At 39.8% G+C, this 72,089-nt stretch overlaps 2 protein-coding genes across 4 annotated transcripts; one reads left to right on the forward strand and one right to left on the reverse strand.

Annotated features, from left to right (window-relative positions):
- Nucleotides 1-2,512: 2,512 nt before the first annotated feature.
- LOC106917586 (sodium channel protein type 2 subunit alpha-like) lies at nt 2,513-36,989 on the reverse strand. Its single transcript, XM_014986678.2, has 28 exons — nt 36,535-36,989; nt 30,172-30,491; nt 29,084-29,202; nt 28,742-28,831; nt 27,609-27,737; nt 26,036-26,127; nt 24,059-24,298; nt 22,703-22,766; nt 21,609-21,750; nt 21,290-21,496; nt 20,099-20,377; nt 18,897-19,238; nt 18,614-18,746; nt 18,287-18,525; nt 18,008-18,181; nt 16,979-17,335; nt 16,233-16,748; nt 12,734-12,869; nt 11,732-11,886; nt 11,474-11,647; nt 11,131-11,253; nt 9,675-9,713; nt 9,093-9,368; nt 8,373-8,426; nt 7,972-8,109; nt 5,678-5,782; nt 5,315-5,585; nt 2,513-5,221 (listed from the first exon to the last, which is right to left on the reverse strand). Exons 2-28 carry the CDS (start codon nt 30,436-30,438, stop codon nt 4,029-4,031), a joined length of 6,054 nt encoding a protein of 2,017 aa, XP_014842164.2. The 5' UTR covers nt 30,439-30,491; nt 36,535-36,989; the 3' UTR covers nt 2,513-4,028.
- A 2,906-nt stretch (nt 36,990-39,895) lies between these two features.
- Nucleotides 39,896-48,564, forward strand: LOC106917587 (uncharacterized). 3 transcript variants are annotated; one of them, XM_088014506.1, is made up of 11 exons: nt 39,896-40,196; nt 40,350-40,396; nt 42,586-42,744; nt 42,891-43,092; nt 43,187-43,436; nt 43,950-43,991; nt 44,141-44,220; nt 44,296-44,490; nt 44,610-44,709; nt 46,615-47,586; nt 47,946-48,564. In XM_088014506.1, the coding sequence occupies exons 3-11, from the start codon at nt 42,656-42,658 to the stop codon at nt 47,951-47,953; spliced, it is 1,938 nt and encodes a 645-aa protein (XP_087870632.1). In that variant the 5' UTR covers nt 39,896-40,196; nt 40,350-40,396; nt 42,586-42,655; the 3' UTR covers nt 47,954-48,564. The 3 variants fall into 3 exon arrangements, with proteins under 3 accessions (XP_087870632.1, XP_087870628.1, XP_014842176.2); XM_088014502.1 differs by lacking the exon at nt 39,896-40,196 and having other exon boundaries at nt 40,245-40,396; XM_014986690.2 differs by lacking the exons at nt 39,896-40,196; nt 40,350-40,396 and adding an exon at nt 41,204-41,527.
- Nucleotides 48,565-72,089: the final 23,525 nt, after the last annotated feature.

The raw sequence follows: 72,089 nt of genomic DNA on the forward strand, positions 1-72,089 counted from the left end.
GTTGGCCTATCACAAAATGACAAAACGCTTCTTACCTCCTCCCGTCACCTCTCTCCATCAAATGAATGCATCTGACATCCACAATAGGTTTTCCAAAATAGGTTTTATTTTGGAATTCTAGATTTTGTGTTTTGTTGCCACATCTTTGGTTATAACAAAAAAATAAATAAAAAAAATAGTCACTTGTCACATTTTGCAAATCGATACAGAGGTGTAACATGAGATTGAATCACATGAATGATCCTGACTGACCGCTAAAGCAATCGCCTTTCATCACACTCCAGGACGTCGATGAACTCAAATAGTGATGTGGAAAATTAAAAACAGGAAGGAGAGGGGAAAAAAAATTAAAATAAAAAAATAAAACAAGCATTTACAAAAAATATGTTCTTTATTCTTTTGGCTTGAAAATGATATCATGTGAGCGGAGAGTAATCACTTCCTGCATGCAGTTCACTAAAACACTACAAGCGCAATGAGAGATGGCTACGGATTGCTTCATGGTTCCTATCTACAGACATGGGGACCAAACATGTGTTTCATCGGGTGTTACAGTGCAGAAAAAAAAAAAAACATCTTATAAAAAAGAAAAAGAAATCAGAAATTAAACGCGAAGACGTGAAAATGCACTCATATCTACATTAAAAATTATATTTATAATCGGCAGAACAGAAGCAACCTTCGGAGCCCAGTGGCACACAAACACACTCGCTCAAATAAGAGATGGATGGTGACATTCCCGCAGAGTCTCGCGCAGATACGGACATGTACGACAGCCACACGTGGAATTACATAGCAGTGGGGATAAAAAGTGCTCTTACATCAAATGTAAGTAAGTGTGATGCATACTGTGGGCCCAAATAGCTATAATATTTACAAACCGAACCACTACATTAAAAACCACTCGCTTCTCAATTGAAACAACATGAATGGCATACAAACATGTTTGTGATATTACAGCTTTTAATTGTGATATATTGTCATGTTGTAGCTTGAAAGCAGGTAGAAAGACTTTTTTTTGTCTTTGTATAGTTTGTTACTTAAAGACATTTTGTTTACAGGAGCTCTGTGGGATGTAGAGAGGAGGGGGAGGGGGGCGTGGAGGATAAACGGGAGCACAGTGAATGCAACACGACAGCGGGTGAACAAGTAGGTCGGAGTGTTGCCTTAAAAGACAGACGTTTTTTGGGAAATTGGCTTAACTTTGCTGCCAAGAGATGGATGAGGATATTAATACCACTCCTGCAATGGCACACAGTGGAACCTTTTGTAGGGAAAACAACTAAATACGTTCTGCTTTGAAGTACATATAAAACTACTATTATCCATCAAGGTCTGGTCAACGTATCTGGTATGAGTTGCATCCACCTGCTGCTGAGAGGTCTAGTTTCAGTATTTCTTGCCAACATATGAGATGGTGCCAAAAAAAGCCAAATCTCTGTCAACAAGATGTGCAAACTAAATTAGGAAGACCCATTCTTTAATGAAAGGAAAAACTGCATCTCAGCTGCCTCAGGTGCCGGGTCGTTTTCACGAGTTTGCCATTTTGTACCTAACTTTTTTCCAGGTACGAAACGAGCCATGAAAGATTAGGTGTCTCACACCAATCGTGGTTTAATTAGCTGGTTTGACAACCGGGTAATTAAGGAAACTTTTTGTAATTTACATACATATCATTTACAAAGTCTACCGTCAGGAAATCAGGACTGTTTTGGTTTATATTCTCTTATATTTTCTGAGAGTAGGCAAAGAGTCTCCAAATGGGACCGGAACCGAAATCAATGGAAGAGTGAGACAAAATCTTTAGAAACTAATATACATTTAAAATAAATTAGATGTCGTATTTGTACTTTATCATTATTATAATTTCTAATTTTTCAAAAATATCTAAGCAGAAAGAAAAAATAAATTACTGCACAATGGATTAAGCATATTTGTGGAAGGGTACAAAATGGAAGAAGGGATAGCATGGTTCCAAAATAGCACAAGGAACTGACCACGTTCCTAGCTAACTCTAGCAACTTTAACCAAGGTCAGTGCTTGAAATAAGCATGACTATTTTACTAAGTTGATCTTCTGAAAACACAGCTCAGCTGCTATTGGTCGGTTTGCCTTTTATTTTTTGCACCATTGGTCTTTAACCACAGGACATTTATTATGTAATATCAATCCATGCCCACCAGGGGTACGTTCCAACCAAGAACCTACTTATACTCTAATGTAGGGAATTATAGCTATTTGACTCCAGTAAAGAATATCTCGACCCATTTAATGTGGTCCAAACGAATCCATACACATTTAGTCATCCATGCATGTTGATATATTCCTTATTTCTCCCCATTATCTTTAAACCGCTTTCACACTTTGCTTAGTCAGAAGACAAAATGATCTCTTCTATGTGTTTTCGATGAAATTTAGTTTGGATGGCAATATAAACAAGATATGCACTTATGATAATGACGATAGCAACATTTGTCAGGGTACCTGCCACTCATTAAAAATATGTCCACAAGTGGTTGAGCCTTATATTTGACAAAATTCTTGATTGTAGCCACAGTCTGAAACACGAATACTAAACAACGCCACAAAACATTTATCAGCAGTACCTTACTGCTGATAAGGTAGCTAGTACTAGCAACTAGCTTGCTATTTAGCAAGCTAGTTAGCTTGCTAACTAGCTTGCAGTTCTTTGAAAGTATCTTTTTTACCGTTTAAAAAAGTGGATGGTGGTCTTTTTCTTTTCTCTACACAACTACAACAACACCGATGATGAGAAGTCTTTAACATTCAGCACTCAACCTTTTGACAATCTCAAAGTATGAAAATATGATTCGACTGTTTCCATAAAGCAGATATGCTAATGAAGGGAATCCATTATTGCGGTGAGTTTAGAATGGCTCAAAACAATCCATAGTTTAAACCATTACAAAACTAAAGGACACAAAATAAACAAAACAAAAAAAACATTTTGGTGTATGAATATCAACACCTACTGTTAAGGACAGACACATAGTTTGACATAAAGACTTGTTTAGTTATTTTTTTTTTTTTTACATTTAGATTAAAAACAGGCACTCTGATCAGATCAACAGTCTGATTTAGGTTGGATTCTGCCAGACAGACGTCAGATGGGAACACTCCTGGACATAGCTTACCTTGAAACGGAGTCTAGTCTAGGCACAAGAGTGGTGCCAATTGTATCATCGAAATCTTGGCAAAAAAGCAACCAAGAATATTTCCCAAGTTTCTTTAATTGTGTCTTTTTCCTCCAGATTGCATACATTCAGCTTCTCTGTTTTTAGAGAGGGGTTTTTCTACTGAAACTGGAACATGGCATTAGACAGTGATTTTGTAAGTCACCGATGGGACACCAGTGATTACAAGTTATTCACTCATTGCACTTCATTGGTTATGTTCCAGTTTCACATATTGTATTAACCACGAGCATTTTGGTACTGACCCTGCACTGTGCGAGTTTCAGACAGCTGTAGTTTCCAGCATCGACTTTTTCTGCCCTTGGTGATTGTACGTGAGTGAAAGCAGTGGAGACATTCTCAAAAATAAAGTAGAAAACATTCTTCTTCATTAAAATAAAATAAAAAAATCCTGAACTGAAACAAAAGATAATGCAGAGAACCTGTTAAGTGATACAGCAATTTTTCAATTCAAGATACTGGATTTATAGAAGTAGCAGCAGCACTAGCTACAGACAAATTAACAGTACACTCAAGTGTCATAGTAACAACAACCAAAAGGAAAATCACAAGCATTTTGCAGAGAGGCTGCACTATGTTCCACTCAACCTCTGGCAGTGTCTGCTGGATAACTTGCTTCCATTTTCCCTCTCAGGGAAGAACCCACATTTTTGTATTTATTATAACAGCGCTCCCATTTTAGGCCTCCCTGGCACAGCGATACTCATCTCCAAACAATCAATGGACAAGCACACATCTATCTACCTCCTATAGAAGCTGTAAACAAATTTCCCCCATATATCTGATGCATTGTTTGTTCCGTTTTGTAGAAGTCTATTTTTTTCTGTCTTTCAAGTCTTTCCCTTTGTTTTCCTTTTCCTTGTTTTCTTTTTCGTATTTGTCCTTGTCCGACTTCGTCACGCTGTTGTAGGAGGGTGGGGAGGCGGTAGACGGAGTCATGTCTGTTTTGTCTGAGGTGGAGTTCTCGTTGAACTTGCTGATGACCATCACATCCTTGTCTGGGTCGCGGACACCCTCCTTTAGCTGCTCTTTGTAGAGAGCGGAGGCCTTTTTCATGGCCTGTTGGATCATGTAGCGCCGGAAAGCTCTCTGGATAACTATGGCCGACATTTCCTCCTGCTTGCGGCGCAAGGTGGTGGTAATTGGCTCGTAGGACACTTTAGAGGGGTTGGAGGCCATGAAACGCTCCTCCATCTGTCCACGCAGCATGTCCATCTCCCCACCTTCGCCCAAAACTCGTTTGGTGAAAGCGAACAAGATGTCTAGGCAGTGGATGCGTTCACCACTCACCATTGGCAGATCCATGGCTATGAGCTGGATCATGTTGGGTTTGGCAATGCGAAGCGGTGGATCGAGGGCATCTGCAAAGTCAGAAAGCTTGTTGTACTCCACAAACTGAGTGGCGTCGGGATCGAAGCGTTCCCACACTTCGTAGAACATCTCAAAATCGTCCTCGCTTAGTGGTTCGGCGCTCTCCTCTGTGGCCACACTGAAGTTCTCCAGGATGACGGCGATATACATGTTGACCACAATCAGAAAGCAAATGATGATGTAGCTGACGAAGAAAAAGATGCCCACTGAAGGGTTACCGCAGTTGCCTTTGTAGGAGTTCCCAGGGTGCTCGATCTTGCTGTCACAGTCTGGCTCTCTTTTGTTCAGGATGGGCGCCAACAGGCCGTCCCACCCAGCTGATGTCGTGATCTGGAACAAGCAGATCATGCTGTTCCCGAAGGTCTCAAAGTTGAACATGTCGTCGATCCCCGACTCTCTCTTGACGTATGCAAAGTTGGACATTGCGAAGATAGCATAGATAAACATAACCAAGAAAAGAAGAAGGCCGATGTTGAACAAGGCAGGGAGTGACATCATCAAGGCAAAGAGGAGCGTCCGGATGCCCTTGGCACCTTTTATAAGGCGGAGGATGCGGCCTATCCGGGCGAGTCGGATCACTCGGAACAACGTTGGGGATACAAAGTACTTCTCAATAACTTCGGATAAAAACATACCTGCAAAAGGAAAAATGATCAGAATGATCCAAGCAATTTGAAAAAGAAAAGAAAATCTATGAAAAAGTCAAATAAATCTGAATATTCTCTTACCTACAATTGAAAGAATCACTACCACAAAGTCAAATATGTTCCAGCCAACAGTGAAGTAAAAGTGTCGCAGAGAAATCATTTTGAGTGCACACTCCCCGGTGAAAAGCACAATAAAAACCAGGTTGATCCAGTAGAGGATTTTGTCCATTTCCTTGGTTTGGTCATCCGTCTCTACCATCATCGTTACCATGTTAAGGCAGATGAGGATCATGATTACAATATCGAATGCCTGCTTTGTGACACAGTCAAACACAAAGCCTTGAAATGCGTTCTGAAAGAAGATGGACAAAGAAATAAAAGCGTTAATTTTTTACACCAACATTTGCAGTCATTTCATTCTAACTGAGCAAAGAATAGGCTTACCGTTGGCCGAGGAATCGGCTTTTGTGGCTTCTTTGAACCCAACTTCTTCATGGCATTGTAGTATTTCTTCTGTTCTTCTGTCATGAAGATATCTTGACCTCCAAAGTAAAAGAGAAACAAAAACAACTGGTTACAACCTCACTCTGTAATGTTGAAAAGTGTGCTAAAAGTAAATGAATTAGAAAGGTGTAGTATTTTCTAATAAATTTTCAGAAAGTCCACCATCCGGAAGATCATTCACCATGCTTACTGACCACCCCAAAGTCACACCATCTGCTAGTCCTCTGTTGTGCCTTTCAAAAGTATTTGTACACTTTGAAGTGTTTTTCATTTCAGGCTGATCGGTGCATATTGAGGGATTTCCAGGAGAATATGTTTACATGGCCAGTTCAGAAAATCAGCTCACCACAAGCTAACTCATGCTTTCTAACCCACAGCTATGCCTGTATCTTGCCAAGCAACAGAACTGTATAAATAATGAAATGCAGCATGAATAATTTAGTGTTGACTATATGAAGGTAACAGTGGTGTTTTAGGACGAGATTAACAAAGGAAGTGTAAAAGTCAAGATGAAGCTGACTCGCATATCAACAGAAAATGATTATTATAACACATTTTTGTTTTTATCCACTTCGACCGAATCCAAATAGAAAATATATTGAATTTCTAAGACTTTGGGACTCCACTTTTTATCTACTCCTGTTTTCTTGATTAAAGGGACAGCATTATGTTTTTACCAGGCTCATAGTACCATTTTATAGCATAATGAAGTAACTATGTTACCTTTGTTTCTTATGAAAAAATGCCATATACATATCAAATATGATTTACAGAAAAATTTATTTAAATTGGGCGTCTGACTCTTAAAACTCTTGCTCTGACTCAGGAAGACATCACAATGTGGCTCCTCTATTAATCTTTTAACAATGTTTTTACCAGCATTGCACTGAGAAGTAGCTCCTATAATGAGCTCAGCAGATGCCCAGTTCCCCCAGGTGTTTGCTAATTGCTGCTGGCTAGTCTGAAGGAGCTGCATTGGGGAGTTGCGGGGGAAGGTTGCTCTCTGAAATGGAAACTTGGAAACTGCAGCTCCGAAGTCAGTGTTAGGTTCACCCAAGCATTTTGCACAGCTGTATGGTTGCCACGGGAGCTTTAAGGATTTGTCAAACATGCATTAAAGAATAAAAGGAGCAACACTCCAGGTAGGTTTCTGATGCGTGAATAACATTATAATACAATGAAAAGCTAAAAAAAAGTTGATTTCACATAATAGTGCCCCTTTAAAACACTTAAGCGTGAAAGAAAAAAATTTGTAAAAAGGAAATACTTTTTCCACTATATTCATTTAGCATACATTTCAGCCAGCGCAGTAACTGAGCTGTCACTAATGCAGTTCACAGAGTGCATGTCTGCAGGGAGAACTGGTGTAACCATCTGTGTGAAGCTGTGTCTGTGGGGTTGGATGCTCCACTCCGACTGATCCCGACTCAGTTAAGTCATCCGGCCAGCCTGCAGCAGACACAGAGCAAACCCTCCACCCGTTGCTCTCTTTACCTCCCCCCACCACTTGGGCGTCGCCAGTCCTTCTTGTTAGGTCCTGGTTGAACGAGAAGACAATGCCAGACCCCATTTGCTGTTGGCGCTGCATGCTTTGAGGGCACGCGGGGTGTTTCTCGGTGACTCATGCATCCTCGGTGATCCTAGGCTGCTGCAGGTCCTTCTCTGTGCAGCAGCCGATCATTAGATGGTGTCTTTCTTGAACGCAGCTGTGAGTCTGTGAGCTAAATTTGCGTCTCGGGCTGCTCTGTGTGGAAGCTGCTGCATGTGTTTGGCCCTGTGTGACGCAGCACTGGTACCTGCTGCCGTTCCGTTTCAAAAATGGCAACACCGCGGAGCGAAATGAAAGACGCCCGTGTCGACGTTAATAGTAGCCAGCATTTGCTCTTCAGCTTCTTGTCAGAAATGCCAGACTTTTCAAAAATATTGCTCCCTCTGCAACCGATGTGGGGAACAAAAAGCAGTTTCACTATGACGCTGAAATGTAAGTAGTGGAGATGAACAGATCAGGAATGATTAAACTTGTGGCATCAGATTTTAACTACACTGCAAAAACACAAAATCTTAGCAAGAATTGTGTAAGAACTGTGTCTATGCCAAACCCATCAAATAAAATTAATTAATGTTCTCATTCTCAATAAACTGATATGCAAATTTTCAGATTTATAGATAAAATTCAGTTCTGTTTCCATTTAAATTAACTTTCCCGTCTATAACTGTTAGGAAATGCAACTTATCTTTTTTTTCTGCTGGTTGAAGTTATCGATGATGACACCAATAAACAGATTTAGAGTGAAGAAGGAGCCAAAGATGATGAAGATGACAAAGTAGAGGTACATGTACAGGTTCGCTTCGTACTCAGGCTGCTCCTCCAACTACAAAGGAAGAAAGAACAAATGAGAAATGATATTTAGAAATAGTGGAAGGTAAAGAGCAAAAGTGGTGTTACTAAAACAATTAACAGGGTGAACATTATATATTTTTACCCCACTCAAAATAAGAGTTGTACGTTTTTTCAGATTTTCAGAATGGAATTCTAGTACTGCCATAAATTACACATTTTTGGTTTTTAAACATTATCAGGGGTGTGAAATGTGAATGTTTTAGTGAGTACCATAACAAGCAGCAAGAGACTTACATCTCTAGAGTCCACAGCAGCATACATGATGTCCATCCAGCCTTTAAATGTCGCCTAAGAGCAGAAAGAAAATGGAATAATGAGATTGTGTGTATTTTCCAACATATTAAGTACAGATGATTTAATATGCTTATAGGTAATTCAATAAATCTATTCTTATCTGATTTAATGAGTCAAAAAGAAACAGAAAACATTTTTTCCACATTACATTAACTCCACCAACAGTTTTTTCTATGAGAGAAGAGGTTTCTGAATTTAAAAAAAAAGTCTTAAGACTTTCTGACCTTTCTGGAGTTGAAAAAAAGAACTCATGAACTACTTTTGGAGTTTACATAGAGGTAAGTAGGTATTCAAAGTAAAGTATCTAAGACATCTGGGTATAACCTTGTTTGATCTCTCTTGCTGACAAAGGTTACAGTGCACAAAAATTGATTGCTACCAAAATCTTTAAAAGGGTTATTTGTCTGGGTTCTGAATAGTAAGACGGGTGGAACATCTGGGAGAGGAGACGTCACCATGTCCGTGGAATTTAAGAAACATCCAAACAACATTGCAATACACAGAAAATAATGTTTTTCTTCTACATTTCTTTAAAGTCAGAGAGGAGAATGGAAGATAAGATAGATGTTGAAGACAAAATTAAGGTCATTTATATCCAAAGGACACTTTGAAATACATTTACAGGCATCCAAACAGCTCTTAGTCATGAATCACACTTACCACTTGCAGCAGAGCCAGGTAACCAGCTCCGACGTTGTCAAAGTTGATCTTGACGTTCTTCCAGCGGGCGCTATTGTTAACCAACTTCAGGCAATCCGACTTGTTGTTGACGACGCTGATGGGGAAGAGCTCGTCTGTGGTGGTGTTGACGCAGTGGTAGTACTTCCCCGCAAAGAGGTTGACGCCCATGATGCTGAAGATCAGCCAGAAGATGAGGCAAACCAAGAGCACGTTCATGATGGAGGGGATGGCGCCAAGTAGAGCGTTCACCACAACCTGAAGGCGATCGCGTACAGGCCTGGATTTAGTCGTCTGCAGTGGCTCAGTCAAAACTGGTCTGATTTTAAAACTTTACTGGTTGATTTCATAGAGCCAGAGAAGATATACTTTACTTACAAACATCAAAGTTATGTGAAGATTTAAAAGGTTATCAAAAGCTATTTCTCATCTATTTTGTATAGACACAAAAAGCACTTAACCCCACACACACAGATATTTACAAAGAAAATTATAGGTGACGAAGAAGGTGAACAGGTGAAAAATCTTAACATTTGATAGGTAAAAAAGCAAAACAGAAAAAACCTTAGAGAGGCGGGATGAAGTCACAACATTTTTGTTTAACTGTAAATGAAAAAAAGACACACAACAAAGAAAAAAATTACAGGTTAAAGGCACAACACAAGCAACATCAGAAACCAACGCCCGAGGACAGCAGTAACACAGTTAATCCATTGAGACAGAGTGAGCAAAGTCATGCATGCAGAAGAGTTGTGTTGAATTGCAAGGAGAGGAAATGTGTAGCAGAAGTAGCAGTAGGCATGCAGTCTTACAGGCAGGAGCCCTAACCAGCCATTTAAAAACATTCTGTCTGGAAAACAAGATGCCACAACGGAGAGCAAATTATGAGAATGAAAACAGAAATTATACAATGTCGTCGTTCCTTTAGAGCACAGTTTTTGCAGGTGACAAGCAATTGGTGAGAAACCGCATCGAAAGCTTCGCGACATGGAAACAGAATGATGTGATTGGAATGCTTTGTTTCGTGATAAAATGGTGGGCGAACTGAAAAAAAAAAACAGCAACAAGTGGTCTGGTAAACAGGTTAATGGGTTGAAAAGTTAAATTTTTATAAACATATCTGACAAATTAAAAGACTGTGGAGATTATTGTGATTGTGGGCAGAAGCTGCTGTGATATAAGCTTAGCATAACACTCAAGACTTAGCCTAGCTAACAGGAAATACGGATTATATCTAAAACTAAGCTTTCTGACAGTTTTACTGAGTTAGATAGACGGTTTCCCCTCATCTGATTTACAGGTTAAACTAAACTACAATTACAACTGTTTAGTTTTTATTTAAATTGAGTTTGTTTCAACTAAGAAGCAACAAATGCCATATTAAGGTGGCCGTTGGTCATTTTGTCCCTTGGTCCATTTGTGCCCCTTTTTTTTTGGAGTCATCAGCCACAGCAGATTTCATACCAACCAGGCGTCAGTTCCTTCCCACACTGAGCTTATTTAACAATCTAGCGATGACTAAACGTCACTAGAAATTCTCAAAACCTCATTGATTATGTGATTTTAAAACCTGTCAAATTCACCCTGGGTGTCGAGAAAGGTTTGTAGTTGATTTAAAAACCGCTTTCCCTAAAACCTTTGACAGAAATGGTAGCTAGTTATTGGTCTGTGGCTTGAGAGAACCCAAAGAGTCATTTTGAAGTAAATGGCTTTGAAATAGTTTGTTTTAGAAAATAGAAGCTGACGAAATGTCAACAAGGGGTACAAAATGGAGAAAGGGCAAATTGACCTACAGTCTCTAAAGGTTGAGTTTATATCTAATAAAAGACGTTTTAGTGAAAATTTATGAGTCAGTCTGACTCAAAACAGTCACCACCAGGTTAAGTACAAAGTAAATGAGAGTGGAGTGCATATTAGAAAAGAAGAGACATAAATAGAAGAGAAACATATTTTCAGTTTGTCCACTGACAGTCGTTACAGAAATATGGTTCTGTGCGGCTGTTGTCCCTCCTGTTCTTACCCTCATGCCCTCAAACCGAGACAGGGCCCTCAGGGGCCGGAGGGCTCGCAGTGTCCTCAGAGTTTTGATGGCGCTGAGCTCAGAGTAGCCCAGAGCATTTGCTACGAGGCTCACCAAGGACACCTGGGAGACACAGACAAGCAGGGTGAGGGATCGAAGGGAGCCGTTTGCACACCACACCGACGTAGAGATTTCAAGAAGATGCGTTAGAGTTAAGAGAGTAAGTACAGATTTTTTTCCTAAGCATTTTTCTGAAATTAAGGAATAATAAGATCTTGTTGAGCATCAAGTTTTAACACAACACCAGATTTATTTTCATCCACATTAAGTCTAATATACTCACATCTACAATGAGGAAGTCAAGCCAGCACCAGGCATTGGTGAAGTACTTAACGAAGCCATACGCCACCCACTTCAGCAGCATCTCCAGGATGAAGATGTAAGTGAAGACCTTGTCTGCGTATTCCAGCACGGTTTTGATGGTCCGCCGCTGCTCAATGTAAATGTCTTCGAAAGCCTGAAAGATTCAAACTCTGGGATGTAAGCTTTGATCTAAAACACACACCAAGTAACTGCCCAGAATAGAGAGTTCGACACTCACCAGCGCTCCACTGCTAAGGAGGATCATAAAGATGATGAAGGACTCAAACCAGTTGTGCTCCACAATGATAAAGCAGGTTTTCCTGAGCGTCCACCAGCTCTTGAACCAGCCCACTTCCTCGCTGACCTGGCAGCACTGGAATCTGCTCACACAGCCTGCAGACAAGTAGGTGAAATTAGATGACAGGCATTTGAAAAGGTGCAAGTTGACCTAGCTGACCAAAGCTAAAAATCTCCACATTTCATGTTATGCTTCTCTCACTCAGCAGCAATCTGCTAAAGACAGTTGTACAAATCTTGAGTGACAGTGAAAAGCTACCTGCTATCCAAACACGCCTCCATGAATGTGAAGAGGCTTCCCCTGAGATCTGCGCGTGTGTGTGTGTGTCTGTGTAAGGTGAGTGATCTTTTACATAGATTGCTGTATGAAGAAAACAGCTGTGAAATCAGTGCCAAAGCCTTTTGGATTCACCATGCTGCTTGAGGTTATGATACAACCACAGAGCTAAATTGGGGGGTAAACACTTTTTCACACCCCTGTATGTCATGAGAAATCTTCACATGGGAGTGAGTGTTAACAGAGCTCTGTGACCTGGACGACTTCTGTCCCCAAATAAATCCAAATCATCATATGAAAATAATTTTATGTGTGTACTCTATGTCTGATATCAAAACTTACTTGATTAAGTGAAACATTCAAGTGTGGCAAATCAGAAAAAATAAAAAATAAAATAAAATAAAAACAGAAGAGATCGGGAAAGCAGCATTGCATATTTGACATTTGTAACAAAGCGAATTCACTGCAGGTGTTTTAGACAAAATGTCATCTTCCGTTCCGTCCCAGTGACTATTTCTTGCCTGTCTCGCTGAGCATTTGCGTTCACTGTCACTCAGCTACAACAGGCCGCTGCTAAGCTAAAGCAGTTATAACGATTTCCTCTTTGACATAAAATGCACTCACCTATCCCCGTCTAGAATCCCCCTCCCACCCTGACATCCTCACCTTCTGTAAAGCAGGCCTCGGGGTCCAACGACTCCTCTGGCTCCAGTTCCACGGATTCGGCCCCGTCTCCTGGGGGTCGAATATCCACTGTGCTCCCTTCTGATGAGCTCAGGGGTTGGGGGTCTATGTCGAGCTTCTACATGGACGGAGCAGAAGGCGGTAGGACACAGTCACATGATGCTGCTTGGGAGCATTGAGGTTCATTGGTTTTAGGAGCCAACCGTCTGAGCTGCTAATCATGGTCATTCTCCGTTCATGTGCTCTCCACTGCGTACCTCTACTGAGAAGACTCTTATAGCTCACAGAGTTGGGCTCTTCTGAAACTAGCATTGTCATCGTCGCATGCAGCATCGATCAAATGTACCGACAGGCTTTGGCGTTAGCTGTGCCAGATGGCTTCGAATTAGATTATGCGCTTGAGGCGGAAGGTTGGGTTTACGGAAATGCACTGTGGGTACGTTTGATGTGACCTCGGTTCGAGGACGAGTGCATGCAGTATTCCAGTGCATCATCAGTCAAAGCCTGAAATAGTACCAAGCAGAACGTGGGGTCAAGTATTGTCATGTCCACTGGAAAAAGGGATCCCAAGTCTTATTTGTTTGCTACACCATTTCCAAAAGTTTTCCGTGGCTCACATGGTGGAATGTTTTACCAAGTCTCTTTTTATAAATCTGAAGCCACTCCAATGAGGAGACAGAACTCTTTCCACAGTGACATGAAAACACATCATTTCCATTCCTTGAAAGCAGTGTAAAAAAGCTTCTTCTGTTTGAGTTGAAGTAGACGGATAACCACATTAGCTTACCAGCAAAAACCAGTACTGTGCACTGTTTGAAAGACAGCATGTGCTGTGCAGTTGGTTTTGTGTTTCCTGTTTAGAAAAGACCTACTGAATTAGCACCGATGCATACCCAGAAAACACACAGGACCTAATAGAGGACTCAAGCACTCATTGGTGGTAGTAAAGGTAACACATAAAAGGACAACAGCAACTCCTATTTCCAAGATTTTAAAATGGTTATCTTAAAGTCTAAAATGCTTTAGTTATTAAATAATGTATAATCTAATATCATCTGCATATTGTGAGACTTTTTGTTGACGTGAGGCCTCCTGTCTGTTTTCTCTGGGTGTTTTTTGGCCTCATGTCGATGGTCTCTGAAGTTGGGAGTATTGTAACATGTCAACCTAGACAGTGCAGCAGCCCTGATTGCCGTGGGACCCAGCTAATACGGCATGGGAATGATGGAAGCATGCTGCTCGCAAGTGCATTGTTTTTACGGAAGGGTTTTTCCCTCCGACTCTCGGCTCCTCCTTCGGCACAGACAAATCTGTTTTAGCTGTTAGCCTCACATTTTGCAGCTTAAAACTGGCAGATTTTTTTTTTTAATTTTATTGTTTCTTAGGAAAGTTTACCTTTTTTAACATGATGTGATCACAGTGAGACAAAAGTGGATAACACAAGCATCAAAGCCAAATGCTAATTAATTGTGTTTACATATTTTGTTTGGTTGTCTGTTTTTTAGTTTGAGATTTTTCACGATACTCTCGTCTAAAGGGTTATAACGATCAGCAATGTGTTATCTCTTTTGAAACTCTGCAAAAAGTTTTTTTTTTTAATTCATGTTTATGAAAATTAACTTGAATCTTTCATCATTCCACTATTGTTCAGGTTACACAGGTAAATACATACAGACTTTCAATGTGTGTGTGCATGGGGTCTGAGGCAGACAAATGAATTTTGTCCAACCACAGCAAAATTCATTCCTCCCTCCATTCCTTCTCGTCTACTGCACATTCTCCTCCGCCTCCTCCCTTCCTTCATTCTGAAGCTCAGAGTGTTGGATGCCAATCAAGTCCCAAAACCAAGTCAAAAACCAAGCAATGAAACCAAAAGCAAACATTATGCTTGATGAGTTTGTCTATCAATGGATATAAAAAAGGTGCTCATTCATTAAATGGTTTGTAACTGCAATACAGCCTGATGCCTTGAGGTTAATTATGAGAGGGGAAAGGGGATTAAGGGAAAAGAAAATGATCACAGCATTGGGTGTGCTGCTGAATGGGGCAGGGAGGGGTAATAAAGCAAAGACGGTGGGGGTGGGTGGTGGTGGTGGCTGTGGGTTGGGGGGACGGAGGGCAGACCAGGCAAAGAACGAAAATGGGCAATCCATTGAAGGTATGAGAAAAATATGTTTGTTTGTAAATGGCATAGGCAGTCCTCATGGTTAGTGCAATAAAGTGATCTTACAATTCTCTTCTCACTGAAAACCTTGAGAGCGTCTGTGAAACAGCTGGAATAACAAACGAGGGGGGGTTAAACAGAGTGAGTTACACACACCAACGCCAGCACATAACCTGATGCCGCTGGCAGTTCCATAAGGTCACAGTTAGAAGACTTAATCATCTCAGAGACACAAATAGAAACAAAATCTATTCACTGGTTATACTCAGTAAAAACATGCTGGTGTCGCTAAGCAAATATACATCTGCTAAAACATGAATATGTCCTTTTTTTCTTTGTTTGTTTTTAGCATACAGCATGTAAAGAGCAGCTGTGATGTCAAACAAATGGTCCATATATGGAGCGTGTGGTGTCATGGCCAGAAATAGACTCCTGGCTTGTTTTGAATCACAGGGAACTGGCACCACACCCACAGTGACAGATTCCCGTCACCAGGGAAGTCAAGTCCCGATGCTCTGTCAGTCTGACGATGCTCGACAGCAAATCAGGCTTTTAGCTACAACGCAAATGGCAAGCAGTTGCAAAAAAGGTTAAGTGGAAAATGTGTTGTATCCTCCTGAAGTTTTATCTACAGTACAGCCACAAATTTCTATGTATCTTTGAGTTTTGTGGGATAGATCGACATAAAGCAGCTCAGGATTGTGAAAACCATCTGAGCCATCTGATTTTACCTCAGGTGATCAGTTTCTTTTCACAATTATTCTCTACTCTCTACTTCTCTACTCTATTCTCTACTCTGTGATGGTCTGTCATATATGGGAAACAAGGAAATTTGTGGTCATGTCGAGAAAAATGTGAGAAAATTTATTTAAACACAAAGCCATAAATCATTGTAATGATGCCGTAAGATAAGATTTAAATGTGTGTTTACGAAGCTTACTGGTAAGGCAGCCCTTTCCAAAACAGTGAGTCATGCAGCTTGATGATAAAACATAAACCTGTTGCTCTGGACAAAGACTAATTTGAGTCTCTTTTTGGCTGCCATGGCTGCCAGGATTCTATGCTTGAGATAAGACTCCATTAGCACAGCATGATGCATGTACATGTGAGTCAGCACTTGTGTTATTTTCAAACTGCTTGACTGTCAGATAATTGTCAGAAAAGGCCATTTCTATGCAAACCTTTATATATTCACGCTCTCATTTGTATTGCGTGTCAAATAATGCTGACATCACGATTTAATCAAGCTTTAAGAAAGACGCCGAAGTGATTTTCTAAAGCCGACGGAGATGTCAGCCGCGTGGTCAGCCGTCTTACCTCTTTGCTGCCCTCCACGTCAGAAGAGTCGCTGCTGAAATCCTCCGTGTTCAGGTTTTCAAAGTCCGACTCCCCCACAGCAATGGGCACGGTCACCGTAAGGCTGGGGTTGTGGATGAAGGACATGTAGTCGCATTCTTCCATTGGGTACTTGCTCGTGGTGTCCCCGCCTACCGCAACCACCAGCCCCCCCGGCTTCCCATTGCCCTCCATCATGTACAACACGCTGGGGTCTTTGGTGATCTCCAGTGGCGTGTGGTTGGAAATGCAGTTCCCCTTCCCGTTGCTTTGCAGGTCGTCCAGGGGTTTGCTCTCCTCGGCCAGGCCGGAGCCCTTGCCTCCGTCGAAGCAGAGGCTCTGGAGGAACTGCCGCGCTTTGGTTTTGACATAGGAGATGCCCCGCTGGATGCGGCCGACGGCGATCTGGAGGTTGTTCATCTCACTGTCGTCGTCGGTGGCCGCCAGGTTGTCTGCGCTGAACGAGCTCAGGAGGAGGGCCAGGAAAAGGTTAAGGACCTGGAAGGAAAGTTATAGGTGAAGAATAATAGTACAGAAAAAAAGAGTAAAACCTACGGAAGAGGATTAAAATGATCAGAAAAGATAATTTTCTGAATTCTGAGATTAAAGTAGGAATTCTAATAAAAAATGTCAAATATCTGAAAAAAGTCAATGTTTTTTTTCTTTTTGTGTTGCCCTAATCCTCTTCCGTAGAAACCAGAGCCTTAAACACAGAAAACAGTTTGTACCACGAGGTTTCCGATCACCATGACCATCATGAAGACGATGATGCACATCGTCTGCCCTGCCACCTCCATGCAGTCCCACATGGTCTCGATCCACTCCCCGCACAGCACCCGGAACACGATGAGGAAGGAGTGGAAGAAGTCGTGCATGTGCCAGCGCGGCAGCTCGCAGTCTTCTGAAATCTTGCACACGCACTCCTTGTAGCTCTTGCCGAACAGCTGCATGCCCACCACGGCAAAGATGAACACGATGATGGCCAGCACCAGCGTCAGGTTGCCCAGGGCGCCCACGGAGTTGCCAATGATCTTGATCAGCATGTTCAGAGTGGGCCACGACTTGGCTAGCTTGAAGACCCTCAGCTGATTAGAGACACAAATTACAGGTCTATCAGTATTAGTAATCATAGTAAAAAAAAAAGTAAATAAATTTGGTGCCACGCTTACTTGAAAATAGTTCTAGCAACTATAAAAACAGAAGAGTCTGAGTTTTCCTTATGTTTTGTGAAAAGCTACTGATTGGTTGATAATCTCACACAAGAACGAAGGAAATTTTGAAAAGGCACCTATCGAACACTTCAAGTTTAATAAAAAAAAAAAGAAGAAATGATTCACAAACAAAGGTTTTAAAATGAACCACATCACCCCTATCGTTTTTTAAGGTAGGGTAAGTTGGTCTTATTTTAAACTCTCCTTGGCTGTTTTTAAACTATTTTTAGTATCCATTTAAAACAATTGCCATATGACTCATTTTACCTAAAACGCTGATAATTACACAAAGCTACTGGTCACATGATACCATACTTATTTTAAACTTAAAACAGTCCTGTTGTGACTGTGTTCTCCAGACATGGGATGTGTTAATAGGTGACTGTTCTAACAACTACTTGTTCTCTTCTCTCATACAGAAGAGAGAAGAGGACATGTTGTTTTTCAGGTTGGTTAGGATTTTTCCTAAAATCTAGTCTAATCTTTCTATCCAGCCTGCTGTTTTTGGATAAGATTATACAGATTTAAATAAATGACGAATCTCACCAATCTGAAGGATCTGAGCACAGACAGGCCCTCTACATTAGCCAAGCCAAGCTCCATGAGACTGAGACTGACAATGATGCCATCAAAGATGTTCCAGCCCTCCTGAAAGTAATAGTAGGGATCCAGAGCGATGACCTTGAAGCACATTTCTGCCGTGAAGATCCCTGTGAACACCTGAAATGAACAAAAAGAGAAAAGCTGAACCCAAATCTGCATTAAGAAAGAAAGTCAAAAAGATTCATTAAATTCTTTACAACTTTAAGTGTAGCAAACTCTCACCAGGTTTCCGATTGAAAGGAGGTTAGCAAACTCAGGGGTCATGGGGTAATGCTCCATGGCCATGAAAAGAGTGTTGAGGACAATGCAAACGGTGATCGCTAGATCCACGAAGGGATCCATGACCACCATGCTGACAAACTCTTTGATTTTCAGCCATGCCGGACAACAGTCCCAGATCAGGCAGGTGTTGGCGAATCTATACCAGCAGGGCGGGCACTTCTGTCTCGACTCCTCCAGCTCTGGAAAAGGAGGAGCGATCTTTGAAAAATCAATCAACAAAAAGTGAAAAACGTAAACTTGAAACATGACGCGCAGAAGGACACTGACCTTCCATGGTGTTGGTGAGTATACTGGCCACGCTCATGGCTCTCTGGCGCCCTCCAGGTTCATCTAAATAGTCCATGGAAGGCTGAAGGAATCCTGATCGGCGCTTCTTTATCTCAGTATCTGTTGTCGTTCCCTAATAAATAGATAAGAAAATCTCACTCAGCCCAAAACTGGTTTAGCTGTTGGAAATTTGGTAGAAAAAAGTTGCAGTAAACCAACGCGAACAAACCAAATGCTAAGGAGGGAAATGTTCAAATAATAACCCATAAAACAATAAAGTCACCTCAGGCAGCAGGAGACCTACAGGGGAGGTTGTTACAGATGTCCCACCGACCAGCGACACCACGCCGTTGCAGTCTACGGAGCAGTGCATCTTTCCGTTGGCGGGCAGCACAATCCGTGGCGCCCCCAAGCTGGTCTGGCTGACGGCGCTGCATCGCCGCTCCAGGCGCCGTGGCAGGAACAAGGACCCTCGGCGACTGTCGTTCTCCTCGAAGGTGCTGTGCTCGTCATCGGCGAAGTCGTTCTCGGAGCCCATGTCTCGGGCTCGGCCGCGGAAGCTGAACAGGCTGGTGCGGCTGTTCCTCCGCGGCGAGAACACGGAACCGCGGACGCTGAGGAGAGACTAGAGAGGCCCAGGAAGCATGGAGTTACTGGGATTTGTTGTAAAAATCTTTCACGTTGGAATACAATCATTAATATTTGCCCTCAGGTAGTATGTTTTTAATATTTCCTGTTAGCCACTTTAACTTCAGGATGACAGCCATTTTTCGAGCCTTTTAAACCAATTATTGTCGTAGAATTTTACCCATTTTTTGACTTGAATGAGCATTATGTGACGTTAAATGTTCTTAACTTAACTCATCCTATTCATAAAACTTTAAAGTAATAATATGTGTCAAAATCAGAAACTGAGGACTTTGCTGTTTGCGAGTCTCAAACCAGCCGTCAACTGGAAGATGAGGATGTGAGATGAGGATGTGTGACAGACTGAGACTCATCTTAATGATTAGTAATGGCTTCCACAATTGTTTATGTGTTCAGCAGTTTAGTGTTAGCTTCTGCCCATTTTTATGTGTTTAGCATTAGCTTCTGCAATTTTTTATGTGCATGTGAAAGAGAGATTTTGCTGAAATATTCGGTGATATCTTCCACTACATGTCAAAGGAGGTGAACCAGGTTATCTTTCAGGGAATCAGAGGAAGAGGTGGGTGAAAACAAAAGCATGCCACACTTTTCAGATTTGTTTTTGGAAATACTTGGAGAAACATGTACCACTGTATCTTCACTTTACAATTCTATTGTTTACTGATCCATAGCACAAAATCCCCCAAAAATGAATTAAAGGTTTGTGGCTGTAATATGTTAATGTTCAAGGAGTGTGAATACTTTTGCTGGGTTTTGTCTTTTCACTTGTCAAGTTTCATTAAATTAGCTTTTAAATCCATGATCTGTATGAATCAGCCATGTAAAGTTGGAACCCACCTGGTTGGGTGAGGAGCATCTTTTCTCATAGGAGAGGCGGTTGGCATCGATGGAGAAGCGGAAGCTGGACCTCTTGATGCTGTCCTCGGACATGGACTTGTGGAACTTGTCGCACACGCCCCTCTCCTCCTCCTCCTCACGCTGCTTCCTCTTCTTCCGCCTGTTGCGTCGCTCCTTGGCGCTCTTTGAGCTCAGCTTGGACGTCCCCGAGGAGGACTCGGAGGTGGGGCCCCCTCTCCCGCTGTACTCGCCGCTCTCGGTGGCTGCTGCCGCGGCAACCTGCCAGCCAATCAGAGCACAGAGACAGTTGTCATGGAGACCCGGCGCCTGTCTCGGAGTGGAGGAGAGAGGCTGGCATGGAGAGCCGAATCAGCCTCAGACGCCTTTCTATAAATGGACGTCTGAATGTTTTCACCTGAACCAAAACATTCGGTGCAGATGGAGGGGTACGGCGGTTCCTCTTTGCTTCCGAAAAACAAGAGAGACAAAAACCTTAGGAAGTAGACAGCGTCGAACAAAACGCCACACATATTTTCCTTCTGATTACTACAACGTGGAAAGAGCCTCAACAAAATGCCAGAAGCTGCTCCCACATAAAACTGAAGCTGGAACCTTTCAGCTGCTGTAAAAGTGAACGCACTGCCAAATATATCACACACTCCTTCAAGTATTTAAGCATTCGCTCCAAGAAATCTTCTTTTTTTTCTGTTGTTCAAACATAATGCAAACAAAACGAAGGAACGAGGATTTAAATGTCTGTCACCAGTGTGTGTGTTACAGATAATAACACACACCTGAATTAAAGAATGTGTGTCATCTGATGTTTTCGATGCACGCTAAACTAGGAAGTCAAATAAGCAGAGACATGCTTAAAATTGATTTTCCCTGCAGTAGCTTTTCCATTTTGGCTCCATCTTTGTTTTATAAATAAAGACATTTTGGAGTATGTTGTGTGTTTTGTGCACTTGAGTTTAAATATTTTCACAATCTGTAAACATCAGACAATAAAACCCCGGGGTCTCCAAGGCAACTCTGCCTCACGGTGAAAGAATCAGTCAGAGCACTTTGCGTCTGCTGAATACTAAACAAACAAATCAGAGCACTCGATAGGTTCTGCATACGTTCCGGTTTTCAAACCAACAAAAACAAAATGTAGAAAGAAAAGAAAAAACAAAAGAAGAAGCTTCCTACCTGCGCCTCCTCCTGCTGCCTTTTCAGCTGCTCCAGCATGGCTTGGAACTCCTCCTCCTTCTGCTGAGCCTCCTCGATGGTGGCCTGGTTCTGTTCGTCGTAAGCCATGGCTACCACAGCCAGGATCAGGTTAATGAGGTAAAAGGAGCCCAGGAAGATCACCAGCACAAAGAAGATCATGTAGGGTTTCCCTGCAGCGCGCAAAGTCTGATTCCACCAAAGCAAAACAGAAAAACTAAGTTGGCTTTTTTTCTTCTTTTACGTTATTTCAGTAGACGAGAATGTAAGTGTTGATGGTGAAATGTGCTTTCCGACAGACCTGCTGGTAGAGGTTTTCCCAGAAGTCCTGCGTCATGAGTCGGAAAAGGGAGAGGAAGGCCCAGCTGAAGGTGTCGAAGCTCGTGTAGCCGTAGTCTGGGTTACGGCCCGTTTTCAGACACATAAAGCCCTCTGGACAGAGTCTTCAAGACACAAAACGGAGATATAAGTGACTTAATTTGAAGCAAATGCCAACCAGATTTACAGGAAACCCAAGCAACTCCGACAAAATAAAAGTTTTGACACCCTTGGTTGCATTACAGCCAGTGGCAGTTTTTGATCTTGGCAGTTTCCCAGAGCGTCATTCGAAGAGGGGGCGGCTCAGACAAGCACCTAAAGTTTAACAGAGCCAGAGGGGCATAAGCAGGTAAGCAGCTGCTTATGCCCCCCACACCACTAGGGGGCCCCCAAGAGCTAGCATGATCATTTTTTATAACATTGAGCAATACAGCTGTAAATTGGGGAAATATGATATCAAACTTCTTACCTTGTTTAATGTAAAGTCAAGTTTTTTGTTTTAACTGATGTTACTTTCAAATAGTTAAAATAACATGGCACACTTTAAATTCCACTCTGCATTCCAAAATCTAAATTATTAATTTTTTGCTTGCTAAATCAATAGCCATGATGACATCAGTATGATGTACGCTAATTATAAATGGCGCTAAAGATAGATGGTATGTTACATACATGATAGAAGAGTAGCTTATGAACGATGAAGTATCTGGTGGAGACATGTTGGTATAGGGGGGTCCAAATAAAAATATGCTTAGGACCCTAAAAATGCTTAGGCCAGCCTTGTGTAAAAAAAATATAACACCTGTGCCCTGAACAAGTTTTCTTTTTTTTGAATGACCAACTGTAACTCAGTACTTCTTTCTTCTCTGAAGCTAGCAGCAAAACCATGTTTTAATCTTGAAAACAAAAGCTAGAGTCTTTCTACGTATGAACAAACAAACCCAGTACATCACAAGGAGTCAATATAAGCCAGTAGTTTGGAAGCTCGCTGCACTTTCTGGAATCGACTCTAACTGGGTCTGCTCCGTTTTGCTGTGCGTCTAATTGGCCACATAAATAAAGCATGTCAAGCCTTACCCGGCACCGCTGCCGTTTCCACAGAGCAGAGCATCCCTACGGCCAGGGAGGTGATAGTAATTACCTGCAGAGGAGGGCAGACAGAGGGACAACAGTCTGAGCCGCATCATACAGGATATTAAACAGACAGAGCAGAACGGGCATCCTGTGGCTTTTATGAGCGAGGATTAATACACAGCTATGCAGAAATATTATAACTACTTCAAGCGTGTTCACATGTTGTGATGTTTTGAAGTATTTTATTGTATTTCAGTTGATAGATCAACACAAACAGCTGCATAAGGCTGAAGCAGAAGAAATTAGAGAGTAAAAATCTGAAATGTGCCTTTTTGTTCAGCTAATATCAGATCAATTACAGTTGCTTCTTTTGGGCTGTCTCCACCAATTTTTTGACATGTAGGAACATTTTTCATGTTCATATTGAAGAAAAGCATCCCCTCAGCACGATTCTGCCACCACCATCTTTCAGTATCTAGAGAATGAATTTCTTGGTCTTTCTGATTTAGTTTGTTCTCTAAAAAGCCTCTGAGGTGGATGTATACTGACAAACAGAAGTGGACTCTACTTATGAAATAATTGATTACTCAAGTCAATTTGGTTGCAGTGGGTTTAATTTAAAGTTTTCAGAATAAAGGGGGCTGAAAACAAATGAATACCACATTTTTTTTAAATCGTTCTTTGTGAAACAATTTGAAAATGATGTTGCATTTTCTCACCTTCCTAAGATAAATGGTTTAAGTCATCTTTTGCCAAAAGTTTTTTTAAGTTCTTTTTTTTTTCTCTTTCAAAAACATTTTGGCAAAAAATGACTTAGAACATTATTTTAGCAAGGTGATATTTCCCTTCCACTTCACCATCACTGACTATTTTGTGTCAGTCTGCTACTTAAAATCATTAGATGAAATTTGTGGAAGTAATATCGAGAAAATGGGAATAAGCTCAACAGATGTAAATAATTTTACATACAAATTCACTTTTTATATCCATCTAGATTGGATTTCTTTTTTAGGATTTTCTTGTTTCTCGGACTGTAAATTAAAATCTTGCGCCTGTTCCAGCGGCTGAGCTACGCCTCTGTCGCCTTGTTAGTCTGCGACTCTGCCTCGGTTTGTCATGTAGCCGGTGCGTGTCTCCTTGGTGTCCCGCTGGCGGTCAGTGACTCACTCTCCTGCAGCACTTTAGGCTGCTCATGCCACACAGATGGGCTACGGGAGAATGACGGTTGCTGGTGAGGGGGCGAAGAGCGGAGGGGAGCTGGGGTGGATGGAGGCTCTCATTGTTGGGATGATTATCCGCCCTGTGACATGCAGATCGCTGCGGTCCAACCTAAGCTAACCCCGCTGCGTGTCGGCTTACTCTCATCACTGATGAACTCGGTCCAGTTCAGTGTGGTGTTGAACAGGCCCGTGTCGTTGCTGCTGTTGCTGCTGCTGGCGTTGCTGAAGTTTGGCACGCGCACACACTTCTGCCTCAGGTTGCCCATGAAGAGCTGTAGGCCGATCAGAGCAAAGACGCTGAGGCAGAACACGGTGAGGATCATCACGTCTGACAGCTTCTTCACCGACTGGATCAGAGCGCCAACGATGGTCTTCAGGCCTAAACCGGGAGGTGGGGCAAAGTTAATGAATCGCAGTTTGACCAAAGAAGACACGGTTATTAAGAAATTACAGTAACAGGCAGTGAAAGTTCCTGTATGAATTATTTGCTGTCATCCAGGAATCAGGGTGACAAAGGTTTTGGGTTTTTATTTATTTATTTTTTTTCTCAGTTTTGTTTCTTAAAACGTATAAAAGATTCCAATAAAATCCACTGATGAATATAAAAAAATAAGGTGAGGTGTGAATACTTTTGCACTCCAGCATTGATTCATTATCCTTCTGATAACTTCCTGTTGCCACGGCTACTATTGTTGCAAATCTTTTCCATGGGTTTCTTCATTTGTAGAAAAATGTGCAGGTTCTGGTTCTGTGTGCTTTGTAATGCAGCAAAACCAAAACCAAGAGAATTTAAAGTCGGACTAAAGCAAACGTATATGTTCGTGTGATTAAATGTCCAACTACCTTCCTAAAAAGGCTGGCAATCGCACTGCAGTTGATTTTACAGGGTTTTTAAAGGGTGGAGAAAGAGTTCAAGTTAAAGTCCTAAATAGGCCCAACAACATGCAACCCATGAGCTAGTGGGCTAACTTCTCTGGCTTCAGGTCAGGTGTGTAGCAGAATTTAAAGAATGTATTTGCAACGTTAAATGTGATATGTGCCAGATTTTTGTTTTTGAGTTTTGTGGATGTTCACAGGTATCGACTGTCACAGAAATTCAGCTCTGTATACAACGTCCTTTTGTCCAGAACACACACCATCCCTCCTGTTTATGTATCCAAACCATCTGGATGCATGTTCCTCTGCTTTACTCAAACTCCAAATGTTTGTTTTAACAGCTATTTAGTAGATATTTGGTGACAATCATCTTTAAGTAAAGAGCTAATAGTGTGTTACAGTGCCATTCATGAAGTTATACACACTCATCAAACATGAGTGTCATTGATTTGGAGTCGTACATGATGCACTTGAGTTGCCTTTTTTTCCCCACACAATTCAATGATGATGAATTTTCAAATCTGAAGTTAGGTGTACGACTTCTTAAACCAGTAATGAGGGTGTCTGTATCTATGTACTTGTTCATGTGTATTTCTAACCATTTAGATCAGAGATCATTTGTATTGAATTTAAAATTATTTCATTTATCTCAAAGAGAAAAAAAGGCTGAAATGCATCATAAGACAAAACCTATCATGACACCCAATTAATGTACGAGTATGTAAACTTCTGAACCTAACTATGTGTGTTATCAAGTACCATTTCGTACCACTCACAGTGCATTTTTACCATAAAAACACACAACATTGAACAAGACATGCACAGGAAAACAAGGTAAGGGAGGAACCCTGCACACACACACAAAAGAGCTTGCCACAAGAAAATCGGCTTTTGCAATGTCTCATGCAAAAAAGGAAAGAAAGAAATAGTGCAAAAACTACTTGGAAGGCTCCCAAGGCAAGAATAGATTTCAACCAAAAAGAATTCTGCCTTAAAGGATGTGTCTTAAAAGCAGAGAATCCTGTCAATCTGTGCAGATTGGAGCCAGATTCCAGCTTTTACTGGCCTTGGGACGAAGGCAGCATGAGGGACGGCGACAAGCGTCGTCAGGCTTAGCTACAGTGAGATGAGCTGAGAGGAGGGGGCAGGGGGGTGGGCGCATGGGTTTGAATGTTAGCGAAATGTCAGTTAGCCGTTAGCGTTGTATGTTAACCTCATTGGGCCTTGATGGCTCTCTCACCTGGGATGACTGAAATTGTTTTCAGGGCTCGCAGAACCCTGAAGGTTCGTAGTGCTGAGACATTGCCCAGGTCCACAAACTCTGTGACATATCTGTAAGGGAATGCAGTGGAGGGGAGGGAGGGGAGGTAGGAGGAGGGGGGAGGAGGGGTTTTGGAAGGGAGGGGGAAGGTGTGGGACACACACCCCACATACGTACACGCATACACAAATCAGACATCCACACACGAGGCGTTACGAGACAACAAGGAGGGCCACGGGGAGAGGATGGGGTGGGTTGGGGGAGGAGGAGGGGGACGGCAAACGGTCACACACAGAGGACAAATGGCAGGAGTTGCTGGCAGCAGGCGCTGGCGCCCTTACCTGGGATTACTGAGATAGTTTTCAAAGCTCGCAAAACTCTGAATGTGCGCAGAGCTGAAACATTGCCTAGGTTTACAAACTCTGTTATATACCTGCAGGATCAAATGCACAGTTACTGCAAAGCAATGCACAGGCAAACCTACTGCTCAAGTCATAACACATGGGAGAAATAGTCCGGCTTCGGAAAATGTGGGATAATAAATGGGAGTCTGGAGCACGACGCTAGAGATGCACCGAGGAAACAAGCTGACGAAACTCAAAAGTCACAACACTACCAGGTCAAAGTAACGATATCCTTCAGAGTTCTTCTTAATGAGGGAAGAAGACTGCTCCTCTTCCTCATATTAGTCATTAAATGTCTTAAAAAGTTCTCAAAGGAATAAGCACAAGCTGCATTTCCATTACAAACATGCACAAAATGTGTTGAAAAAATACAATCTTGCAATTGTGGCGTTTCCATTAAATAAGAAACGCAATTAAAATCACGTGAATAAGATTGTTCACATGATAAGTCACTGAAAAACATCGTCGCCCAACTGCTTCCTGTCAACTTCTTCTTTGTGGTTCCCTCTAATAGCAACATCCGGTTGTCAATCACATGTCACATGTGATGTGAAAAAAGTGTTTTCATTGCAGTTTTGCAAAATAAACCATTTTCAGTACAGCCAAAAAAAACACACCTCATCCTAGAGCCAAAACATTTCCAAATTTGCAAGTTCCTATTAAGCAAATTTGTCAGATTGTGATGCTATAAAGGTCAATTCCAGACAGAATTAGCATTAGCATGTTAACTCCTGAAAACAAACTCTCAAAAGATTTGAAATGAGCCATAAAACTCTGATCGGTGCATCTCCACATGATACAATATATAAGATACAAAATCTTTACCAACAAAGAGGCATGCACTGTAACACTCAAGTCTTTGTCTTGCACTTTAAAGACAAATAGCTGGAATCGCTGAGGCGTGATTCAAATATGGGCCAATGTGCGTGCTTTAGGGGCTCACATCCATTATGACAGAGTACATTTATGATTCCCTTAGCCATGCTTTCTAAAGGTAAACTACCAAGCTTCAGATTACATTCTGTTCATCTTCTCACATTCAGGATGTATTAATCTTCTGGGCAGATTAACATTAAAAACCTTTGGCTGCTTAATCTGTGGCAGATCATTTCAAGACGATCCTAACAAGACTTTGTGGTCATACTTACGCCATGAGGATGACGCTGAAGTCCAGCCAGTTCCATGGATCCCGCAGGAAGGTGAACTTCCCCACACAAAAGCCCCTGGCCAGGATCTTTATTAGGGACTCGAAGGTGTAAATCCCTGTGAATGTGTACCTGGGCGGCAAGGTGAGGAGGAGAGGAAATGAAAACGCACGCAGAGAGAAAAATTGGATCTGGCTGCAACCGGCAACAAGACAGAGAGAAGCTAAGACAAACAGAGCAGAACTCAAACCTTCGTGTTACACAAAAAGAATGCATTCCCCTTGTGACAAATTTCAATGCCAAGTTTGGGGAGTTCGTCACAGACCAACACAAAGTGGTGAATAAATGTGACGTGAAAGGAAACTCATACAAGTTGTCCTAATAAAAATCTAAAAAGTGCAGTATGGATTAGAATCCATACTGAACACATTCAATCAGCACCACATATACCTGGAAAACTATGAAGTACCATGTGTAATTGGTCAAAAATTAATCATTTGGGTTCTTCAGCCTGACACAGGGGGGAGATATTTCAAAGTTGTATTTTCACCATGTAATTCATTCATTCATTCTTTGAGTTTCAAACTAAACATTTAATTACCATGATAAATAATTTACAATTAGCTCCAATTTAAAAATTTAATTACAGCTAAATGTTTAGCCAATGCTAAATACAACTGAAATTTTTTAGTTACTTAGTGAGATAATTTTTTTTTTATTATAATTAATATTTTGTTAGCTAATTTTTTGGCTTCAAAATTAATATTTTGGCAAGTTGGATATTTTGTTAGTCTCAGTAGCTCAGTAGTTTACAAATGAAATACTTAGCTTGGTGGTGAAAGCTAATAACTTACCTACACAATTTCATTAGCAAACTCAGTATTTAGTTTACAAACTAAACACTTAGCTCGATGTGACATTTATAAATGAATGAATAACATGATGAAAAATGGAACCCCATTTAAAATCCCAAATTAATGCTGATCATTTTTCACTACTTACAAATTAAACCCCGTATAGGACAGGTCAGCTGGTGCTTAGTTTTGTGTTTGCATTGTAACAAACTGTGGGAAAGCTGAAGGAGAATGAATACTTGTCACATTATTATAAATATTAGTGGACGTCTGTGTACTTACTCTACATTCTTTGCCCACTCTGGGGGGTTACTCAGGGTCATGAAAGCACAGTTGGTCAGAATGGTGAACATGATCAACATGCTGAACATCGTGGGAGCAAAGTTAAGGTGCACAAGGAAATCGGCTGATTGAAAGAACAATACAACCAGTCAAACTACGTCTAGCCAGACAGCATTTAAACCAACACCGGCTGCCCTCTGGTTGTATTTTAGTGATGAGTAGATCAACAAAGCATTCAGAGCCACACAGTCTTTACCAGCAGCTCCTTTAACTCCCTCTATTGTCTGATAAATCCCTTTAATCCAAATCGAGCTGCGTCCACCAGAAACTCTGAAAGGATATGAGTGCACTAAAACTTTAATAGCTATCCTCCTCAGAGGGTTGAAGGGGTTTAGGATGTACAAGGCAGAAGTGGCATTGAAACGGAAGATTGCCTTCCCACGATTCAATACTATGAAGGTCTGAAAGACAAAAAAAAAAAAAAGACCCAAAAGGGTTAAGATTGCCATAGAAAACATTGTATAGAATGTGATGCACAATGACCATAAATACAGAAACCGAACATGGCTGCTGCTGAAAACTTATCCATGAATCAAATCGCTACACTAATCGTATACTTACTTCAAGAACATCGTGTTCATGTTCACGTGTGATAAATATTTTAACTCAACAAGACGTTCATTATTTTATATGCTCTGATATGGGACATTAACTTAAACAATCTGAGAAGGTCATTTATTTCTGCTAATCAACTCAAGCTCGTTCTGTTTTATTACACAGTAATGGCTTTGTATTTAGTAATTTTGATGATTTTGTTTTACAGCTGATGGTTGCACAACATCCAGTTTCTCTGGCAAATAAATACTAGAACTAAAATGTATAATTATGTTTCAATATTTCTAAGTTTCACTTTCTAAATGGAATTACTGAAATACATGAACTTTTAATAATGGTCCACTGAAATGATATGCATATGCATGTTAAGTTGGGTTATTTTAATTTTTATTTGCCCTATGACTAACTAGAGGTTTAGCTTGAAGCAGATATCATGTAAATTTTTTTTGAAAGGATATGGATGAAACATGAAACTCCTGGAAATACAGCCGTTGATTTTAATGAAGCATAAGATTATTACTTTTTAGATAAGACACCATCTTTGAGTTACAGATGAATTATTCTGGCTTTATTTTTAATAGTAACCAAAATGCTGAAAATGATCTGTACAGAGTTCATGAAACTTTCTATGCAATTAAAAGTTTAATCACCAGAGAACAAACTTCAACCTTTCATGAAAAGCCAGAGTCTGCAGAGCTGCAATCCTTCAAACTAGACTGCATGAGTCATACCTTAATCTGAAGGACAAATGAATGTTATTATGGAAATCTGTTTATGCTCCTTTGTTTCTCTCGCAGAGGTCGAGTGAAACCGACCTTCTGGTTGCTGTAGAAGGGGTCCAGGTCCTCCAGAGGGGTTGACACCAGGCCTGGAGGGATGTCCCCGTAGATGAAGGGCAGGGACTTCCCCGCCTCCAGGTCGCTGTTGGGCTTGGGCCCGTTTTCATCGTCATCGTCGCTGCGGCGCTCCGCCCGGGGTCGCCGGGCCTCCTCCTCGGCGATGCGCCTCTCGATGGCGGCCAGCGACTCGGGGACGAAGGGGCGGAAGCTGTCTGGTCCGGGCGGTACAAGCAGCTGCGCCATCTTGTCATCCTGCTCCTTCAGAGGGCAGCGAGGAGCTCAGCTATGGAAGAGAGCTGCGGAGAAATAAGTGGGGGAAGGGGGTCCAAAACACCGGGTGTTGTCATCATTTCTCTATTAGAAGCTCTTATCTTGACATGAGAACCTGCCATCACATTTGGGTAGACGTTAGGAGTGGGAAACAAGGACGCAGTGAGTCTGTTTCACTGCTTCAGAGTGACTAACGCTCTGGATTGCCTTTCTGTTGAACACAATAGTCTGAACATGTTGGGTTTTATAACTGATGACTGATGATGTGAGAACATGAACAGCTTCACATTTATTCAGCATCTTTTTCCAGACAGAGCTCTGAGGAGAAATAAACCAATACAGCCCCGAGGAAAAATATTCGTACCCCCCGATTGTTTCCACTCCACTTTAAACAATGAATGTTTTCCCTCCTTCATACATTTAAGTGCGACTTTATTGAAGATTCTTTAGGACGTCCAGAAAATAACAGACAACCCGAACCCTGAGTATTCTCTTCATGACAGGGTCTTCAGTCAGAAGCTTCAACAGACTTGCTGTATTACAGACTGCTACCGGAAATTGCAGCCATCAGTAGAAGAACTCTAAAGAAAATACATGAATTCATGTTAATGTTATGTTATACATTAAGTTCAAGTTTATTTGTATATTACATGTCAGCAACCAGGCAACTTAAGACAATCACTGAATAGGCAATAAACATTACATTTTGTCAAATGCCATCAGATAAATCATCAATACACATCAAATATTTTAATCTGTGTTTCAACGTTACATGTCGTTATCTTCCTAAAATAATCAGTCTTTTTTTTTTCTTTTGCTAAAAGTGATTTTGTCAAAAACTAAAATCACTTTGGCAAAATTTTACTTCAGCCTTCATTTTAGTAAGAGAGAATAGAGGTATAAATGTATTGTGAGGCAGCATTAATCTAACTAGTCTTCCCTATGTAACTCTCTTTGTCTTTTTATCACTGTGTTCTGCCTCTTGCTACCAGAGCTCTCTGTAGACTCAAAGGACATTTTGTCCTGCAATAATTAACTACTAGATGGTTTCAGATTAGAACAGGAATAAACTAAAATCTTATCAAAAACATTTAGAATAAACCAACGCGATGAGCTGCTGCCATTTTCTTAATCGGTAGCAGCACCAGTTCCTCCCCACTGTCAACACCCAGACCCGGATTGCTCCCGCAGGACAAGTGGTGAGAAGACACACAAACAAGTTCCTCAACAAAAGAGAGAGAAAAAAAACCCTAGTGAGCCATTATCAGAGGCTGCTTGGTGCTTCCCCTTGTGTGCGAGCAGTATTATTTCTAGAAATCTTCCCATTGGCTGGGACTCAAAAGAAGTGATCCCTGCTTGGTTCGTCACACATTGTCAGTCGACGGGTGTTTCTGTTTCAAAGAGAGACAGTCGACACAAACAACCAGGTGTCGTCAGTAACCCTGTCACGATCAGCAATAGATCGATTAATCGCATCATAAATGAAAATGGGCACAATTCCCAACAATCGTGAGAGATTATCCCCTTTAATATCGTTGAAAAGCCGCCATTTTGAAAAAAGGCGGAAATATTTGACAACCAGTGTGAAGGATTTAGTCTGCACTATCTGCCACTTGCACCTGTTTTCCCTGTCTAAGATGAATGACTATTATTTTTTTAAACACAACTGTGGTCACAGAGACTTCGTAATCCATTTTAATTATTGTTGTTTTGTTTTATTTTGGATATTTAAAATGTTATTTGGTTTCTGCTTTAGAAATTAAAGTGTTTGAGTGTGTGCACTCGCATTGTTATGTCTTTGTTACTATAATAGCTAAAAATGGTCTCAAAATGACAATGTTACCGTTTATCGTAATAATTTCCAGGACAATTATAACATTCAGCAAAATTTGTTACCACGACAGACCTAGTAGTAACTATAGATAATGTTCAGATAGATACTAAAGATGTCTGGTAATATGGTATGAAGTGATAAAAGAAATCTATTTTTGGGAGTATTATGATCTGGGGCCAGAAACTCAATGACTAGAAATAGATGATTTTCTGTTTTACTCAGGAAATAAGAAAAAAATCTGATCTCTCTATTAGTGCAGACATCTTGCCGAATAAACACTTTAAGGTTGTGATTATAATAACACTCTTCTGTGTGGAAGTGTTTACTGAAGGAAAACAAATCACATTTAGCCATTTTGTACATGAGTCAGGTGTTTTAAATGAAGTCATAATTGTCATAGCGATTATCTTGGTAAATATTGTGATTAACAGTTCCAATATGTGTCTGTTTTCTTCTTTCTTTCTCATTGGAGCTTCATGGTTGGGACAGCATGAAGCATCTTTTTCACACTTAAATCTGCTGCAGGTCTCAAACTGCGGTCAATAAGGATCTTTGTGACAGAAGATCCATTAAACACATCCTTGTGTGTTCTAAAATCTCCCAAAGGATCTTGTGTTGTAATGTGTGGCTTGACGGCTTGTCCAGCTGTTTGTAAATGCATTAGTCCTCATCTTCACCTCCGACCCTACACCTCTAAGCTCAACTGTCATGGTGGCCGTCTGTACAGCCAAATTTAACATGACAGACTGACAACATGGACGGCCAGAAGATATTTCTGCTTATGGAAGGATTACATATCTATAAACGTAAGATATGGTCTGACTCATACATACAAATACTAACTAGAGATGTGGACAATGAGCAACATACAGTCATCCATTAATTGTTATTCTTTATAGAATTAAATGATTACAACAAAAAAACTTTCATGCTAATTTCAGGATAATTTGTTCAAACTACTGTAAATAGAAGAAACTGTTGCTGGTATTTCTGGTGCTTTATATTGACCTAATAAGAAAATAAGAAAAATGTAAAACATGTTAAGTTTAACTGCTGGATGTTTGTGGTTTTGTTTACTGTGATTTTAAGAGAAATACAGAAACATGCTTAATAAGAATGTGACATCTTTTGTGAAAGTAATGATAGTTTAAGACTACCTCAAATTTAAGAAAAGGTGACCAGCTGGATCCTCTTGAAAATCATCTATTACTGTTATAAAGGTAAAGCTACCTGAAAGAATGGTTGGCATGCTAAAAAGCTAGAGCACCATGTCAGCAGAGGACTGCTTCCTTTAGACAAGTTTTACTCAATAACGAGCAGAATACATGTTTAAAATTAACTAAGAAATAATGCTATCAAAACATCCTGTTAATAATCTCAAGCCAGACCGGGATTTAAAGAGTTAAAATTTCAGCACATTACTGATCATTTATTATGTATGGAGAGAACGATGTATCTGATATATATATATTATATATATATATATATATATATATATATATATATATATATATATATATATATATATATATATATATATATATATATATATATATATATATATGTATACATACATACATAATACTTGTGTGAATATTTTTCAAAAGCAACAACTTTTGAAGACAGTTGGAAACAGTCAAAAATGGTAACTACATACAGAGTCTCAGGGTAGTCTTCCTCTCTTTAATATTACGCCTCCATTATCAGTCTTCATGCTCAGGCGTTCGCTATGATTTTCCATGGACAGATGGTTCGCTGTCCATGGTGCTGAAGAAGAGGAAGGCAGCTGTCTCCAAAACAAACAAATGGACACCTCGATTAAAGTCGCTTATTTTTCTGCTGAGGGTTGTCTAAAGCCTGCCATAGAAACCCAGCATAGATGGGCCGACATGGAGTTCTGTACGAGAAGCTGCTGCTGGCGGAAGAAAACCTGTTAGGTACGTTTAATTGGCTGAATTTCAGAGAAAGTGACCTTAGAGCAACTCTGACAACGTTTCCACGCGCTAGAAGCTGATACACAGGCTGGCAATCAGGCAGAAACTCCGCGCGCTGATTTCTACCAGCGTACATGTGAAGGCTGACGAGAAAGAAGGAAGTCGGACGGTACCTGAGTTGTCGCGACTTCACAATGAGCCACAGCAGCACCAGCAGCTGTCGCCATGTTGACGAAGTCTCCGTGTTCACCTCAAAAGCGTCACATTCGCCACTAACGAGAAGCACCCTCTGGATACTTCCCCAGCAACAACAAGATAAAACCTCCCCAGGAGTAAACACTCATGACAATATAAAAAAAAGCCCCGTAAGCGTGGGCATTTGCACGCGCACACAGGTGGGAGACTAACAGAGGTTGAGTGTTTCATTGGCTTTAGAGACGGCAGCAGCAGACACCCTCCACCGCCACCTCCTGCTGGAAACCGGCTGAAGTTGGCTTCTGATTCATCCCACTGACTAAAGACCTGTTCCGCATATTTTACTGACTTCTAGCTTCCTTATTTCAGAACATAAAATGCCTGAAAAATGGCTAAGTTGTTCTATGCCAGAATGTTTTATATTTGCCAATGTAAACAGTGTTGTTGAAAAGGTATTTCCACCTGTTCAGAGTTTTTCCTATTTCCTCTTTTGTCACTTAAAAATGACAGATGTTAATATCAGAAATAGATAACGGCCAACCTTTATTTACCATAGGACAAATAATGATATTTACACGATAATTTAAAGCAAACCAGTATGACATGATTTAACTGGTTATTTTCCACATTGATCATGTCAAAAGTATAAATAAACAACATAAATGCTACCTTTAGCTAGCTAAAGGTAAAACCAATTGGAGGGATTTTGTTTTTTATTCCCTAAAGTATGTCAATATTTGTTTTAGAAAAACATTAAGTCTTACCTGGTGGAAGTCATTCACGATATTATTTTTAATGCAAAGGATTTCTTAAGAGGCATAACTAAGATTGCTTAAATTATTGCGCAATGTTAGCTTCTCTTCAGCGGAGCATGTTTTCAGTTAGTAGCATCAGTTACAAAATAAAAATATTATTTCTGTTTTTGCTAAAACCTAGCCTGAGAAAATAAAATAAACGACTTCTAGCAGTAATATTATAGCTTTTTTGTTTGTTTGTTTCTTGTCAAGCTGTTAAGCATGGTAGTGGTAGCATTTGTGCCAGGAAACCAATCAATATCAATAAGCTCTAGCAATATTGCCAAAAAAGAGAGGTTGTTATCCAGCCAGAATCATGTCTATTTGCATCCAGAGTTATGAAAGTGAGTGAAATAACCCTTTAAAGAAGTATTGAATCGCAAGCCAACTTCACCGTCCTCTAATGAACCGATCTGTAAAGTGCAAAAGGACATCATTACCAAGCAGACAGAGGACGACCTTATTTTTGATAGTCTTAACCTAATGACACCTTATGTGTTATTGACGAGTTTAAAGATGGCTGCTCTCAAGAATGACGGACAACGGAAAAACGACTCGTTGTGAGCAAACTGTATGTTAAAGGTGATGTAAAAGTGACAGTTGAACAAATGGTTCTGAATGAGTCTGGGCGTGTCCTTCCCAGATGTGTGTGCACTGTTGTCATTTCCTTACATACACACACTCACACTGATTTTCCAAAAATAGATGGAGGAGCTTTTTTTCTCCCCGTCACCTCAGTCACACGTAGGTCTTGCCTACCTGGTCGAAACCTGGATGAATGTTGTCCGTTTTTGCGTCACGTACCCTCGGGAATAATTTCGACAACATCAACAAAAAAAAGAGATCTCGAAAAAATTATTTACCAGCACGCGCACGTCGTGAAAGATTCTAGTTTTTTTTTTCTCACACAGGTTTGTTTGTCACGACTAGAAGATAATTTGATTCGTAATAGGGGTAGATTTCATCTTTAATAACTGGCTGGGTTTAAATAAAGGAAAAATATACATTAACCTTTGCTTTACATTTTAAACCTCATCACTGAAGGAGAAAAAAATAATTATGCATAGGAACAATACTGAATATGCCTGGCACGCGCGCAATTAGCGGAGGGATATCATAGAAAAAGATAAAAACACCACGCCGAAGCATAGACCATTGATGTTATATGGATCAATTTATCAGAGAAAACGCTTAAAATGACGTCACACAAAATTGGCAATTAAAATGGGAGAGAAACCATATATTACAGAGTCCCAATAAACTGTCAGGCTACATATTTTTTATGTTCAGTAAAATATATGTGAATACTTACCACCATTACGGTGCCCAGCAGGTGGGGACCCTGAAGGTAGATCCCATATCCAAAAGAATAATCCTACAGTGATTAAATGGATGGTCAGTCAATGCGAGATTTAAAGGCTTTCCCCCTTCTTTTGTGAAATCCCGTTAGACGAACGGTTAATCATCTAATAAGCGACTCTTTGATGCTTTTTTCTCCCCTCCTTTTTTTATCCGCCCTTGCTTGCCGTGGAGAAATCATTCCGCGCTTCCGGTTGGTTAGGCACGGCTCAGCGGTCTGGGAGTGAGTGTCGTTAACACTGGGACCGTCACAAGATGGCCCGTACGTGCAGCACTTCTAGAACATTTCCAAACCACGGTTCGAGATGCTAGCAACCTGTTGTTTGTCACCAAAAGCACCAAAAAAAAAAAAAAAAAAAAAAAGAATTTTTCAATATTTTAGTTAAAGTTCAGGTGATATATTTTATAGGTCGGTTATTATTATTATTATTATTATTATTATTATTATTATTATTATTATTATTATTATTATTATTATTATTATTGTGATAAAGTTTACTCTTGTTTCATAATTATTTACTTTATTATTATTATTATTATTATTATTATTATTATTATTATTATTATTATTATTATTGTGATAAAGTTTACTCTTGTTTCATAATTATTTACTTTATTATTATTATTATTATTATTATTATTATTATTATTATTATTATTATTATTATTATTTATGTTTTTTTAACAAGTATTTTTTTATTTTGCTTTCTTTTCACTCATAGTTCTTTGTCCATATATATAAAAAAAACAACATATGACTAATGAAGTATCAATGCTGTTTTTTTTTCTGATCATCATAATTCACAATGGTTAAGTAACGTTTTCGATACTTGTTTAGGTTTTCAGACACGTGCAACCTCACGTGGCGACCACCTTACTGTCCACAGACCACGTGTTCAACGAACGAGGCGTTTCACTCTGTTCATCTTTTCTGGAGAAACACCGCCACCTGGCGGATAATTTGTGGAATTACACAACCTATGTTACATAAGGAATATGGGAAGTTTAGTCAATGTTGTAGCAGAAAGGAAAAATGGCCTTTGTAAAGGAAGTTGTGTCTTTAGAAAACAATGACGTGAACAAAAATATATACAATTATGTATCTGGAAAACAGATTTTGTTTTATGTATTAACACACATATTGGAAGAGTTTCAAATCAGTCTGAAACTGACGAACACACGATTCTCTACATGTTTTATATTAACCAATGCATTAAAAAGCAACGCCACTCTACAGTCTACCAGTTATTTCCAAATTATCTAAAGTCCTTTAGTCCCTACTATGCACAGTTTAAGAAGTATTTATGCGTTTGTCTGGTCCAGAAAGGTTTTTATTAAAACAGTGCCAAGTGGGAGGACATCAGCATGACCTATGAGAAGAAATTGTTGTTGGATAAAAGACAAATTCCAGACAAATTGAAGTCCATTATTCTAGACTGAGAAAGACTGTAAGAGTAGAAAAAAAAATATCTAGACAGACACTCCAAGAGCGTACGCCATTGTTTCTGAAACAATTGTTTCTGCCTATCAGTCAGAGAAGTCAATATGGCCACTTTCAAAATATGAGAAATCCAATACTCCACGCTGTGCTCAAAGACATAATAAAAAGATCTATCTTAAAAAAACAAACCTGAAAACAGAATGCAGAAGTGTGAAAAAGTAGCTTCACTTTTGCTGTATGACGATGGGTACTGTGGAAACCTCTTAAAAACGTTGTATGTACTGTAAAGTTCAAATTAAAACCACAAATTTTTATTTCCTCCCAATATTGAAGCACAGTTACAATGAATGTTTTTCAGAATTTGGCAGCAGGTCTTAGGTTTGCAAAGTTACATCTGGCATCTCCATTGCAGGCTTGGATTGAGAAAAGCACCGCCATCTTTGCACATAACTGTACAGCTGAGGTTATGCATAAAGTATTGTGCCTACAATAATAATAATAATAATAATCTAAAAAAAAACATTCAAATATTGTCAGTTGAACAAAACCTCTGTTGTAGAAACAGGAAAGCATCATTCTCAGGGTGGACACACACCCTTGTGCTCAGTGAACCACGTCCTTTTCACATGGGTGAAAGGAGTTTCACTTCAGTATGAGAACATATTTGACACCTCATATGAAGACACCCTTATAATCAGGCTTGATGAATGCATTTCAGTTAGTGTTTTGTAACCTTAGAATTTTATAGAACGTAACTCAAGTTTGCTGCCATGCTACTCTATAGAGTCATGGGTACACAGCAGTCATTAAGATGTAAGATGGGAGAAAGTAGATATACTCAAAGTCTACAAAACATCATATTTCTGAGGTATTACTTTGTGTTTTTACAGCTATACAGAGAACTTGAACCTATCAAATTATGGCATGTGCTAAATCTTCATGTTGGATGTTCATATAGTCATATACACACAAAGCTTCAAGGTAACATATCAAATCTACAAGGAACACATTTGTAATTCCAGTGTTCATGCTCCATGCCCAACTGAGTTAAGTCGCTTAGAAATATACTATCAGATATATGCAGGGTTGTAAAATTAGTCAATGCAAACATCCTCTAAAACCCCCCCCCCAAAACATTATGTCATGTTTTCCTTGATCGTCGTATTTCACAGCTCTTTGTGAATTTGCAGTCTGTTTAATTAGCAGCAGAGGGAGAAATTTTGAAGCCTTGTTCAAACTCTGGCTAAAAGTGGCTTGTACTTCACATGCCTTCATCCCCGTTGCCCTGCTGCTTTATGTGTGTGAACATTTGAGCTGCTTAAATTGGAGTAAATGTGAACAAACACAAATGTTTAGAAAATCCTAATGTGTACATCACTAAAAAAAATCGTTTTACAACCTAATAGTTAGAGAAAATCTTGATTGTGGAGGAATGCTGCACTGCAGCGAAATGCAGCAATATTAAAAAGGCCTCGGGCCTTTTTAATATCTTATGTTTATTTAGGAGGATTTGAGAAAAAGGGATGAATAAAGCTGCATTCCACCATTTTCTGACGCGGGTCTGTGTGCATTATCTATTTGCTGTGGAGTTGTTCCTTCCAAGAAACAACAGATTCAGCCGTGTCACATGGAAGCAGCCTGGATGGTGACGAAACAGGCTCTCTGATTATTTCACAGTCATCAAAGGAAGCTCGTTATACCAGACAGTCACACAATGATCTGTTTACCGCAGCCAGCCCCCGTAGAAACCCACCGAGTCCCCAGTGACAGACTTCATCATGAGATTACGAGATTACAGGTGTGGACATGTGTTCCCCAGGCTTGATTGATTATTAAAACAGCTACTTAGATACTCACATGTTCTCAGATGAAGACCACTTTGTGCTTATGTCCCACAGCTGTGTGACTCCCTTTTATTTATTTTTTTCTATTCAACCAGACCGTGTTCGATTTTCTTGAACATTTTCATTATCATTACGTCCCTAAGTTTACCTTAAATATTTCCCTTCACAGCTGATTAGCTACTGTTCTCCTGTGGTCCCCACATCATGATGTTGCCACCACTTGATTTGTTACATTTTTCAAATTTCATTCAATTGCATTTTTAAGAGTATAATGAAGCTTTGCTTTAAGGGGTCACCAGGAGCAGATGGATCTCACTCTCCACTAATCAGGTATGCAGCACACACAAACACAGACATGCAAAGTGCTGTCATGTGACTGGGCAGGGCCTCATAGGTGTGGTAGTCTTAGACTGCTAAACGGGGATTAGAAGGGAATAGAAATTTCTCCGTCTCCCTGGACCAACTCCTTCTGTCACTTCACAGAGCAGAAGAGACAGCTGAAGGAGAATGAGACCAATCGGCGGACACAGGTTAGTGAACAGCGTACAGATGGATTTATTAGAAGAGTTTCTGAATGTGACAGCATGTCTTCCCACAGCTCTAATCCCTCTGCTTTAAGAAACAAAGTAAGCTTATTTAGAAGCTAGCATTACAGGGAAGCTAGCCATGTTTACAAGAGTTTAGCTGATGGTATTGGTATTATAAAATATTTTACTTCTTAAGTTAGTACCCTCTTTTACATATATAAAAACAGCACTTTTCTGTTTAATCCTTTATCTATTCATATTCATATCATTTAAACTTTTTCATATATTTTTATATTACAACTTCAGTCTTCAGTATTTTTAATGAAGCTTTATGTGACTGACCAAGAGCGCAATTGCGAACCTTTTGGTCTTTGTGCAAAACTAACAGATCATCACAAAGGTGGAGCATGGTGGTGGTAGGATAATGCTGTGGGGATGCTTTTCCTCATTAGGCATAAGGAAGTTGGTCAGAGTTGGGAACCATCCAATTCAAAATTTTGTATGTAAAAATATAATTTAAAAACTACTTATTTTCCTTCTTTTTCACAATTAAGTGCTATTTTGTGTTGGTGTGTCACAGAAAATCCTCTCTATAAATTGATGTTTGTGGTTGTCATGCAAAATGTCGCTGACAAAATTAGAAGATGTCTTGATAATATCTAAAGGAGAAAGCAAGTCACCACTCCACAGATTCAGAAATAGATAGATTTCTAAGGGAGGGGCTAAGGGGAAGTACGCCAATGCTGTAAGGACCGCACCTGATACAAGCTACATTATAAATTAAATAGATGTTCTCTGTAATATCGGCTATGTAGACAACAAAAGCAGCTGTAGGTAAAAATAAGCGGTGGTGGGTGGTCGTGTGTGAGCGCGTACCACCGCGCTGGGAGAAAAGGGGGGCGGGCATGAAACAGGCGCGTGCTGACGAGTTGACACACAGCTGTTTAGCTGGCACGCGCCACTGAACTGATGTAAATCTTGGAAAACCCAGTGAGACGGACTGTTGGGTTTAACCGAACTGGTTGACGAGGCCGAACTGCACCAAACTGAGTTTAAGCTGAGCACAGAGAGCTTTTGAAAAACAACTAGCAAGGACGAAGAGTGACGAAGTAAAACTTAGCAAGGCAGCCGACGGTAAGTTGCTCTGTCATTCCCTGGGAAACGCTTGAGTTAGCAGCTGTGGTTTCAACTGAGGTCTACCTTTGCTTCTTTAACTTTTGAGGAACTTTACAAGGCTGAAGTAGAAAAGTGACATATTTTTCAGTATTTTATTTTGACTTGAATTTGATAAGCTAAGTAAAGGAGTTGCTTTGTTGTACTTGAAACAGCTGCGTTGCTACATTTTAAGTGAAGACAGGGCCGATCCAAGATTTTATGGGGTTCTACTTGATTTGTGTCTTGGGCCAAAGGTGCCACCCTAACACTGCATAATTTGCTTTTATTATTGAAATAAAATTATAAATATATAAATATAAAACATGTCTAAGTTTCTTAAATATATAAATAATTTTGGGACTCATTCTTGAAACACATTTTATGTAAAACATAATTTAATATATCTCAGTTTTTTAAATTGCTTTACATTTCATGTACTATAGTCTATCTTGAAATAATTTAATCTGTCACCTTAGTTTGTCAAGTGGACATCTGAACCAGCAGGTCAGTTTAACTGAAGACCTGCAACATGAAATAAACATGCTGCAACTCTTGAGTATGAAATATTTAAAGTAAATACATGAATTATGTTTTGAAATATTTTCCCACAATTAAATATTTTTCCATATTTTATTGACCTCACACCTTTCCCTCTAAAAAATCTATTTTAATAAATTTCAATGTTCTGTTAAATATTTTATGAACTTTTATTTTTCTCCCCAAATTTTCTAAACGTATTTTTCTACCAAATTTTAGTTTTACAATCTATACCCATTTTATTCATATCTAATCATATTAGTAATATATTAAAAATTACGCTCAGTCAACTTTAAACATTTATTTTAAAATAAAAAAAGCTGCTCTTCACATTTCATCCAACAGTAATGAAAGTATTTTTGTAAAATAAAATCCCTTGAGACAGAAACTGTATTTTCCATGATGCATTTTGCTATATATTAAAGTTCTTGAAATCCTTTTGCAAATCTTACATCCTGTTTATGAACTGCTTTTTATTAGGTGTACAATTTGTGTTTCAGGAGATAAACCTGATACTGGATGCAGTCTCCGATTCCCAGTGGACCCTGAGTGCTCTGACTGTCCCCTGAGATGGAAGAAATAAATCCGCTAGAAAGGGAACACTCGCTGTGCGTCGTTCTCCCAGCGGGGATTGAAAAGAACATTACAGTGCATGGAAGGTGAGCTTTATCGCTTTTTTTTTTTTTTTTTTTTTTTAACAAACTGCGACTGCTGGAATCTGTAAAACCTTTATGTGCTACAACACACATCACAACTGCATCTTAAGTAGAGTGAGAACACCTAATGATTTTTTTTTTCTCTTCAGTAAACCAGTGATGGACTTACTGGTGACACTGTGTGCAAATTACCATCTCAATCCTTCTGATTACACTGTTGAGTTCCTGTCGCCTAACAAGAACAACATCAGCTTCAAGCCAAACTCTCCTATCGGCTTGTTAGAAGCCGAGAAGATTTTGTTGAAGCCTAAAGGGACTGAAGAAAAAACAAAGAAGCCGTACATGCCCGAAGTAAGAATTATTAAAAGCAAGGCGGGGTGAGGGCCTAGAAGCAAAATGTATTTTTAAATTTTTTTTTTTTTTTTTTTTTTTTTTTACATTTCAGGCAACCGTACGTTTACTGATCAACTACAATAAGTCCCACAAGACAGTGTTGCGGGTGAATCCCAGGCTGCCGCTGGAGACGGTTCTGCCGGCAGTGTGCGACAAGTGTGAGTTTAACGTGGAGACGACCGTCTTACTGAGAGACCTGCAGTCCAAAGAGGCGCTGGATTTGACCAAGACCTTGAACGACCACGGATTGAGGGAGGTGTTTGCTAAAGACACAGCAGCTCAGGACTCCACAGACTGCCAAAGTAAGTCAGCTGGAGAGGTATGTTGAATAGCAGACACACAGAGACCCTCTTTTGGCTTTTATTTAAGATATAAGGTGTTTATTGTCTTGTACTTCTCCATGGATGGGGAAAAAATATATATATTTTTTTCTGTAATGGTGAGTGGTTCTCCACCATTAGCACATTTATTAGCGCATTCACGAGGTTGGTTGACAGCGCCAAGACCCTCCTCCTGGCTCTGATTGATTGTTTTTTTGTCGGGATCACTGTATTTCTTCAGAGTAGCACAGAGAGGAGGCGGAAAAGCTCCATATTTTCACAGATTTTCTGCCTCATATGAAACTGTCACAACATGGTGTTAGTTTTAACAAATATGCTTTGTTTACCAACTTGTACTATAGGTTGAGTTATGGAAACTAGAATCCGTGAGAAGGAAATTAAAAATAGCCAGGAGTTTCTGAATGAAAAGCATATTTTTCTGTTTCGTAGAAAAATAAAACCTGAAAAGATTTTCCTGTTTTCTTGTTTTAACAGCTGGCACACCAACAGAGATCATCTCACCAACTCCATCACAAGGTAGCACACACACATACACACACACACACACACACACACACACACACACACACACACACAGATGCATGTCATGATTTAACATGCACTACCGCTAATTATTTAGTGTGTAACATGCCAGCCTTTTCTCTACTAATGTTGGTATTTCTTAGACTTGCAAAGGAAGGAAAGGAAACAAAGGAAAAGAGGCTTCTTTAGCTTTTTCAGAAGACGGAAGAAGAAAAATGAAACGGTATGCTTTTTGCATTTGCTGGAGCTTGATTGAGAATGTTTTATTTTTACAAGCTTACATTTTACTTTTTGGTAGAACGGATCGGTGAGTGCTCCTACGTCTCCTTGCCTGGGGAAGCAAGTAAGAGTCCGTGGGAATTCAGAGAGCGTTTCGTCAACCAACACCCTGCCAGCCGACACGCCCAAAAAGCGCCCAGCGCCGCAGCCCCCTGTTGCCGTGTCCCACAGTGTCCCTAGCAACCTGAGCACCTGCTCTATCCAAGGAGCACAGGTATACCAGGAAATATCCGTTCTCTTCCTCTTGTTTTAACAACTCCAAAACATTTTTATTGTACCTTGAAATGAATTCAGGCAAACAAAAATCCACTGTGCAAAAAATGTCTTCTATAGTCATCTGGAGAATCTACTTTAAGGAGTACAAAGAGGAGGGCTCCTCCCCCTCCCTGTGCAAACGCACAATATGAGCAGAGAGAGGAAACTGATGTGGGAGGTAAGATTGTCCAGTTGTTTTTATTTTGCCCCTTGGTGTTTACCAATAAATACCGCTTTTACAGTATTTAAAAAGGAATTCTCTGAATTACTGATTTCCCCCCCAAATCGTCACAGCGTCACTCAATGCCAAAAGAGGTCACGTTAAATCAAGATTAAAATGTCACTGCAAATGGCATCAAATGGAAGATTTAGCAGCTAAATCCGTAGCTTTTTATCAGTCCTGAAACAGTTTAACCCCCGTTTAGGGCAATTAAAGTGACCCTTGTTCATAGAGCGTATTGGTTCCTGCCTGTTTGGAGATAAATCCCTCTATTGTCCACGCTTTCATTCCCTCTGTATTAATCTGCCTGCTGTTTCCCTACTGCTTCCCCTCTGGCTGCATTGCTCCCTCTTATTGATTCGCTTTTAGACACAGGAGGTTGTAGTTTACATGAGCAACATTTGATCGTGCCGTTTTTTCTGAGTGCTCCAATTAAAGACCTAATTGCTTGCAACTCCAGCCTTGTTTGTGTGTTGAGCCAACATGTCGCTTTGCTGAGCTGGTGTTGATGTAAGTCTGGAAAAAGCGACTCCCAGCCAAGATTTGACGGTCAGCAAACATCCTCCTTGCACATTGGAGGCCTCCCGTAATCTAGAACTCCCTCTCTGTTGATGGATTTGCTGGTCATTTGCTGCTGTTTGTTGGAGGTTTATGAGCGTCTTTGTGGAAACCTTTCAGACTGAAGCTGAGCTCTTTCTCCTTCCTGCTGCAGACTCTGTTCCCTGAAGGGAGTGATTGAGGGATCTGCTCTTCCTCTTCTCCTTCCACCACCCCCTCTTCCTCTCTCCGTCTACTTCCTGCATTGGCTTCTTCCTTCTTCCCATCCGTCTGGCTTTCATGGACATTGCCTTTACATCATAAATCTGTTTTCAAACTTTTTGTCCTGAACATATCTGATCTTTTTTTTTTTTTTTTTTTTATATAACTTCAGTTTCATTACGGGTGGGATTTTACAAAACGCATCATGGTGCCTCTTAATCAACAAATTTGACAAACTATGGGAGCATTATTATTTCAAAAATGATAAATGTTCTGTTTTATTCTATTTCTTGATATAGTATATATTTACTTCTGTCAACTTCCAAGTCGTTTTTATGTTTTGTTCTTGATTAAAAGTGGGGGTTTTTTTTGTAATTTTTTTTAAAATTAAATTTTTCGCTTTCAAAATAAAAGTAAACAGAATTTCAGTACTTCAGATAACGCGAATGCCTTTGTTTTTAATTTTTCACAAGCTGTCGAATCGACAAGCATTTCTCCTCCGCTGCATTTTTTTAGATTTCATTTCAAAATTAATTGCTAAAATAATGATTTACTGTGGCAGCAAGCAAAACTGGAAAAAAAATGGGGATGGAAGTTCAGGGTTTTTACAATAGATCATCACAAAATTGTGCATAATTTTTTAGTTTTTTTTATTAAGATTTTCTTTCAGTTATGTCTATTTTTTTTCTTGCTACTTTTCCATAAATGCCAAAAAGTTTAAAAAACACACTGGACTCCATTTAGGTCATAAAAAATCCAAGATGTGACAGCAGTACAAAAAAAAAAGTTTTTTTTACACCACAAGTATCTGAATTATGAAGTGCTTCATGGAAACAATTTCACCCAAATTGGCTACATTTTTTTCTTCCAATTTTGTTTCCCTTTTCGAGAAGAGCTCATATTTCAATAAAATTCTTCAGATAAGTGTTTTCTGTTTCTAACCTGTTAACGACTTGAAGAGAGCTTACTGAGAACCTTCTAAGGCAATACAAAGATAATTATTTTTCACTGGAAGTCCACTTTAGAAGAGGGGAAAGTGTTCTTTCTTTCTTTTTTTTTTTTTTATAAATTGTTGATTTCTCTCATATTTCCTATCATTCAAAGAGTCCCTGAAGACTCTGGAAGAGCTGAGAGACACTGATGATTCCTTGTCCTCTTCAAACCCCTCACTGACTCGTCTTCATGAAGCGCCCGACTCGTATCGCCCTTCGTTTCGAGGGAGAGACCTATCTGATGCCCGATCGGCTCTCGCTAAAGTCCTCACATCCTCGGTCTCCAAAGGGACGCTCGTGAGGCGTTTGAGAAACTCCGCCGCCTTCCCAAACTTCAACGTGACATCCTGCGTGTCTACGACTTCAAAGTGTCTGGATGACAGAGACCCCTGTGCAGAGCGTGAGTCTGTTTTCAGATCTAACCTCCCGACTGAGAGCGAGTGGACGGAGCCAGAGCAGAGGACTGGATGGACTACCTTTAAAGTTGTGCCCCTAAAGAAACCGGCTTCCTCTGATCAAGAGATGATGCACGACACTCAGGACCGCTCTGAATTACCTGTAATTGATGACAAAGAAACAACCGAGAAACGGAAGGAAGAGGAAGAACCAGAAGTTACACCTGCGCCAGTAGATGGTTGTGATGGTGAAACGGCCAATGATAACTCAGAAAATCAGAGCGAGTTTGGTCTGAGTCCTAATGCAGACATGGTTCCATGTAGTTCATGCATTGATGAAAAGGTTGAAGAGGATGTTTCACATGAAGAAGATGAGGAAGCTGTCTTCCCTCCCCCTCCTCCACCTGTTGTTTTCACAGAGGACATGGAAATTGTGGAGAAAGAAGATTCCCAAGCTAGTCCCATCTTGAATGGCCACACAAATGCATTTAGCATAGCTCACAACAACGTTTCCTCCACCGTATCTGACCAGACGACTGTAACGCCGTCCAGATTTGCCCAGGCAGTAGCCCTGGCCGTGCAGAGGGCCCGCCTGCAGAGATTGGACCTGGGTGTGGGCTCAGGCCCTCAAGCCTCCGGCGGTCCAAACGGCACCCTTCCATCGCATTCCAGGTCTTCGTATCAGTATGGTAAGTTCCTACCTTTCAGTGCCTTGCAAAAATATTAATACCCTTTTTCAATATAAAAAAAACTTCAATCATTTTGTCTAGTTTGTTTCTTATAAATAAACACTGAGTACCTGTGAAATGGACATTTTTGCCCTTTGTTTTGTTCTAAATCATCCACTCAGATTGGGCGGAGATCATCTCTGGTCTTCAGTTGTTGCAGAATCTCAATTAAATTTGGTCAAAACAGAATAAAACACATTTGAAGTTTGTGTAATGTGACAAAGTGGAAATGATGACCGGTATCAATACTTTTGCAAGGCACTGCTGTATTACCTGTTGGTTAACACTCTGCTTCTTAAACAAGTTTTTTTTTTCTTTAGGTGCCTGACCTGCGTCTGTGTCCAGCTACATATGAGGTTCAGCTTTCAGGACGGACTAAAGATACCGAGTTTAGGGTTTGACCTGACCTAGACCAGTTCATAGTTTTCCATAAGCTATGCTGCTTTTTCTCTTTTCAGTTTTCATTTAATGTTCATGTGTTTAAAAAGAAATGCTTTGCTCTGGAGAATGCCAAATGTATAGGTTAGAGTTACTGATGGATGGAGATATATATAATTTTTCTTTTCTTTTCGGTCAGCATGTGCCAAAGTGGATGTAATGCTGATTTGAAAGCTTTTTGTTGTTTATTTATAACAAAGAATAAGTAACCTTTATTAATAGTACATATTTTTGAGAAATATTTTTTTTAGGGTGGTTTGGTTTGCAGCCAGCAGGTGGCAGAAGAGTGTTGCTTGTAAATCTAAAATCCAAACAGCATCTTTTTTTTTTTTTTGTAAGATTGTCATAAAATCCATTCTAGTGGATTTATCCCTGAAAATACACCACACAATTTTATTGCAATTTTAACCAAAAATATTTGTTTAATTGTGTTTACCGAGTAGCCATGAAAGCAACGTCCGTTTCAGGGACACGCCTAGAATAAAAAGAGCCCAACAAAAAGCTGCATGTATTATTGCATTTTTGATCATTCCAAGCAAACAAAATAAGGGGGGGAAGGTAAAAAAAATATATATAAATAATAATAAAAAAAAAACTCCAACATTCTTGTTGGAAGCATCAGTTTTATGCCAAGCATTTCATCGCCCTTGTGAGTAAACTCAGTCCACTTTGCTCACATGCACTTGCTGTTGTCTTCAGTGGACCCGTACCTTGGGGCAATGCTGCGCAGCTATACTTGGGTGCCAAAAGAATCCGTGCTACTATATGTATTGATCCAGCCGTGGCCTTGGAGGAACAGCGGGGAGCTGTGTGAGCTGGAGACCCAGCCAGAACCGCCTGTGGCTAAAGCTCCCAGTTTGCCAGGCCTGGACTGAGTGGGCTCGCTTCAAGACTCCCTCTTTCTCTCTCCTTGCTCTATCTGAAGGCACAGAGAGAGAGAGAGAGGAGGGCGGGTTGCTAGAGGATGATGGGAGGTGACCATTGACCCTGTCGTGTTTCTGAAGTGCTCCCCCCAGAGGGGGCGCCTGGCCCTCAAGGGCACAGTTGTGTTGCACTGCCATTGTCATGAAGAATGCCATCATGGCCCCTGAGGAAGAATGCCACACCGAGCCTTTTATTTAAGATATGTGTGTAAATATACATAGCGTGGCCTCTGGAGCCTCTTTATACTTGTGTCTTGGTCTAAAAATGTGAAAAAGTTTCGACTTTCCAGCTCAGAATTATGACGTCCAGCGTAGCTGACAACTTTGGCATTATCGTTTTATGCACGAAAAGGTTGAATCCCAACATGAGCACAACCATCCCTGATCACACAGACACAAGAAAGCCAGGTCTGTAATGCAGGAGAACATTTAATGCTACCCTGTCATGGAGAATTACAGTAATGGTGCTAATTGATGAGCAATACTAAGAGCCTATTTAAGAAATTGGATTAATATCAGGTGCAAAAACACAAAATCTCACAAAGTATTTTTTGTGTAGGTTCCAGTGCAAATGTATTAGTTCACTTGAAATAAAACAAAACTCGCAAGTTTTGTCTTTCACTTATAATATGGGGAAAATGTCTTGTGATAAGTGAAATTATTTTACTATAAAACAAGCTCCTATTTCTTGCTTAAAAGTTACTTGTCAGTCAGTTTTGTCTTATTTTAAGTCTAGTAAGATATTTGCACTTGAAACTAGACCAAAAATACTGAAGATTTTGTGTTTTTGCAGTGTATAGGTGGACTACCAACGTAGAGGAACAAGGTTTTTAAAGAGTTTCAGATGACAGTTCTGATAGATTAGATTCTCTTTGGTGAAATGTCAAATGTCAGCTAGAACGTGACTGCAACCCTTTTCCCACCTGTTACTGCACACTGCTGTTCAGCAGCAGAAAGGAGGCAGTGAAAATTAAAATAGAAAGATTTGGACAGAAAAAAAAACTCAGTAAGATGCTTATTTGAAATAAAAAAATTGAAGACAATCCCTTTCACCCTGTAAGACCTAGCTTCATAATATTACATCAATTATTGACTTTTTTTTTTTTTTTAATTCAAACTTGCATATTAAACCCTATTGTTCAGTAAATAATTGATTTAATATGCATGTTTGAATAAAAAAAAAAAAGTCAATAATTGATGTAATATTATGAAGCTAGGTCTTACAGGGTGAAAGGGATTGTCTTCAATTTACTGACTGAGCTCTTGCTTAGTTAAGCAAGAGCTCCGTGAATATCTTTGTGATTCACTCTACCAGAATATTCAGAAAGAAAGAAACTGCCCCTTCAAATTCTTTTGGGTGACCCTAACATCGTCTAGAACATATTTAATATTACATTTTCATAAAACCTCACAAAAACAACAAAAATCTCTGAAAAAATGTTTTCATCTCCGAAGTATTTCAATAAAACTATCGACAAGGTTGAACTGTCCCCCCCCTAATTTCTGGGTCTTCCAAGGATAAAATGAAGAAAAAATTATCAGCAGCACCAAATTCACACCATGAAAAACAAGCTTAAAACAATTAAGATAATTAATCATTACAGCTGAGTCTAGCTGAGTGTTTTCATCATTCATTTGGAGAAAATTCTGATCCAACCCCACAAGTGATATTGACACACTGAATCAGTGACTCTAATAGAATGTGGTCATACAGAAATATGTGAAATTTAATGAGTCCTGAGAATGCAGCCTTGAGGAACCTCACGTGGGTTTTGTTCCTTTCAGTCTGCCAAGACGGATCTGAACCAGTCACAGAAGATTTTGATACACAAATGTCAAGAGCATCCAAATTAAACTGGGTTTTCAGAACCTTGGAAAACATGAGCAAAGAAAAAAAAAACTCAGCATATGCTGGGAGTTTTACATTTTTTTAAGTTTTTGAAAATTCGGTAATTGGTCAAAGTGAATTAAAGGAAGATTGTATGGTTGCAATCGCTGGGCGACTGATTGGTGCCACGCTGCACCGGAATCTCGTGTTTTCATGGACAGGAAGATGTCATAAAACAGTGAAACCAACTTATTTAAGCTCGATGAAGGAAACTCCACAAACTTTCTCTAAATTGAAAAGATTTTCTGTTGTAAAAGTTTAGAGGTTACTTTATTTTAGTAAAAAAAAAAAAAAAAAAAAAGAAAATCTGATTTGACTCACACACTGCACTGTGAGTACACTCCAAAAAACTCAAACTTAAATCAATACCATAATAGCCGGCCCACACAAGTGGAGGTAATGCACATTTAGCATTTATTTATTCTTTCATCTTTTTCATTCATCTCTATTTAGTTCTCCATCTGATGTATCTGGCTTGTGGTTTGAGAATGCCCACGAGCTGCTAGGAGTCGGAATCTGATTATAAAACAGCAACCAGGCCCGAGGCGAGCTTCGCTAGATCCACCATGTCTGATGTGTGTCCGGGGCGCACATGTGCAATTCGCAGACTGCTAATATATGTGTGTTTACATGGCACCTTCCATGCCTGGGTAGAAATAATCAATAGATGAATCACCCAAAGCAGTGGAGCTCTCCCCAGGCAGTGTGGTGCAGCTTAATGCTATTCTTTTCATTCACCTTGGGAACGGCATCCATCAGGCCTCCCCCCAAATTGAGGCACTGTTGCCTAAAACATCACCAGCGCTTGAGGGGCTGCTTGGAAAGTGATGCAGGGAGAGCGCAGTTGACCTCTCACCTCCTCCATGTTTTTGCTTGCTTCCCTCCTCTTTGGCGGAGCGGCAAATCACAGAGTTCCAGGCTCATTGGCATTGTCAGGCGCTTACAGTAGTGTTTCTCCGTATTGTGCTGGTGGTTAACTGGTTCAAATGTTATGGAAATGATATTTACCTCTTCTCTGATCCCGTAAACTCCAAACAGGCAGGCTTCGTTTCTTGTTTTTTTTTTCTTCTTCTTCTTTTTTTACCCCCAGATGAGGGGGAAAGCGCTTAAAGGAGGCACTATGTGTACGATAAGAAAAAAACAAAAAATATATAAAGCAGGCAGGGAAAATGGAAACGGAGCAGCGTGGCGTTAAGCAGAAATCAAATAGTTTGTGAAACTGGATCTGCAGCGCCTTGCAATAGGTATTCATACATCTTTAGTTTTTCCAATTTGTGTTGTTACAACTTCAAATTATTATTTAATGCTACATGGCTCCTTTTTTTGTTTTTATAGATTAAAAATCTAAAATGTAGTATGGAGTTGTAGCCCTGAATAAAATTCAGTACAATCAACTGCCTTCAGAAATCTTTTAGTTTTTATATTTACACCTTATTTTAGTGCCGTAAAACAGAGAAGCAGGAACTGACAATATCATGGATAAAGCTAGGCTTTAAAATTCAGTAATACAGGCTGGGATTGGTGGAAGTAAGTGGGCCAAAATTATTTAGAATTAACTTCAAAAAGTGAAGGAGAAATTGCAAATTTATACTTAAACATATTTACACTTTTAAACATATTTGCATTTTTTTTTCTTTGCTTGGAGAGTTGAAAAAGTATTATTTATATTTTATATTATTTTCTTTTAGGAATCCATATTTGTTCTTTAATTTTATAATGAAACAGGTGCCATCTTGTTTGTTTGAAACTGAATCAAAAATAATTAAAACAGAAACAAATTTATTGATATTTATCCAAACAACTGTAGTCTAGCCTGCAGAATCAGGTCTAGTTTTAAGCCAACTATGTTTATTTTGTCCTGAGCTCACAACTGGAATCACTGGAATAAGGTAGTGGCAGCATTATGCTGTGGGGATCCCAAAAGTCCAAACCTAAAACCAAATGAAAATCCGTGATAAGGTCTGAAAGCCCCGTTGACTGATTGAAGTTGAGACATTTTTACAAAGAACTCCTTCTCTGATTTGCCACACTTTTCAGATCAAAATGTTCCCTGAATATGAACTATTTGGTCTATATAGAGTCCAAATAAGGGGTATGAATGTTTTGGCTATGCACTGGAAATCAAATTCCAGTTGTACCTGCCAGTCGTGTCAGTTTGGACCGTGAGTTTGACGGCTGCACATCTGTGGGTCAGCCCGTGTTGTTCTGGTTAAAAAGCCTTATCGCTCCGTCATTTTTCCTCATACATCCCTTATCACTGACTCCTCAGAGAGGAGGAGAAGGGGGGTAAACACAGCTTTCCTCTCTGATAAATGGCTCCGTGTCTCCTCTTCTACGCAGTGACAAACTGACACAATCATGGCAGTTAATTTGTCACCGGCAGCTCCTCCTTTGATCAAAACAGAAGCCCCTGCCCTCTTATTCTGTACAATAAAACAAATGAGCACTCGAATGCAAAACAGTATCCCTCCCCAGCCCCCCCAAACCTCTTTCCACTCTGATGTGCCACCAGCGCATTGTATCTTTGATTCTAATCACTCTGTGGCCGACTCCTGAAATCATTAATCTCACTGAGAACTCGCCGGGAAGCCGGACAGGTCGGGTGCAATGCCGGTTTGCAGCCAAAAGGGGGCACACTGATCCCTGGTTGGGATTTGGCTTACAGGGACGGATGTGGGGACAACACTGGATTTAGCAGGACCATTTAAGTACAGGCCCGGGACGGCTAGATGAATAAAATATGAAGAAAGTTGTTACATATTTGTTTTAGATTTTAAAGAACTTCTCCTGTTATCCTAAAGTGCTTGTTTTCTGCCTTATTAAATATTATCTAAAAGCCTGGTGATGGGATCTGCCCCAATCCTTAAAAAAACACACAAAAAAACACACAATCTTTATTTTTTTTGTCTGTCATCATTAATAATTCATCTCTTTTCTTGGATACTAAAACAACAACAAACAGAACAACAGCTCGGATAATGTATTCAGTCAAAAGCTCCATGTCTGGAGGAGGAGGCGAGGGGGGGACAGCGAAAATGTGCAGCGGAGTGAGACAAGAAAGCACCCCGACAGGGAGAGGCTCAATGTCACTCCGCAGCATGGCGGGAAGGAAGAAAAACAAACGCCGGAGGGGGAAAAAAAAAAAAAAAAATAATAATGAAAAAAAAAAGAAACTAAGAGAGTGGAAGACACAGTTTGTAAGTCATAAAAGCCCAATTAGAGGCATTAGGCTCCTCAAATGGAGGATTACAGTGAATAATTTGTGGCTGCAATTTTTTCCAGACTGATTGTGCCATTAATGTGGGTGACAAAAACGCATTTATTTTTGAGGAGGGCTTGCAGGAAAGCTTTCAAAGCAGAGGGAGAGAAAAAAAAACAATAATTCAAGGTTACATGTATGTGGTGCCAAATCTGCACCCCAGCTGTCCACTGACTCAGCCTCCTTACTTTAAATCTCGTCAACCTCCCCCTTCACACACACACACACACATCCAGTCACCCCTTCATTTGGAGTAGCTCGACCTTGAATGTCTCTGGTGTGAACCGGTGCCCCGGCTTTCACATTACGGCAGAATGGATCCTGACTCATTCAATTTAAACCCATCAAGAAAGCACAATACAAGGCAAATTAGCTGCCATTATTTAGACACGTTCTTAGCCCCCAACGCGAGGTTACGTGACAATTAGTTACATTTGTCTCCGATGTCTTCTTGGCTGTCCGCTTCTTCTCTAACATCCATAAGCTGCTAAGATTATGACCAGATTTTGGATTATGCAGCATAGAAAAGGCTTAGAGCCTAATTATCACACTTAAACCCATCTGCCTTGCTTGTTATTTTATGTATATAAAAAAAATAATTCAACAATCTGTGAATTTGTCATTAATTGGATCTTGCAGGTGATTGACTGGTCAAACGCTGACCATGTAAAATTTCAAAAACCTGTGTTGTGCTTAGAGATGTGGTATTTAACAATAAAAGAAGAATGAAAACTGAAGAAAACAACAACTTGTAAATTGTTCTGTAGAAAGGAATAAAGAAAATGCAACTTTTGGTGAGCACATCGTCAACACTGCCAAAACAAAATCTTTCCAAGTGTGGTCTAGTTTCTAGTGCAAATATCTCAGTGTACCTGAAGTAAGACAAAACTCACTCAAAAGTGACTTTTCAGCAAGATGCAGGAGCTTGTTTAGAGTCAATAAATCCTTAATATTGATGAAAAAAAAGGACTTGTTCCACTGCCAGATTATTTCATGTTTAATTTGGGGAAAATGTCTTGTTATAAGGTAAATAATCTGCCAATGGAATTAACATCTTTTTGTCATTATTAAGGAAATATTTACCTAAAACAAACTCCTATATTTGCTGAAAAGTTACTTGTAAGATAGTTTCACCACCATCCCAAGTGTACAAAGATAGAAACTAAACCAAAATTACTTGGTAAAATGTCGTGTTTTTGCAGTGAAGAAGTAGCCTTCATGCCCAAGGCCGGCTGTCCAAGCTAGTCCACCACGAAGGCAGACTGCAATATGCTACAAAAAAAAAGTCTCTAAAACCCATATTATATCATTACAAGATCTGTAACAGAATCTGGTAACTGTTCTTCTGGAAGTGTCAGGGTTTGTTGACAAGTTCACCATCGTAAAAGAGTTGAAAAAGTTGATCTGGAACTTGAATCATGACAGTAACCCAAAGCATCTCCATAAACCTGCCAAGAACTCATTGGGAATTAAGAAACAGAAAGTTATCTCAACTAAGTTCAGCGTACACTGTGGGAGGTGCAGTGCTAGAGAATATGGGTTTTTTAAAAAAGTATAATTAAGGTGTTTTCTTTCCTAATTGCTGAAAAAACGAAATTAGAAATCAGTTTATGAACCTTTTCTGAATAGAGTCCATACTTGTTGCCTGGCAGTGTATCGCAACAACAAGTCAGTCGGTGTTTGAAATCATTCGTCTTCCATTTATCAACAGGTCAAATACTGCAAGTCTTTGATAAATAATTTCTAACAAAAACTACAAAATGCAGAATTAGTAAAAACTTCTTTTCACCAAGCAGTAAAGTTCTCCGGAGTATGTTTTGTTTCAGTTTTGTAAAAATCTGGCAAAGGTTAGGGACAGATGCTTCGATAAATAAATGGGATGTCCTTGGATTCCCGTTATTTGCTGCTGGATTCCACTACTAATTGACACACATTTATTCTTTGCATGGTTTGTGTTTGCCATGTGAATTTATTTATTTATTTATTTATTTATTTATTTATTTATTTGGTAAAAGCCAGATTGGTGCATCCATAGATAATCATTGTAGAGTTTAGCGGAGATAGAGAATAGCTGTGAGAATGGCTCTCAGAATGAATCCATCAGAGATCACACAAAGGGACAGTAAATTACTTTTTCTTTTCTTTCCTTTTTACAGGAATAAAGATGTAGTACTTTATTTTTACCGTATGGGCGAGTGTGTTAATCATTTAGCTAGAATAGTCCAGAAAAACATTTTAGCTGACCCAAAATAGTTTACTGCAGGTGTATTTCCAAAACAATAAGCTAAGAATCCCTTTTTAATAAACCCCACTAATTTATCACCGTGACAAATTGTTCTGGATGATTTTGCGATAAACGATAATATTGTCGTTTTGAGACCATTTTCATCAAGTTCTACAATGGTAATAACATAATAAATCAACTTTAAACTTCTAGTGAACATTGGATACTGGAAGTGGAAGACATTTTAAACAGCATAAACAATATTTTCAGCCACAAAATCAAGGAGCAGCTTCCATAGCTTACTGTAATTATGTGAAACAACTATAACAGCCTTTTATTTATAGAGTGACCGTCACCAGCAACAGGTGTGGAGACGGGGGATTGAGTTGAGGTGTGTGTGTTGTGTTTTGCTCTCCTTGATTTGGGTAAATAAGTGTTATGGACCAGAGATCATGACTCTAGTTTGAGACTCACAAACTTTTGCCTCAACTTTGATTTATTCCCTAAGAACTTCAGACTTGACTTGGACTCCTGGTCTGAAACTCAAGTCTCATCTTTTTTTTTTTATTATTTATTTCCGGTCCACCTTTACAACAAAAACGAGGTACACATGTTCCTTTCTTGTCTTTAACGCACAGCTGCTTTTTTTTTTTTTTTTTTTTTTGTTCTGTAGAGAAATGCTGATAAAGCGCCGTAAAAGCTCTCGAGTTTCGTCGAAGAAGACGCGTCGGGAGCAGCGCCATTAACAGGTGCAGCTCCGGTTCTTTTGTGGCGCCTAAAGGGAGCTTTAACCTGCGCGCCGAAACACTTAGGGTAAACAAACATGAACTCCACGCAACAGCGGCCTGGAGTCTGCAATTCTGACTCAAATGCACTTCCAGCACAAAATTGTTCCACATTATCTGAGGAAGCTTTTAGAATTCTGGCACACACAAAAAAAGGCGCAATATGTAAAAAAAAAAAAAGCTTCTAACAAAACAGATGCTATATGTTGAGGGGAAAAAAGCTGTAGTTGTTGGAAAAACAAGCACAGTGTCTCCGCGCATCTGTCAGAAGCAGTTTGGTGGGAGTTAAATCTGTATTCATGAGTCCGAGTCCGTCCTGTTCCACACGCTTTGTTTCATCCAGGAGGAGTTAGCTCGGCCTAAACGCTTTCCTTTCCAAAACAATTTCCAGCTTTAAGATGAAACCTCCGTTGTTTTCCCTCCTCTTAAACTCCGCCGCGACTCGTGATTGCCACTGGCATCTCTCTCCCTGCATCGGCGTGGCGCCTCTTTTTTTTTTCTTTTTTTTTTTTTCCTCGCCGAAAAATAAAATCACATTATAGGGAGAGAAATAGTTAGCAAAGGAGCCATTAAGAGATTAGATGTTTTCAGGCGCTTGAAGGAAAATCTCTCTCTTGTGTGCCCTTCATTTGTCAGTGTCAGTAAAAAAGAGATGTTTTCCCAGCCAATTGAGTGATACATGCTGGAGCCATTGATTTCAGAGACTACAAAAATAGCACCTGGCTGTGTGTGTGCGTCTGTGTGCGTGCGTGTGCGTGTGTGTGTGTGAGAGAGTCTCTACTTTTTGTCCTCACCGTCTATTTCAAGGTAATAACTAAAGTTCTACATTGAAGAACGCGCTTTGAACTCGTTCTTAATTGTATGTTTTTCGGATATTGTAAAGATGGAGGTGTGTTGAGAGGGGGAAGCGGAAAAACTGACTCTTTCTGTCTCCAACGTAATATGAATTCATGGTGTGATACCTGGAGTTTATTAATTCAGGGCCACAGAGACAGCTGAATAATGAAATTTAATGAAAATTTTAGACGGACTAAAAGTCAGAGTGCTTCTGTCATTAATTTTAAAAGCTCACATACCGTCAGGCTTCGCTCAGTAATGATAAATTCCTCCAGTGGACTTCATCCTATATCCTAACACTTACCGGTGTGTGCGCGCGCGCGCCCATGTTTTTTTTTTATCCCTTGTATTCAAGGTTTTATTAAGATAAAATAATTTCAAGAAAATTACATATTTGAAAATGATTCACCTTAAAGAAAGGTTAGACAAAGAAAAGTATTTGTGACGACGAAAGAATCTGCCGCTAACGCTTTGCATGCTTCTTGAACTTCGGCGGTCGTGAACATAAGCAGGCTCGTCTTCCACCTCTAAGTGTCTCTGTATGTTCAAAGTTTTATCCTTCATTAAACATATTAAGCGTAAAAACAACATCTATTATAGAAGCCTTCTCTTTAATACTTTGTTAAGGGAAAAGGTTGCCAAAATGCCTATTGAATATTAGCTAAATGCTAGGATAACGAGAGTTTTTCATCATATTCACGAGCGATTTACTCTATGAACTGGATTAAATGGTTAGCTTGCTTAAACCAGCTTTGTTACATGGTCTTTTGCCTTTGAAGCAAATTTAATAAGCACATTTTGCATCAAAGACACAATAACCTTTGGGACTCAGAAAAAACCCCTCCTTCCTATACATCGGATGGGGATTTTCGTGGTTTTTATTCTTGCATGTCGCTGAATGTGACACCTGAAAATGATGCCCAAACATTAGCCACACACCAAGAAGGTCTTCAATTCACTTACCATCGTCCTGCCTTTTTAAATTTTTCTTGTAAAAGAAAAGTTTTGTCTGTGGGTAAAAACTTTTTAATTTAAGGAAAGTGAAAACAAACTGGCTTTGCAGTCCTAACCAACTTAATCATGTCATGACACTAATATGTCTATTTTGTATTCTATTGATCTTATTAATCATATTTTGTAACTTATTCAACCCATTTCTTTGTGTTCATATAATTGTACAAAATGTGTTGCCATATTCATTCCTTTGTGTTTAGTGTCTTAACTTACATTTTTGTTGTTTCTTGTACTTCCAGATTTATCTCCTTTAGTTCATCTGACTTTTTCCCTTTGGTTTGTTTCTTTGAGTTAGTTAGTTAGTTAGTTAGTTAGTTAGTTAGTTAGTTAGTTAGTTAGTTAGTTCTTGCCTCAGTGTTTAAGCTTCTGATAGTATGAACAATGATGTTTTGCTAAGTTTTTCTGTGACACCCACAGTGGTTCCATTGCCTGTTTCCTGTTTTTTCATGATATAAAAAAACAACTCTTCACTTTTCTGCCTGTATTTGGCATTTCAAAATGATTTCCTTATACAAAAGACCTATGAGCTTCCATATTTATTCAGTCAAATATTTCACGTAACTCCCATTGAAGGGACACGTTAAACTCAATAAAGCAAACCAAAGTGAGATCCTGAAAATATGAACAAATCAACTCATTTTGCCATCCAGTATTGTAAAAGTATCTAACAGCCTTCAGCGTTTTTAAATTATTTGAATTTGTTTCAAAATAAAGGTGCATTCTCAGCATTGCATGCCTCTTCAGTTAATGGGGTTATCAGCTTCTTTTCACACATGTTCAATTGCGTTCTGATTGAAATTAAACACCATTATGGCTGAAGCTTCCGGCTCAGTGCCTCACAAATATCATTTCCCTTCTCTTGTATACTTTTTTTTTTACCCTTTGCTAGCGGGAGATCGCAGATGTTATCTTAAAGCACCACCTTCAATTTGTCTGTTTTTGCTATCCCTCTTTGTCTCATTGTTTCACGTAAGATATTGAGCCCATCGTTGACCAAAGAGGATGCTGGCAGGAGTGTAAATCCAGTCAGATCCCTGTGGTTTGGTCATCCCATCTCACGTCCTGCGTACTCGACGCTATACCTCGGCCCCAGCATGGGCCACATTCAGCCAGGCATGGTGCTTTTGGACCAGCCACAGAAGCCCGAGGTTCTTTGACCCCAGAGGAGATTGGCTGCTCGGTAGCCCTGAAACGTATTGCTGTATGCCTTTGGGGACCGCAGTACGACTCCATACAGTGGGACAATGTGTTAGTTGTGGAGGCGTAACCAAATAAAAGGCTCAATACGGGATAAAAGATGATCCTCTTTGCTTTTTCTTTTTCTTTCTTTTTTTTTTCTTTTTTTGATCAGGGCTTGTTGTTGTAGTGTATTAAATACTCACACCGGTAGTGTTGTTTCTAGAGAAACTAATTATTAAATTAAATTAAATCTATTTTTGCTGAAAAAGAAAAAACAGGAAATATGTTGGACCAAAACTATTCCTCTGTAGTATGTGTTGTTGTCTAGAAGGAAAGCTTTCAGTTTGATTTTTGACATTCAAATTAAGCTGTACTATTTATCCAGACATGAGTTCCTCTTCACCAAGTTCTGACTATATTTTTTGGCCAAAACCATTTTTCTTATCATTTAAAATGTTTTTCCTTTCTACCTCAAAGTCAGCTTCACATCGTTCACATATTTCCACCAAGTTTGAGGTCTGGCTCGTATCCAAGATCAGAAAGTATCAGTGCCACTGGCAACAAAACTATCCTATATTATGACGTTGCCACTGCTATCCTTAACAGTTGTTGGGTGACACGAAGGCCAAACACTCTCTCCTCTAATAATGTATTGTCCTTGTGATCAAAATAGCTCAATATTTGTCTCATATGACTATAAATGTTTTCTTGAGAAGAGATTTAGTTGTGTTCATGTCATTTGTTCTAAATTTCAGCCAAAAGTCTGCAACATTGGTCTTTTTTTTGTTTGTTTTTGTTGGGCTCCTCTTAGTCTGGCGTTGCAGTAACTTCTGGTTCATGTCTGGCTGTTGGTTCCTGTCGTGCTCCTGAACTTTTAAACCAATTTTATTTAATCTAAGGGATGAAACATCTTATAAATTTGTGTCAAAACCTACATTGGACTCAGAAGTTGTTTAGAAATGACTCCAAAAATGTTCCCAACTCATATTAGTTAGACTTCCCCATGGTTCTAACTTTTAATCTGTTCGTTTAGTGCAAACAGTTTGTTGTGTGTATGTCAGAGTTGTGTTTTTGCCTTCAAATTTGAACTTTATCTCTACAGATAGCAAGTTCCTCTGGTCACCCAGGCATCCCTGTCACCACCACCAACGCTCACATACTGACAGTAAGTACGCCTTTTATTCTTAATATGCATGCTTGAAAACAGTCTACTAGGGAGGTGATGTTTCTTTAAAGCTTAGCCCGAATGAAAACCGAGCATTCTGGGATTTGCTGATCACCCAGAATAACAAAAACATTCTCTGAAAGAGTTGCAGCAGAAGAATTTTCTATTTTTTAGCAAAAGTGAAGAAAAAAAGTTGCATTCATCGTTGATGTGATGTTAAAATTTCAGTCTGATGTCCTGAAAGAAATTTTATTCAGCCAGATCTTTTGTTCCCCTCCGAAGATTTTCTTTGTGACAGCTGTGATCGTTTGTCACCTCAATTTTGCCATGTTTTTGAACACGTTCAGAGCAGCTATAAAAACTACAACGCCAAGTCAAAAGATGTAGCAGAAAATGATAACATAAGGAGGTTTGTAGAGTGAATGGAAATTATTGATGTTTAAATCTGAGGATGACAAAAGTTGGGAACTAGAGTGAGAGAGAGTATCTTCCAGAGATGATTATGCTTCTTTATTCCACTACATATATATCTGTATTTTAAAATTTCTGATGCTATTTACATTTTATTTATTACCTGCCTGGCTATGCTTGGGCACTTATACCGCTAAGGTTAGATTAAGGCATTAAAGTTAAGGTTTGTTTATTTTGGGTTACTCATTTTACCCACTTTCCAGTTAATCAGTTTGGTTTATCTCATAAAATCCTAATTAAAATATTTTGACATTAAATGTATGCTTGCAGTAGCTGCGTTTCCATTAACCATAAAACTGCGCAAATCAAAAGTACAAAAATAAGTTTATTGAATTGAAAATGTACCAATTTTCCGATTAAAAGGTTTTGTGAGGGATGAACTGGTTTTTCAGCCATAACAAAATAGATTTATTTCACAAAACTGCAACAGAAACACTTTTTTCGCATCACGAGTCATGTGATCAACAACCAGATGTTGCTACTGGCAAAAACGACAAAGAGGAAGATAGTTTGTTTTTGTGTTTTTTCAGACAATGTCACAGCATCACACAGTTCATAAAAAGTTGCGTGTCACTGTAAAATTGCAGACAACAATTTCTATATTTTTTCGACATTAGGAGAATATCAACAAAAATCTGTGCATATTTGTAATGGAAAGGCAGCCAGTGAGACAGTGTGTTCACTTTGAGGTTTCTCTTGTGCGATGTTAGAATGCTACATTAGAAAGTCAGTCGTACAGTAAGTTGAGGTAAATCTAATCCAAATGATGTTTGAAGTGAACTCCTCTGTTTTTTTGTGTGTGTTTTTTTTTTTGAAACACATAAAATTAGCCCGTCAACTTTGTGTACATTTCGCAGCAGATAGGGATCCCTACACTTTCTGAGTGGGTTCACTGCCGACTCTTTTGAAGGTGTTTGTCTATGGACTGTCAAATCTGTCAAATGATGTTGTCACATAAACATGTCACTAGCGAGATCCAATATCTAGCCACCCCTCCCTCCTCCTAAACCCCATCCGCTGGCTGACAGAGCGACGCCTCCTCTGTTAAATCCTCGCCTTGGCAGCACAGTATGACTCTTCATAAACAAACAAACACAGACAAAAGACGGCCCAATTTTTACATGTCGAGACGTGGCTCTTTGAACGCTGAAAAAGAAGGAAGAGCTTCCGTGTAAGCGACCGGCAACTGTCTTCCCACTTAGCTACCCGTAGCTTTTGAATCGCATTAGAATACATGAGGACTTGGAGACAGAGAGGTTCTCTCCCCTGGTTCCTAATGTATGACTATTTCATATGGACAGGAGATGGGGGTGGAGAGAGGGGAGCTGTCTATGGGGGTGATTGACATGGGCCCACATTAGGAGCAGCTTTTGGAAATGGGTCCGCCGAGACTTGGCGGATGGGGTCTGCTGAAGGAACGGCGTCTCCGCGAGGAGCCGTGCCTTCTTAACCCCACTCATTGGTATGCCGATGCGCGGGTAGCGGGCCGTGCTCCAAACGACACAGCCTTCCAGACTGCCACTACCGCACCCCTTCCCCAACCCGCACCACCTCCGCCTCGTTCCCTCCTCACATCCTACACACACCGCAACTCGGACACAATCCCGCCGAGAACCGGGTGACGAATCACGGTGCGGAATACTGAATCCAAACACTCGCATCGCTAATCATGGCTCATTTTTAGGCCTGCAGGTAGCAACTTTCAGCGGGGAAAAGTTTGACACACACACACACGCACATATGCACACGCACATATGCACACGCAAGGCGTCAAACACGTCAAGTTTCAACTCGGTGCGAATAAGACGACACGGGCCCTCGAGCGCGTCCCTCCCACATGTGACAGAACAGGCAAAGTAAAAATGTTTAAATTTGGTTTCAGATCTCACTTCTGGTCTCCAGAATGAGAGGAATAACATGTCAGCATCGAGACATACTCTGCTGTCAGCTAAGAAGACAGAAGCTCACTTTACCCTATTGTGACTTTGAACTATATGACGGTAAGCAGACAGATTGTTTTTGTCAGAGAACCAACTGACCTTGAACCCGACTGTTCTCTTTTCAAACTCTTCCTCCGTACATCTAAAAATACTCCCATCAGAAGCAAACTGATAGAATTTACAAGACCTAATGTCATTGCAAAGAAGTATTACCACAAACATACAGTACATATTTTTGTCTTTATCATTCGGAGGGAGTTATCATTTAGTAAGCTCCGAGGTCCAAGGTGAGACAGGATTATTTGAGTACGCCTAATGAAAGGCAATATAAAAGGTGCCTCTTGTGTTGTTTGAAATCAGCTTGTTTTGTTTTTACGGCTATGTTACATGTGCTGGCACTAATTATACAAGCTAGGTAGTCCTCGCATATTCAAAAAAGAAAACTCGACCATTTTTGACATGTTCATTTAAAGTTACTAATCAGATGTAAATATGCAAAGCAGGTCCCGATGGGATTTCTTTGATATGCAAATAGAAAGTGCAAACAAAGGTGGAGGAGATGAAGGTTTTGTTCTTTTTTTTTCATAAAAAAAAAGGGGAAAAAATCCCTGAGATGTTTTTTTTTTCTTTTGTATGACATTCTGCTTGGAAGTGAAAAATGTAAAATACTACAACTGATAGCATTTTGTAAGACCAAAGTCCAGTTCTGGATACATTTTGCCACGTTACAACTTTTAATTGATAAAAATCTGAAAACTGTGGTGTGTGCATATATCCCCTTCTTCAATTTGAAAACCCATTAATAAAGTCCAGTGGGAATAAACTGACATGGAGTAGAGAAAAAGAGAATTAAATGGAGTTTACAAGATAATACCAGAAAAATGTGGTGTGTAAATAAATTTAGTCCGTCTTTACTCTGATATGAAATAAAATGTGCAACCAAATATCTGCAGAAGTCACCTTTAATAGAGTATAGAAGCAGCTGCTCTATGAAGGCTTCAGAGTTTGAAAAAAATGACCAGGGATATCCATGTCTTAGAATGGTCCAATCAAAGTCCTACCTTCAAATAAAAATATTGAATTGGTTAAAGGATAAGCAGAAACCCCCCAAAAGTATGGACTCAAGTCCATTCCTAACAGTCTATGTGTGCATTGGCATTTTCTGAGATCAGTATCCAGTTCTGGGTACACAGGTCCAAATGTTGCACTATGAAAAATTTGCCAGCAAAACATAAGACTGCAGTTCATAAATCAAATGGTAGCATTTGATATGGATCTAGTCCTGTTTGCCTTCTGGCTGCGGCACGACATGCAAACAGGCATGACAGCGATCTTACCCCCCTGCTTCCATCATAGTAGCAACTTACTGGCCGGTTATCTGTTTGATGGGATGTAAATGGAAGGTCAGTGTTTCCATAATTTACTCCCGCACCATAAATCACATTATATGATCTCCTCTGCACGTGGGAGCCGGCGTGTGTCGTTGATGAATGCCAAAAAACAACCAACTCACCGACGTATAATGGGATACTTACAGGCCCAGGTGGAGAATTTAAAGGCTTTGTTTTCTCCTTTGTGTCACTTACTGTCAGCTAGCGCGTTCAGAGTAATCGGCGAAAGCAGTCGTCATTTTCTGCATGTGGGCACGACGCCAGCCGTCCTCCTCTCTTACTGTACACCGACAGAAGTCCCTTTGTGGTCAAGCAATGGGAAGCAGTGGAGGGAAACTGACTTTTATTGACACAAGGCTGTCAGAATGGAGACGGCACCGCTGTTCATTTCCAATTTCAGTCCGCAGATTGGAATCTGCCACTGGGCTCTCCAGTGTCTCAAGCACCATTTTCCGAACCTATGGTGTGGAAAACATGATTTAATTCCTGTTCAATGCTTTTCATCAGATTCTCCATCTCTCCAAATCGTCTTTCAGTGGCATCATTTTGAAGGAGTAATTGTGCATCACTGTGGATGGAGGAGTGCAACATCCTCTGGTAAAGCATAAGGTAAAATTACAGCTGAATGCCAGGAAAAGGACATAACAGGAAAGTATAAAGATAAAGAGAAAACTTAAGGCTTCGTCTGATATTTCAGACCTAATAGTACTATTTTCTTTGACCTAATGATATTCTTTTTCTACTAAAAGTGACACAGAAACTGGAAAAACAGGAGTGAGCACAACCATAACTTATGGATCATTATTGACCATATTTTAAATATACCTCTGCAGAATGGTGCATTAAACTCCTTCAGCAATTACTTTTAGGAAGAAGTTACAAGTTTAGTAAAGATGCACTTTTGTCATTCAAATATAAAACATGTTTTTACTCCAATGCTATATGCATTTTCTTAAACATTTTTTTATTTTTTGTTCGCTTCTGAACAAAATTTCATTATTTCATTGTTCTATAAAATCAACACTAATCTAAGAATTTTTAATAAAGATGTAAATTGGAATTTGCCAGCTTAAAATGCGTTAATATTAACATTAATATTATTATGATTAATATTATGATTAATATTATGAATATTACTGTTAGATATTGCATATTGCCTCACCTTGAAAGCTGAATGTGTTATCACACCTCTAGAATGTAGCATTTCACAAGAGAAGTTTGTTTTTTAAAGGTATACCTGTTAGAGAAAGCCAGAGAGCTAGTGGTGTTAGCATGGTAAATGAGGGGCTTCCAGGTGCTTCAATGCCCCTTTTGTGGTGTCTGAAGAATATAGCAACTTCAATCAACACTTAAATGATAAATGTTATGCTCTGTTTTTGTCCCGTTTTTGTTCCTGATTCAGTAAAAGCTAGCGTAACGCTGCAGCACTGCTAGCTTAACTTAGCAGCTAAAGAAAGCTGGTAGTGAGCCACTTCGTCAAAGTCTTGAGGCTGTTTATGATTCATAAATTAATTTTTGCAATTTAGCAACCATTGTGGCAGTGAATAAATTATAATGGGTATTTTATAGCATAGCTGTTGCTGTGGATGTTATTTTAGCATTGATCATTAAAGTTTCTCCAAAAAATAGCGATAGATTGCCTTTTTCTCAAATGAAATAAATACAATTACATTCTTCAAAGAATAGAAGTATACTCAACTTGCATGTCTTACATAAATTTTTTTTACCTAATACCAGTGGACTGGTACAATTGTTTATTTGATTCAGTGGAAACCCATGGAAATAGTTTGATCTTCAATAGAATGTCAATTTGATGTGTAGAGGCATCTACATATCTTGAGGGAATGCCTTCCTTCTGCAGGGACAGGGAAGCTGGAAGAAATACATCATTTAAGAATCATCTAATATATTTCTGAATTTGGATTAAAAGCCTTGCTACATCCTGAATGAAGTAACATTGTGTGCCATCCTACTTGTTGACTTACTATTGTGGCTCGGCCAGGCCTGGAAGTATAGGAAGAAAAATAGAGAGAGGGATTTATTATCCTGTATTGAAGTTCACCCCAAAAGAGCTAGCATTTCACAGGAGCTGCATGCTGACCTTTCCAACAGCCAAAAATGTCATTGAAGGTTTAAGGCAAAGAAATCCAGTCGTATTTAACCAAGCCTTCAAAATCTTTGACATTTCTTCTGATGTTGCCACAGGATGGCACCCTGAAGACTGAGTGCTGGCCTCCTCATAGAGAGCTATAGCTTTCTACACATACAGGCTTCACATGGAAGCTGCTCTTGTGCAAACACCAGTCTCCACTATGAAAGGAGAGGATTTAGAGATATGGCATTGTGGCTGATAGGAGATATGATTTTATTCTTTTCCTAAAGCCTCTCTTTGTCCTTTTCTTTTCTCGCCTGAATGGATTACTAATTAGGACAGACTTTTAGTGTTTTAGAGGTTTTATTTTTCTGCTGTCTCTTGTCTTTTCCTTTGTCACATACAATCTGTAAACAAACTTAGTATTTACCTTACAACTTTGCTTTTATTTTTGACTCTCTTAGAGTTGATCCAATATTAAATTACACCCACTGAGTCTGTATGAGAGGCTCCTATTATGTTTACCTTGGGGAGCAAATACCATTGTTTCACAGCATGAAAATATCCAGACATCTAAAATAAAAGAGGACTATGTGATCTAAAAGCTTTTATTTAAAACAAAAAAGCAAAGATAACTCACACCACAGCCAGAACTGCAGTACAGCTGGATTACTACAATTATAGAAATGTTTTAAGATTAACCCAAGCAAAAATTTAACATATACATAGCTTTAAAGTCCATTTATCCATCCGTTGCTGTCCACTTACCTGAGATTGGGTCATGAAAGTAACCGGTCCATGAGGGAAACCCTCTCTCCCTAATGGCGCTCTCCGGCTCATATTGGAAGGTCCCAATGGGTTCCTTGGCAGGAAAGCAAAAATGGTCTCTCCAGCTAGTCCTGGTGCTGTACTAGACTGTCCTTCCAGTACGATGTGCCCTGAAAGCCTCCAAAGGGAGGTATCAAGGTTAGATTCCTGTACCCATCTCAGCAGATTCCGTTTGATACAGCAGAGCAGCAAACTACTACTTAAAGCTTCCCCCAGATGGTAGAAGACATGGTGGAAGCTGATTCTACCTGGGATCTTATTCTTTCAGTGATTATCAATATCTCATGACCATAGATGTTGAAACATTGGGAGGTGGTCAAAAACATCTGTTTTCTACTATGACAGACTGAAGAAATGCTAGCAATACTGCAGATGGGACCCCAGTCTGTCTAACCATTTCACACTTTGTCCAACTATCACTTGAGATATTTGAACTGATCACTTGGCCCAGAAAAAACAAATAACCTTTCTTCCTGGTCAAAGATGTTGAGAAACTGACTCTCATCTAACACCTGTGTCAACCCTAGTACCCAATGTCCCTGGAACATTTCCCATGATGTAAGATTTCTTCATAACCCAAAAACACATAAGCTGGATAACAAAAATACCCCCCTGAAACAAATCTGCATTGATTCTTTATAACCTAGCCAGGACAAAAGCCACTGTGATCATTCTGAGTCCGAGGTTGGGCAATCAGTCGGACACCTAGATTAGAGATCCCTAACCACCGAGTTGCATAGTGATCTGTTGATCTTTCAGAGGCCTGCAGAGGAAAAGAAATAATATATGTGTCAATTTTGATAGTCATGATCGTACTGTGATGTCATCTTTTCTTTTTTTTCTTTTTTTTTAAAAACAAAACCTGCAAGCAGATGTCTATTTCCATTGGAGTGACACATAGGAAAATATAGAAAATAGCCAACAGGGAGCAGAAAGACATAAGTGTGAGCAGAGACGGAACAGGCGGTGTGTGGCCCAGTACAGGTTGGTTATTTGTTTACTTTGATTGTCTTCGTATCTGTTTCAGTTACAATCCTATCAATGTCCAGAGCCTTCAGCGTCTCAGGGCGAATGTCCACTCCAGTGTCCCTGTCAGCTTCTTACAAACCGCTGTAACCTTTGCCATGGTGATAGACTCACCTTCCCCCGAGACCTCGTGCTGCTTGCACCACCCAACATTATCCTCAATAAGCTGTCTCCTTCCCCCACAAACCATACCAAGTACAAGATTGTCTTGACTTTCTCATCTTGTGTATGTCCAGAACTTCCCTAAGGCTAACCAAAAGCCCTTTTCCGTAGCTTCTCTGTACACAAGAATTAAAGATGGTTATTTAGTCAGACTATCTGTTGGGAAAAAGGACATGCTTCTTGTAGTTGGCCAACTGCATTAAAATATCTTTGTAAATGATGGGTGGTGCTATTTTAGATTCTGAGTTATGATGTATATTTTGCAACTGGAAATATTTTCAAACTGCTAAAGTCGTCTTTCTTGTAAGACAGGGCACAAAAGTGTTTAAGCATTAGTTCAGCCAGCTGACCAGCATTGTGCAGCAACAGGTTGGGAAGGGACAGCATGATGGAAGAAATGGAAATTTCTAGTGGTTTTGAAATTGTTTTGCTTACACCTTAGTGTACCTTGATGCCTGTAACCATGGCATACTTGTCCATGCCTTCCCACCTTAACCCCCTCCACCCAAAGAAGCACACACTTACAAAGTCCCCCATTGAATCAGTGTGGTGTCAGTCCGCATCTTCCCTGCCACTCACTAAATTGGAGAGAGAACTGCTCTGCGCTCAGGCAGAACTAAACTCGGATGTGCTAAAGCTGGAGGCAGAAACAAGGGATGGGGGAGAGAGGATGGGAAGGGGTGGGTTGTGAAAGAGAACAGAGGGGAGGAGGTGGTGAAGGTGGAAGAAGAAGGAGTTGGGGTTGGGGCGGGGGGTGACACACACTCTCAACACCACTGGATACCTCCACGGTGGTCCCTCAACGATTCACATTCCCCTAATCTCAGTTGGCAACCTCTTGGACAGGCACACTAAACGCTGACATACACACACACCCACTCACAGACACACTCACCACCCCCACACAGTTCTAACTCTCTTTCTCTTTTAGAAAATGAAAACAATGGAGTGGATGCTCTAAGGAGAGGCAGAGCCGCAGATTGAAGTGCAGTAATCTCATAGGATTGAGAACAGCTCAAAGAGACTGACAGCAAGTGACAGAACCGCTGAAGAGTTAACCCTCAATCAAAGAACACTTAGTATAAAGCTATTCATCTACTCACCTAAACACAAGCAAAATACTTTTTTTCATCTTTAAATTTGTTTACACATTAACACAACTTGCCGTTGTTGCCATTGTTAGTCGGATTTATCTTGGTTTTTTTTTTTCTTTGAATGGATGTCTGGCAGCAAAATAATAATTAAAAAAAAAAACATATTGAGATTTCAATAAGCTCAACCTCTTAACCCTCACCCTAACTCTCTGCATATCTTTGGTAATACTGTCCATTCAGAATTCCTTGGGTTGAACACGGGGCCATCGCCTGCCTGGATTGAACAGAGAGCTTGTACTCAAGCAAGAAGTTTCTTTATTGCGTATGCAATGGCCATACCACTGAAGGGGTTTTCCTTGCATCTTTTTCGTAACTGTGGCCTGCTTGAGTTTTCATCCCATGCTTTTATTCTGATTGATAAACTAGAAAAGTACTGTGCCAGATGTTTTTATATTTTAGCTGTCTTCTTTGACTTCTTTATGTCATTTTATAAGCCTGAAAGGAAAAAATATCACATGTAGAGTCACTGAAGATGTATATCCTCAATGTCAATTGGTGCCATTATGGATAAAGTTGCATTTTTAACTGTATGACTTGGTTCAAACATTTAGGATATTATTCTACTTTGCTGGAATTTTGTCCCATTCTTCTTGACAGGATTGTAGGACAATTTGCTGAAGTATTTACTCATCTGTACCTAAGTATTACCTCCATACTGATGTACTTCAACATTTCCAAATAATGTTCTATCTTCACGATAGTTTGCGTAGTACAACCCCTGGCAAAAAGTATGGAATCACCAGTGTTGGATGAGCAGTCATTCAGACATTTCATGCTGTAAAACAAACTCGGATCAAAAACATGATACAATATTAAGGTCATTCCAAAGTGCAACTTGTTGGCTTTCAGGAACACTCAAAGAAATGAAGAGAAAACATTGTGGAAGTCAGTGAATGATACTTTTATTGACCAAACACAGGGAAATAAATATGGAATCACTCAATTCTGAGGAAAAAAGTATGGAATCACTCAAATTGGAGGTAGAAAAAAGGACACACCCAGTCTATTTCCTTTCCCTAAATGGACACCTGCCCCAGATTAGATGTGCCCGTTAGTGTGCAGTTCAAAACACCTGCAGTCATGACACCTTGGAGGGCTGCTGGACGAAGTGGAGTGGCGAGAACCATGACTCCAACAAGAGAAATGTCCCTTGAAACAAAAGAGAGGATTATGAAACTTCTTGAAGAAGGTAACCCTTCACGCATGGTTGCTAAAGATGTGGGCTGTTCACAGTCAGCTGTATCCAAGATATGGTCCAAACACAAACAGCATGGAATGGTTGTTAAAGCCAAGCGTACTGGTAGACCAAGAAAGACATTAAAGCGTCAAGACAAACAACTAAAGGTCATTTGTCTTGAAAACCAAAAAAGTACAACTAAACAGATGAAGCATAAATGGGAGGAAGCTGGAGTCAATGTATGTGACCGAACCGTAAGAAATCGCCTAAAGGAGGTGGGATTTCAATACAGGAAAGCTAAATGAAAACCAGCATTGACACCTAACCATAAAAGAACAAGATTCCGATGGGCTAAGGAGAGGCAATCATGGACTGTGGATGACTGGATGAAAGTTGTCTTCAGTGATGAGTCAAGAATCTGCATTGGACAAGGTGATGATGCTGGAACTTTTGTTTGGTGCCGTTCCAGTGAGATTTATGAAGAGGCCTGCCTGAAGAAAACAACCAAATT

The sequence above is a fragment of the Poecilia mexicana genome, unplaced genomic scaffold (genome assembly GCF_051168715.1).
Source record: "Poecilia mexicana isolate PSO_F unplaced genomic scaffold, ASM5116871v1 scaffold_2, whole genome shotgun sequence".
NCBI lineage: Eukaryota > Metazoa > Chordata > Actinopteri > Cyprinodontiformes > Poeciliidae > Poecilia > Poecilia mexicana.

What these genes read in the sequence shown, in the direction of transcription:
- LOC106917587 (XM_088014506.1), top strand. Translation starts at nt 42,656, where the DNA reads ATGGAAGAAATAAATCCGCTAGAAAGGGAACACTCGCTGTGCGTCGTT. An exon ending in AACATTACAGTGCATGGAAG is followed by an intron (nt 42,745 to 42,890) that starts GTGAGCTTTATC and finishes TTTTCTCTTCAG; the next exon opens with TAAACCAGTGATGGACTTAC. An exon ending in GCTCTATCCAAGGAGCACAG is followed by an intron (nt 44,491 to 44,609) that starts GTATACCAGGAA and finishes TGTCTTCTATAG; the next exon opens with TCATCTGGAGAATCTACTTT.
- LOC106917586 (XM_014986678.2), bottom strand. Translation starts at nt 30,438, where the DNA reads ATGGCGCAGCTGCTTGTACCGCCCGGACCAGACAGCTTCCGCCCCTTC. An exon ending in GATGCTCCTCACCCAACCAG is followed by an intron (nt 19,239 to 20,098) that starts GTGGGTTCCAAC and finishes GGGCCTCTCTAG; the next exon opens with TCTCTCCTCAGCGTCCGCGG. An exon ending in CTGCTGTGGACTCTAGAGAT is followed by an intron (nt 8,110 to 8,372) that starts GTAAGTCTCTTG and finishes CTTCCTTTGTAG; the next exon opens with TTGGAGGAGCAGCCTGAGTA.